Source organism: Phaseolus vulgaris, chromosome 2 (genome assembly GCF_000499845.2).
Source record: "Phaseolus vulgaris cultivar G19833 chromosome 2, P. vulgaris v2.0, whole genome shotgun sequence".
Lineage (NCBI taxonomy): Eukaryota > Viridiplantae > Streptophyta > Magnoliopsida > Fabales > Fabaceae > Phaseolus > Phaseolus vulgaris.
Genome location: NC_023758.2, coordinates 24,945,852 through 25,017,767, shown reverse-complemented (window position 1 = coordinate 25,017,767; position 71,916 = coordinate 24,945,852). Strand labels below are relative to the sequence as shown.

General features: G+C 33.8%; 4 protein-coding genes across 13 annotated transcripts; 1 reads left to right on the top strand and 3 right to left on the bottom strand.

Moving 5' to 3' along the window:
* Positions 1 to 28,717: 28,717 nt before the first annotated feature.
* Positions 28,718 to 31,058, bottom strand: LOC137811037 (uncharacterized). 2 transcript variants are annotated; one of them, XM_068612596.1, is made up of 2 exons: positions 30,772 to 31,058; positions 28,718 to 30,400 (listed from the first exon to the last, which is right to left on the bottom strand). In XM_068612596.1, exon 2 carries the CDS (start codon positions 30,128 to 30,130, stop codon positions 28,991 to 28,993), a length of 1,140 nt encoding a protein of 379 aa, XP_068468697.1. In that variant the 5' UTR covers positions 30,131 to 30,400; positions 30,772 to 31,058; the 3' UTR covers positions 28,718 to 28,990. The 2 variants fall into 2 exon arrangements, with proteins under 2 accessions (XP_068468697.1, XP_068468698.1); XM_068612597.1 differs by having other exon boundaries at positions 28,718 to 30,136; positions 30,772 to 30,940.
* A 1,894-nt stretch (positions 31,059 to 32,952) lies between these two features.
* Positions 32,953 to 43,076, top strand: LOC137811036 (DNA mismatch repair protein MLH3). 5 transcript variants are annotated; one of them, XR_011081018.1, is made up of 25 exons: positions 32,953 to 33,352; positions 33,434 to 33,485; positions 33,611 to 33,658; positions 34,246 to 34,400; positions 34,503 to 34,560; positions 35,571 to 35,628; positions 35,754 to 35,846; positions 35,924 to 36,089; positions 36,195 to 36,210; positions 36,326 to 36,546; positions 36,837 to 36,906; positions 36,990 to 37,070; positions 37,300 to 38,961; positions 39,064 to 39,145; positions 39,231 to 39,340; positions 39,798 to 39,871; positions 39,978 to 40,172; positions 41,161 to 41,205; positions 41,277 to 41,330; positions 41,413 to 41,536; positions 41,775 to 41,823; positions 41,959 to 42,018; positions 42,116 to 42,188; positions 42,513 to 42,598; positions 42,680 to 43,012. XR_011081018.1 is itself a non-coding variant. In XM_068612593.1 (25 exons), the coding sequence occupies exons 1-25, from the start codon at positions 33,224 to 33,226 to the stop codon at positions 42,854 to 42,856; spliced, it is 3,921 nt and encodes a 1,306-aa protein (XP_068468694.1). In that variant the 5' UTR covers positions 32,953 to 33,223; the 3' UTR covers positions 42,857 to 43,076. The 5 variants fall into 5 exon arrangements, 4 of the variants coding, with proteins under 4 accessions (XP_068468694.1, XP_068468693.1, XP_068468695.1 ...); XM_068612593.1 differs by having other exon boundaries at positions 41,430 to 41,536; positions 42,680 to 43,076; XM_068612592.1 differs by having other exon boundaries at positions 39,975 to 40,172; positions 41,430 to 41,536; positions 42,680 to 43,076.
* A 13,075-nt stretch (positions 43,077 to 56,151) lies between these two features.
* Positions 56,152 to 58,707, bottom strand: LOC137811035 (uncharacterized). Its single transcript, XM_068612591.1, has 7 exons — positions 58,593 to 58,707; positions 58,075 to 58,177; positions 57,538 to 57,715; positions 57,360 to 57,444; positions 57,152 to 57,206; positions 56,578 to 56,716; positions 56,152 to 56,373 (listed from the first exon to the last, which is right to left on the bottom strand). The coding sequence occupies exons 3-7, from the start codon at positions 57,712 to 57,714 to the stop codon at positions 56,278 to 56,280; spliced, it is 552 nt and encodes a 183-aa protein (XP_068468692.1). The 5' UTR covers position 57,715; positions 58,075 to 58,177; positions 58,593 to 58,707; the 3' UTR covers positions 56,152 to 56,277.
* A 1,722-nt stretch (positions 58,708 to 60,429) lies between these two features.
* On the bottom strand, positions 60,430 to 66,364 carry LOC137811034 (uncharacterized). 5 transcript variants are annotated; one of them, XM_068612587.1, is made up of 7 exons: positions 65,969 to 66,232; positions 65,373 to 65,453; positions 64,990 to 65,155; positions 64,444 to 64,520; positions 62,301 to 64,025; positions 62,017 to 62,188; positions 60,430 to 61,340 (listed from the first exon to the last, which is right to left on the bottom strand). In XM_068612587.1, exons 3-7 carry the CDS (start codon positions 65,069 to 65,071, stop codon positions 60,697 to 60,699), a joined length of 2,700 nt encoding a protein of 899 aa, XP_068468688.1. In that variant the 5' UTR covers positions 65,072 to 65,155; positions 65,373 to 65,453; positions 65,969 to 66,232; the 3' UTR covers positions 60,430 to 60,696. The 5 variants fall into 5 exon arrangements, with proteins under 5 accessions (XP_068468688.1, XP_068468689.1, XP_068468686.1 ...); XM_068612588.1 differs by having other exon boundaries at positions 65,373 to 65,520; positions 65,969 to 66,145; XM_068612585.1 differs by having other exon boundaries at positions 65,349 to 65,453; positions 65,969 to 66,107.
* Positions 66,365 to 71,916: the final 5,552 nt, after the last annotated feature.

The following is a 71,916-nucleotide window of genomic DNA, read 5'->3' as shown; positions in this document are numbered from 1 at the left end:
TTATGAATTCATATTACGCTGATAAATTTTGAAAACAATTATACAAGTACTTTCATATGTCGTTTGTTTCCAATCAAGGAGGCACGCCTAAAAAGAAAACACAGAAAAAGATATAAGGAAAAAAAAAACCATGACGTTCTGTTTTCGGAAAAACAAGTTTTCCAGTTTTTTTTGCTCTAGGTCTGGGAATTAATACACCTTATTCCTTCAGTGTTTTCATTTGAAATTTTTACCAGACATTCCATATTGTGTGTATTGAGTTTTGCTAAGATTTCAGCCTCAAATTTGTTCCACAAGATTTGCAATCAATTTTGTATTCATCATTGCCACGACTGAAAGGAATGTCCGTTTTTGTGTGAAATTGTTTGATCATTTTCTAACTGAATACTCATCCGTTTGAGTTGAAATTTGTAGCGTTTCGTCCCAAATTCTATTGGAATTCTTCCTAAAATTTCAACAAGAATTTTTTTTTTGAAAATGTTCCATAAACTTCTTGGACTCCAAGGAGCTCCTCTTTCCATATTTGCAAAATTTTGCCCAAGTTTTTGCAATTTTATTATGAGTTTATATTACGCTGATAAGTTCCGAAAACACTTACACAAGTACTTTCATATGTCGTTTGTATCCAGTCAAGGAGGCACGCCCAAAAAGAAAACACAAAAAAAGATATAAGGAAGAAAAGCCAGGCCATTCTATTTTCGAAAAAACAAGTTTTCAGTTTTGTTTGCCATCGGTCTGGGACTTATTACGCCTTATTCCTTAGGTTTTTTTATTTGAAATTTTTACCAGACATTCCTTATTGTGCGTATTGAATCTTGGCTGAAATTTGAGTCTCAAATTCGTTCCACAAGATTTGCAATGAATTTTTTAATCATCATTGCCACGATCGAAAGGAAGGTCCTTTATGTGTGAAACTGTTTGGTTATTTTCTAATTGAATACTCGTTCGTTTGAGCTGAAGTTTGTCGCGTTTCGTCCCAAATTCTGTTGGGATTCTTCCATAAAATTACAACAAGAAATCTAGTTTGAAAAATGTTCCAGAAACTTCTTGGACTGCAAGGAACTCCTCTTTCCATATTTGCAATTTTTTCCCTAGTTTTTGCAATTTTATTCTGCGTTCATATTACGCTGATAAGTTTCGAAAACACTTACACAACTACTTTCATATGTCATTTCTATCCAGTCAAGGAGGCACGCCCAAAAAGAAAACACAAAAAAAGATATAAGGAAGAAAGGGCAGGATGTTTTGTTTTCGAAAAAACAAGTTTTCCAGTTTTGTTTGCTCTTGGACTGGGAATTATTACCCCTTATTCCTTTAGTGTTTTGATTTGAAGTTTTTACCAGGCATTCCTTATTGTGTGTATTGAATTGTGGCTAGGATTTGAGCCTCAATTTTGTTCCAAACAATTTGCAATGAATTTTTTATTCATCATTGTCACGACTGAAAGGAATGTTCGTTTCTGTGTGAAACTATTTGATCATTTTCTAACTGAATACTCATCAGTTTGAGCTGAAATTTGTTGCGTTTCGTCCCAAATTCTATTAAGATTCTTCCAAAAAATTTCAACAAGAAGTTTATTTTGGAAAATGTTGCAGAAATTTCTTGGACTCCAAGGAGAACCTCTTTCCATATTTGCAAAAATTTTCCCTAGTTTTTGCAATTTTATTATGAGTTCATATTACGCTGATAAGTTCCGAAAACACTTACACAAGTACTTTCATATGTCGTTTGTATCCAGTCAATGAGGCACACCCAAAAAAAACAAAAAAAGATATAAGGAAGAAAAGCCTGGAGGTTCTATTTTCGGAAAAACAAGTTTTCCAATATTGGTTGCCCTCTGTCTCAGAGTTATTATGTCTTATTCCTTGGGTATTTTAATTTGAAACCTTTACCAAACATTCCTTATTGTGTGTATTGAGTCTTGGATGAAATTTGAGCCTCAAATTCGTTCCACAAGATTTGCAATGAATTTTTTAATCATCATTGCCACGACTTAAAGGAAGGTCCGTTTTTGTGTGAAACTGTTTGATAATTTTCTAACTGAATACTCGTTTGTTTGAGCTGAAATTTGTCGCGTTTCGTATGAAATTATGTTGGGATTCTTCCATAATATTGCAACAAGAAATTGATTTTGGAAAATGTTCCAGAAACTTCTTGGACTCCAAGGAGCTCCTCTTTTCATATTTTCAAAATTTTGCCCTAGTTTTTTGCAATTTTATTCTGAGTTCATATTACGCTGATAAGTTCCAAAAACACTTAGACAAGTACTTTCATATGTCGTTTGTATCCAGTCAAGGAGGCACGCCCAAAAAGAATGCATAGAAAAAGATATAAGGAAGAAAAGCAGAGACGTTCTGTTTTCGGAAAAAAATGTTTTTCAATTTTGTTTGCTCTCTGTCCGGGAATTATGACCCCTTATTCCTTTAGGTTTTGATTTGAAGTTTTTACTAGACATTCCTTATTGTGTGTATTGAGATGTGACTGATATTTGAGCCTCAAATTCGTTCCACAAGATTTGCAATGAAATATTTATTCAACATTGCCACGACTGAAAGCAAGGTCCATTTCTGTGTGAAACTGTTGGATCATTTTCCAACTGAATACTTGTCTTTTTGAGCTGAAATTTGTCGCATTTCATCCCAAACTTTGTTGCGTTTCTTCCATAAGATTTCAACAAGAAATTGTTTTTGGAAAATATTACTGAAATATTTTGGAGTCCAAGGACCTCCTCTTTCCATATATGCAAAATTTTGCCCTAGTTTTTCCAATTTTATTCTAAGTTCATATTACGCGGATAAGTTCCGAAATCACTTAGACAAGTACTTTCATATGTCATTGTATCCAGTCAAGGAGGCACATCCGAAAAGAAAACACAGAAAAAGATATAAGGAAGAAAAGCATTGACGTTCTATTTTCGAAAAAACAAGATTTCCAGTTTTGTTTGCTCTCAGACTGAGAATTATTACCCCTTATGCCTTGGGTGTTTTGATTTGAAGTTTTTACCAGACATTCATTATTGTGTGTATTGAGTTATGACTGAGATTTGAGCCTCAAAATTGTTCCACAAGATTTGCAATGTATTTTTTATTCATCATTGCCACGACTGAATGGAATGTTCGTTTCTATGTTAAACTCTTTGATCATTTTCAAACTGAATTCTTGTCTGTTTGAGCTGAAATTTGTTTTCTTTCGTCCCAAATTCTGTTGGGATTCTTTCCTAAGATTTCAACAAGAATTTTTTGGGAAAATGTTCCAGAAACTTCTTGAAGTCCAAGGTGCTCCTTTTTCCATATTTGCAAAATTTTGCCCTTGTTTTTGCAATTTTATTATGAGTTCATATTACGCTGATAAGTTCTGAAAAAACTTACACAAGTACTTTCATATGTCTTTGTATCCAGTCTAGGAGGCACGCCCAAAAAGAAAACACAGAAAAAGATATAAGAAAGAAAAGTCAGGACGTTCTGTTTCCGTAAAAACAACTTTTCCAGTTTTGTTTGCTCTCGGTCTGGGAATTCTTACACCTTATTCTTCGAGTGTTTTGATTTGAAATTTTTACCAGACATACCTTATTGTGTGTAATGAGATGTGGCTGAGATTTGAACCTCAAATTCGTTCCACAAGATTTGCAATGAACTTTTTGTTTATCATTGCCACGACTGAAAGGAAGGTCCGTTTTTATGTGAAATTGTTTGATCATTTTCTAAATGAATACTCGCCCGTTTAAGCTGAAATTTGTCGCATTTCGTCCTAAATTCTATTGGAATTCTTCCATAAGATTGCAAAAAAATGTTCCAGAAACTTCTTGGTCTCCAAGGAGCTCCTCTTTCCTTATTTGCAAAATTTTGCCCTAGTTTTTGCAATTTTATTCTGAGTTCATATTACGCTTAGAAGTTCCGAAAACACTTACACAAGTATTTTCATATGTCGTTTGTATCCAGTCAAGGAGGACGTCCAAAAAGAAAACACAGAAAAATATATAAGGAACAAAAGCCAGGACGTTCTTTTTTTAGAAAAACAAGTTTTCCAGTTTTGTTTCTTTCGGTCTGGGAATTATGACCCTTTATTCCATTGGTGTTTTGATTTGGAATTTTTACCAGACATTGCTTATTGTGTGTATTAAGTTGTGGATGAGATTTGAGCCTCAAATTCATTCCACAATGTTTGCAATAAATTTTTTATTCATCATTGCCACGACTGAAAGGAAGATCTGTTTTTGTGTGAAACTATTTTATCATTTTTTAATTGAATACTCGTCCGTTTGAGCTGAAATTTGTCGCGTTTTGTCCCAAAATTATGTTCGGATTCTATCATAAGATTTCAAGAAGAAATTGTTTTTGGAAAATGTTCCAGAAACTTCTTGGACTCCATGGAGTTCCTCTTTCTAGATTTGTAAATTTTTTTCCTAGTTTTTGCAATTTTATTCTGAGTTCATATTACGCTCATAAATTCCAAAAACACTTACACAAATACTTTCATATGTCTTTGTATCCAGTCAATGAAGCACGTCCAAAAATTAAACACAGAAAAAGATATAAGGAAGAAAAGTCTGGATATTATGTATTTGGAAAAACAAGTTTTTTTGTTTTGTTTGCTCTTGGTCTGGGAATTATTACGCCTTATTCTTTGGGTGTTTTGATTTGAAATTTTTACCAGACATTTCTTATTGTGTGTATTGATTTGTGGCTGAGATTTGAGCCTTAAATTCGTTCCACGAGATTTGCAATGAATTTTTTATTCATCATTGCCACGATTGAAAGGAAATTCCGTTTTTGTGTGAAACTATTTGATTATTTTCAAACTAAATACTCGTCCGTTTGAAGTGAAATTTGTCGCGTTTAGTCCCAAATTTTGTTGGGATTCTTTCATAAGATTTCAAGAAGAAATTTTTTTTGGAAAATCTTCTAGAAACTTCTTGCACTCCAAGGAGCTCCTCTTTCCATATTTGCGAAATTTTGCTTTAGTGTTTGCAAATTTATTCTGAGTTCATATTACGCCTTATTCCTTGGGTGTTTTGATTTGGAATTTTTACTAGACATTTCTTATTGTGTGTATTGAGTTGTGACTGAGATTTGAGCCTCAAATTCATTCCACAAGATTTGCAATGTATTTTTTATTCATCATTGCCACGACTGAATAGAATGTCCGTTTCTGTGTGAAATTGTTTGATCATTCCCAAACTGAATTCTTGTACGTTTGAGCTGAAATTTGTCGCGTTTTCTCCCAAATTCTGTTGGGATTCTTCCATAAGATTTCAACAAGAATTTTTTATTTGGAAAATGTTCCAGAAATTTCTTGGAGTCCAAGGTGCTCCTTTTTTCCATATTTGAAAAATTTTGCCCTTGTTTTTGCAATTTTATTCTGAGTTCATATTACGTTGATAAGTTCCAAAAACACTTCAGGAGTACTTTCATATGTTGTATGTTTCCAATCAAGGAGGCACGCCCAAAAATAAAACACAGAAAAGGATATAAGGAAGAAAAGCCAGGACGTTTTGTTTTTGGAAAAACAAGTTTTCCAGTTTTGTTTTCTCTCGATCTAGGAATTATTACGTCTTATTTCTTTGGTGTTTGGATTTAAAAATTTTACCAGACATTCCTTATTGCGTGTATTGAGTTGTGGCTGAAATTTGAGCCTCGAGTTCGTCCTACAAGATTTCCAATGAATTTTTTATTCATCATTTCCACGACTCAAAGTAATGTCCGTTTTTGTGTGAAACTGTTTGATCATTTTCTAACTGAATACTCGTCCGTTTGAGCTAAAATTGTTCGCGTTTCGTCCCAAATTGTGTAAGTATTCTTCCTTGAGATTTCAACAAGAACTTGATTTTGGAAAATGTTCCTTAAATTTCTTAGACTCCAAGGAGATTCTTTTTCAATATTTGCGAAATTTTGTGATAGTTTATGCAATTTTATTTTGAGTTCATATTACGCTTCTAAGTTCCGAAAACACTTACACAAGTACTTTCATATGTTGTTTGTATCCAATCAAGAAGGCATGCCCAAAACGAAAACACAAAAAAAGATATAAGGAAGAAAAGACAGGACATTCTGTTTTCGGAAAAACAAGTTTTCCAGTGTTGTTTGCTCTCGGTCTGGGAATTATTACCCCTTATTCCTTGGGTATTTTGATTTGAAGTTTTTACCAGACATTCCTTATTGTGTGTATTGAGTTGTGGCTGAGATTTTAGACTCAAGTTCGTTCTACAAGATTTCCAATGAATTTTTTATTTATCACTGCCACGACTGAAAGGTAGGTCCGTTTTTGTGTGAAACTATTTGATCATTTTCTAATTGAATACTCGTCCGTTTGAGCTTGAATTTGTCACTTTTCGTCCCACATTCTGTTAGGATTCTTCCATAAGTTTCAACAAGAAATTGATTTTGGAAAATGTTCTAGAAACTTCTTAAACTCCAAGGAGCTCCTATTTTAATATTTGCGAAATTTTGCCATAGTTTAAGCAATTTTATTATGAGTTCATATTACGCTGATAAGTTCCGAAAACACTTACACAAGTACTTTGGTATGTCGTTTGTATCCAGTCAAGGAGGCATGCCCAAAAAGAAAACATATAAAAAGATAGAAGGAAGAAAAGTCACGACGTTCTGTTTTTGGAAAAACAAGTTTTCTAGTTGTTTTTGCTCTCGGTCTGGGAATTATTACGCCTTATTCGCTTGGTGTTTTGATTTGAAATTTTTACCAGACATTCCTTATTCTGTTTATTGATTGTGGCTGAGATTTCAGCCTCAAGTTCATTCCACAAGATTTGCAATGAATTTTTTATTCATCATTGCCAAGACTGAAAGGAAGGTCCGTTTTTGTGTGAAACTGTTTGATCATTTTCTAATTGAATACTCATCCGTTTGAGCTTAAATTAGTTACATTTCGTCCCAAATTCTGTTAGGATTCTTCCATAAGTTTCAACGAGAAATGGATTTTGGAAAATGTTCCAGAAACTTCTTAGACTCCAAGGAGCTCCTCTTTCAATATTTGCGAAATTTTGCCATAGTTTATGCAATTTTATTCTGAGTTCATATTACACTGATAAGTTCCGAAAACACTTACACTAGTACTTTCATATGTCGTTTCAAGGAGGAACCCTAAAAAAGAAAAGGCATAAGAAGATATAAGGAAGAAAAGTCAGGAAGTTCTGTTTCGGAAAAACAAGTTTTCCAGTTTGGTTTACTCCCGGTCTGAAAATTATTACGCTTTATTCCTTGGGTATTTTAATTTGAAATTTTTACCAGACATTTCTTATTGGGTGTATTTAATTGTGGCTCATATTTGAGCATCAAAACGATTCACAAGATTTCCAATGAAATTTTTATTCATCATTGCCACGTCTAAAATTAAGGTCTGTTTTTGTGTGAAACTGTTTTATCATTTTTTAACTGAATACTCGTCTGTTTGAGTTGAAATTTGTCGCGTTTCATCCCAAAATCTTTTGGAATTCTTCCATAATATTTCAACATGAAATTTTTTTCGTAAAATGTTCCAGAAACTTCTTGACGCCAAGGAGCTCCTCTTTCCAAATATGCGAAATTTTGCCCTAGTTTTTGCAATTTTATTCTAAGTTCATATTACATTGAGAACTTCCGAAAACACTTACACAAGTACTTTCATATGTCCTTTGTATCCAGTCAAGGAGGGATGCCCAAAAAGAAAACACAGAAAAAAGTTATCAGGAAGTATAGCTAGGACGTTCTATTTCGGAAAAACAAGTTTTCTAGTTTGGTTTGCTCTCGGTCTGGGAATTATTACGCCTTATTCCTTGGGTGTTTTGATTTGAAAGTTTTACCAGACATTCCTTATTGTGTTTATTGAGTAGTGGCTGACATTTGAGCCTCAAATTCGTTCAACAAGATTTGCAATGAATTTTTTATTCGTGATTCCCGCGACTGAAAGGGAGGTCTGTTTCTGTGTGAAACTGTTTGATCAAATACTAACGGAATACTTTTCTGTTTGATTTGAAATTTGTTGCGTTTCGTCCCAAATTATGTTGGGATTCCTGGATAATATTTCAACAAGAAATTGTTTTTGGAAAATGTTGCAGAACCTTCTTTGACTCCAAGAAGCTCTTCTTTCCAGATTTGCGAAATTTTGCCCTACTTTTTGCAATTTTATTATGAGTTCATATTACGCTGATAAGTTTCGAAAACACTTACACTAGTACTTTTATATGTTGTTTGTATCCATTCAAGGAGGCACGCCCAAAAAGAAAATAAAGAATATGATATAAGGAAAAAAAGGCACGACTTTCTGTTTTTGGAAAAATAAGTTTTTCAGTTTTGGTTCCTCTCGATATGAGAATGATTACACCTTATTCCTTGGGTGTTTTGATTTGAGATTTTTACCAGACACTCCTTATTGTGTGTTTTGATTTGTGTTTGAGATTTGAGCCTTAAATTTGTTCCACAATATTTGGAATTAATTTTTTATTCATCATTGGCACAACTGAAAAGAAGGTCCGTTTCTGTGTGAAACTTTTTGATCATTTTATAACTGAATACTCATCCGTTTGATTGAAATTTGTCGCGTTTCGTCCTAAATTTAGTTGGGATTCCTCGATAAGATTTCAACAAGAAATTGTATTTGGAAAATGTTCCAGAAACTTCTTGGACTCCAAGGAGCTTCTGCTTCCAGATTTGCGAAATTTTGCTCTAGATTTTCCAAATTTATTTCGTGTTCATATTACGTTGATAAGTTCCGAAAACACTTAGACAAGTACTTTCATATGTCGTTTGTATCCATTCAAGGAGGCATGCCCAAAAAGAAAATACATAAAAATATATAAGGAAGAAAAGTCAGGACGTTCTGTTTCAGAAAAAACAAGTTTTCCAGTTTGGTTTACTCTCGGCATGGGAATTATTACGCCTTATGCCTTGGGTGTTTTGATTTGAAATTTTTACTAGACATTCCTTATTGTTTGTGTTTAGTTGCGGCTCATATTTGAGCATCAAATTCAATCCACAAGATTTGCAATGAAATTTTTATTCATCATTGCCACGACTGAAAAGAAGGCCCGATTCTGTGTGAAACTGTATGATCATTCTCTAACTGAATACTCGTCTGTTAGAGTTAAAATTTGTCGGTTTTCGTCCAAAATTCTGTTGGGATTCTTCCATAAGATTTCAATAAGAAATTGGTTTTGGAAAATGTTGCAAAACCGTCTTGGACTCCGAGGAGCTCCTCTTTCCAGATTTGCGAAATTTTGTCCTAATTTTTGCAATTTTATTTTGAGTTCATATTACACTGATATGTTCTGAAAACACTTACACTAGTACTTTCATATGTCATTTGTATCCAGCAAGGAGGCACACCCAAAAAGAAAATAAAGAATAAGATATAAGGAGGAAAAGCTAGGACTCTCTGTTTTCGGAAAAAAAGGTTTTCCATTTTTGTTTCCCCTCGATCTGGGAATTATTACGCCTTATTCCTTGGGTGTTTTGATTTGAATGTTTTACCAGACATTCCTTATTGTGTGTTTTGAGTTGTGGCTGAGATTTGATCCTCAAATTTGTTCCACAAGATTTGCAATGAATTTTTTATTCATCATTGCCACGACTGAAAAGAAGTCTGTTTCTGTGTAAAATGTTTGATCATTTTATAATTGAATACTCATCCGTTTGATTGAAATTTGTCGCGTTTCATCCCAAATTATTTTGGGATTCTTCCATAAGATTTCACCAAGAAATTGTTTTTGGGAAAATGTTCCAGAAACTTCTTGGATTCCAAGGAGCTCCCCTTTCCAGATTTGTGAAATTTTGCCCTAGTTTTTGCAATTTTATTTTGAGTTCATATTACACTGATAAGTTCCGAAAACACTTACATGTGTACTTTCTTATGTCGTTTGTATCTAGTCAAGGCGGGGCGCCCAAAAGGAAAACACAGTAAAAAGTTATCAGGAAGAAAAGCCAGGACATTCTATTTCGAAAAAACAAGTTTTCTAGTTTGGTTTCTCTCGGTCTGGGAATTATTACGTCTTATTCCTTGGGTGTTTCGACTTAAATTTTTTACCAGACATTCCTTATTGTGTGTATTGAGTTGTGGCTGAGATTCGAGCCTGAAATTCGTTCCACAAGAATTTCAATAAATTTTTTATTGATCATTGCCACGATCAAAAGGAAGGTTCGTTTTTGTGTGAAACTGTTTGATCTTTTTCGAACTCAATACTCGTACGTTTAAACTGAAACTTATCGCACTTTGTTCCAAAATATTTTGGGATTCTTCAATAAGATTTCAAAAAGAAATTCTTTTTTGTAAAATGTTCTAGAAACTTCTTGGAATCCAAGGAGCTCCCCTTTTCAGATTTGGGAAATTTTGCCCTAGATTTTGCAATTTTATTCTGAGTTCGTATTATGCTGATATGTTCCGAAAACAGTTAGACAAATACTTTCATATGTCATTTATATCCAGTCATGGAGGCATGCCCAAAAAGAAAACACAGAAAAAGATATAAGGAAGAAAAGCCAGGACATTCTATTTTTGGAAAAACAAGTTTTCCGGTTTTTTTGCACTCGCTCTGGAAAGTATTACGCCCTTTTTCTTGAGTATTTTGATTTGAAATTTTTACCAGACATTCCTTATTGTGTTTATTGAGTTGTGGCTTAGATTTGAGCCTCAAGATCGATCTACAAGATTTGCAATGTATTTTTTATTCATCATTGCCACGACTGAAAGGAAGGTTCATTTTAGTGTGAAACTCTTTGATTATTACCACGACTGAAAGGAAGGTTCGTTTCTGTGTGAAACTCTTTGATCATGTCCACGACTGAAAGGAAGGTCCGTTTCTGTGTGAAACTCTTTGATCATGCCCACGACTGAAAGGAAGGTCCGTCTCTGTTTTCGGAAAAACAAGTTTTCCATTTTTGTTTGCTCTCGGTCTGGAACTTATTACGCTTTATTCCTTGGGTGTTTTGATTTGAAATTTTTACCAGACGTTCCATATTTTGTTTATTGAGTTGTGACTAAGATTTGACCCTGAAAGTCCTTCCACATAATTTTCAATGAATTTTTTATTCATCATTGTCACGATTGAAAGGAAGGTTCGTTTCTGTGTGAAACTGTTTGATCATTTTCTAACTGAATACTCGTCCATTTTAGCTCAAATTTGTCGCATTTTGTTCCAAATTCTGTGGGGATTCTTCCATAAAATTTCAACAATAAATTGTTTTTGGAAAATGTTCTGGAAACTTCTTGGACTTCAAGGAGCTCCACTTTCCAGACTTGCGGAATTTTGCTCTAAATTTTGCAATTTTATTCTTAGTTCTTATTACCCCGATAATTTCTGAAAACACTTACACAAGTACTTTCATATGTCATTTTTATCCAGTCAAGAAGGCATGCAAAAAATGAAAACACAGAAAAATATATGAGGAAGAAAAGCCAGGACATTATGTGCTCGGAAAAAACAAGTTTTCCAGTTTTTTTTGCTCTTAGTCTGGGAATTTTACGCCTTTTTCCTTGGTGTTCTGATTTGAAATTTTTACCGGACATTCCTTATTGTGTGTATTGGGTTGGGCTGAGATCTGAGCCTCAATTTCGTTCCACAAGATTTGCAATGAATTTTTTATTCATCATTGCTACAACTGAAAGGAAGGTTTGTTTCTGTGTGAAACTGTTTGATCATTTTCTAACCGAATACTCGTCTGTTTGAGCTGAAATTTGTCACGTTTCGTTCCAACTTTTGTTGGGAATCTTCCGTAAGATTTCAACAAGAAATTGTTTTTGGAAAATGTTAAGAAACTTCTTGGCCTCCAAGGAGCTCCCTTTCCAGATTTGTGAAATATTTCCCTAGTTTTTGCTATTTTATTATGAGATTGTTTTACGCTGATAAGTTTCCATAAAACTTACACAAGTACTTTCATATGTCATTTGTATCCAGTCAAGGAGGCATGCCCAAAAAGAAAACACAGAAAAAGATATAAGGAAGAAAAGCCAATACGTTCTATTTTTGGAAAAACAAGTTTTGCACTTTTGTTTGCACTCGGTCTGGAAATTATTACGCCTTTTTCCTTGAGTAATTTGGTTTGAAATTTTTACTAGGCATTCCTTATTGTGTGTATTAAGTTGTGACTAAGATTTGAGCCTCAAGATCGTTCCACAAGATTTGCAATGAAATTTTTATTAATCATTGCCACGACTGAAAGGAAGGTTCGTTTCTGTGTGAAACTCTTTAACCATTGCCACGAATGAAACGAAGGTCCGTTTCTAATTTAGGAAAAATAAGTTTTCCATTTTTGTTTGCTCTCCTAGAACTTATTACGTCTTATTCCTTGGGTGTTTTGATTTGAAATTTTTACCAAATATTCCTTATTCTGTTTATTGAGTTGTGACTGAGATTTGACCCTGAAATTCCTTCCACTAGATTTCCAATAAAAATATTTATTCATCATTGCCACGACTGAAAGGAAGACCCGTTTTTGTGTGAAACTGTTTGATCATTTTCTAACTGAATACTCGTTCGTTTTAGCTGAAATTTGTTGCGTTTCGTTCGAAATTCTGTGGGGATTCTTCCAAAAGATTTCAACAATAAATTATTTTTGGAAAATGTTCCGGAAACTTCTTGGACATCAAGGAGCCCCACTTTCCAGACTTGCGGAATTTTGCTCTAATTTTTGCAATTTTATTCTCACTCATATTACCCCGATAACTTCCGAAAACACTTACACAAGTATTTTCATATGTCATTTTTATCTAGTCAAGGAGGCACACAACAAAATGAAAAAACAGAAAAAGATATGAGGAAGAAAAGCCAGGACATTTTGTGTTCGGAAAAAACAAGTTTTCCAGTTTTATTTGCTCTCGATCTGGGAAATATTACGCCTTATTGCTTGGTGTTTTGATTTGAAATTTTTACCAGAAATTCCTTATTGTGTGTATTAGGTTGGGCTGAGATCTGAGCCTCAAATTCGTTCCACAAGATTTGCAATGAATTTTTTATAAATCATTGCTACGGCGGAAAGGAAGGTTTGTTTCTCTGTGAAACTATTTGATCATTTTCTAGCTGAATACTCGTCTGTTTGAGCTGAAATTTGTCGCGTTTCGTCCCAAATTCTATTGGAAATCTTTCGTAAGATTTCAACAAGAAATTGCTTTTGGAAAATGTTCCAAAAACTTCTTGGACTCCAAGGAGCTCCCCTTTCCAGATTTGTGGAATTTTGCCCAAGTTATTGCTATTTTATTTTGAGTTTGTATTACACTGATAAGTTTCGATAACACTTACACAAGTACTTTCATATGTCGTTTGTATTCAGTCAAGGAGGTACGCCCAAAAAGAAAACACGGAAAAAAATATAAGGAAGAAAGTCCAGGACGTTTTGTTTTTGGAAAAACAAGTTTTCTAGTTTTGTTTGCTCTCGGTCAAGGAATTATTACGCCTTATTCCTTGGGTGTCTGATAAACCAACAGTCAACACGTTTTCAAGAAAAACAGAGGAAACCTATTCTGGAGTTAAAAAACAAAATTAAGAAATGCAAAAACACAATGGAATTTATGTATAGAACTTGTATATAACTAATACACACGCATGAACTCAAAACTAAAAAGAAAATGCACCAAAGGATAAAAAAAAACAGAATCACAAAATTGTACTCAAATAAAATCAATCAACCAAAATTAGTAATAAAAGTACTACAAGGAATTGATGACATTGTAGGAAAAAACGTGACTAGACAAAACATCTATGGATTCAAAAATTAAAATGACACAAACACAATGAATTTATACCAATTAAAACAACAAGAAACACTCAAAATAAAGCAAAAACAGAATCAACTAACACAAAAACATAATTAAAGTGTCAATCAACTCAAAAAAAAATTTGCACACAACCATAGCTTTGATACCACATGATATGAGTTGAATTGAGCACAAACACTTTAATACAGTTGAACACAACATTATATGTGAAGGAAGACAACAATTAAAGGTACAAATGAATACTTAAACACTCAAACCGAAATTATATCACCAAAACAGAAAACTAAAACAGAATTGACCTCAATGAAGCTTAAAGAATCATCAATGGAGACGTAGCCTTCCAAAATGATGAACCAATATATATAAAAGTGCTATCTCCTTGTGAACAACCAATAGAACAAGTATCACTTAATAGAATTGGAAAACAAACACCATTAACCGAACATAATGGAAGAAGAACCAAAGCTACAGATTGACATTGAAGAACAAGGCATAGAGTCAAAAACTACCGAATGAAATGACTATGGAAGATGAAAGAAGATGAAACTTATGTGGTTGAAGCATGAATTGGGAAAGGACACGCCACTTGGATGGTGAAAGCTCCAATCTAAGTGTTGGTAAGCCGCCACTTGAATGCTCCCAATGCATCACAAGATGAGACCAAAAAGAGGAGAACAAGTCTCACACCAAGCACCTCCTAAACTACTCCTACACCAACTCCTTAAGTCACATGGAAGATGTGACTTTGTTTTGTACATTAATACCCCTTATTTAATATCTACACCTCCCTTTTAAAGTTCTACTAAAAACTACACAAAAGAAATTACAAATAGAGACATCTAATGATGCTCATTTATTTAATGCTTGGCCTTGCCCCTCATGGGTTGGACTTGGGCTTCTTTTTTCCTGGCCTTGTTGGGCTTGGGATTTGGGCTTGGGCCTCCATATTAAAAATACTATTAAGAAGAACTTCAAGTATTTTGGTCCTTGACCATTCCTCTTATTAATAGTATCATTTTGATTCTTATCATTAATCCTTAGCTGTTTTGATTTGAAATTTTTACCAGAAATTCCTTATTGTGTGTATTGAGTTTGGCTGAGATTTAAGCCTCAAATTCGTTCCACAAGATTTGCAATGAATTTTTTAATCATTATTGCCACGACTTGAAGGAAGGTTCGTTTCTCTGTGAAACTGTTCGGTCATTTTCTAACTAAATACTCGTCCGTTTAAGCTAAAGTTTTTCGCATTTCGTCCCAAATTCTGTTGGGATCCTTCCATAATATTTCAACAAGAAATTGTTTTTAGAAAATGTTCCGGAAACTTCTTAGACTTCAAGGAGCTCCACTTTCCACACTTGCAGAATTTTGCTCTAATTTTTGCAATTTTATTCTGACATATTACCCCGATAACTTCTGAAAACACGTACACAAGTACTTTCATATGTCGTTTTTATCTAGTCAAGGAGGCACGCAAAAAATGAAAAAATAGAAAAATATATGAGGAAGAAAAGCCAGGACATTTTGTGTTCGGAAAAAACAAGTTTTCCAGTTTTGTTTGCTCTTGGTCTGGGAAATATTACACCTTATTCCTTGGTGTTTTGATTTGAAATTTTTACCAGACATTCCTTATTCTGTGTATTGGGTTGGGCTGAGATCTGAGCCTCAAATTTGTTCCACAAGATTTGCAATGAATTTTTTATTCATCATTGCTACGACTGAAAGGAAGGTCTGTTTCTGTGTGAAACTGTTTGATCATTTTCTAACTAAATACTCGTCTGTTTGAGTTGAAATTTGTTGCATTTCATCCCAAATTCTATTGGAATTAAGCCCTAGTTTTTGCTATTTTATTTTTGAGTTTGTATTACTCTGATAAGTTTTTGATAACACTTACACAAGTACTTTCATATGTCGTTTGTATCCAGTCAAGGAGGCACGCCCAAAAAGAAAACACAGAAAAAAAATATAAGGAAGAAAGTCCAGGACGTTCTGTTTTTGGAAAAACAAGTTTTCCAGTTTTGTTTGCTCTCGGTCTGGGAATTATTACGCTTTATTCCTTTGGAGTCTGATAAACCAACAGTCAACACGTTTTCAAGAAAAAAACAGAAGAAACCTATTCTGGAGTTAAAAAACAAAATTAAGAACTGCAAAAACACAATGGAATTGATGTATAGAACTTGTATATAACTAATACACAAGCATGAACTCAAAACTAAAAAGAAAATGCACCAAAGGATCAAATAAACAGAATCACAAAACTGTACTCAAATAAAATCAATCAACCAAAATTAGCAATAAAAGTACTACAAGGAATTGATGACATTGTAGGAAAAAACATGACTAGACAAAACATCTATGGATTCAAAAATTAAAATGACACAAACACAATGAATTTATACCAATTAAAACAACAAGAAACACTCAAAATAAAGCAAAAACAGAATCAACTAACACAAAAACAGAATTAAAGTTTCAATCAACTCAAAAAAAAAATTGCACACAACCATAGCTTTGATACCACATGATATGAGTTGAATTGAGCATAGACATTTTAATACAGTTCAACACAACATTATATGTGAAGGAAGACATAAATTAAAGGTACAAATGAATACTTAAACACTCAAACCGAAATTATATCACCAAAACAGAAAACTAAAACAGAATTGACCTCAATGAAGCTTAAAGAATCATCAATGGAGACGTAGCCTTCCAAAATGATGAACCAATATATATAAAAGTGTTATCTCCTTGTGAACAACCAATAGAACAAGTATCACTTAATAGAATTGGAAAACAAACACCATTAACCGAACATAATGGAAGAAGAACCAAAGCTACAGATTGACATTGAAGAACAAGGCATAGAGTCAAAAACTACCGAATGAAATGACTATGGAAGATGAAAGAAGATGAAACTTATGTGGTTGAAGCATGGATTGGGAAAGGACACGCCACTTGGATGGTGAAAGCTCCAATCTAAGTGTTGGTAAGCCGCCACTTGAATGCTCCCAATGCATCACAAGATGAGACCAAAAGGAGGAGAACAAGTCTCACACCAAGCACCTCCTAAACTACTCTTACACCAACTCCTTAAGTCACATGGAAGATGTGACTTTGTTTTGTACATTAATACCCCTTATTTAATATCTACACCTCCCTTTAAAAGTTCTACTAAAAACTACACAAAAGAAATTACAAATAGAGACATCTAATGATTTATTTAATGCTTGGTCTTGCCCCTCATGGGTTGGACTTGGGCTTCTTTGGCCTGGCCTTGTTGGGCTTGGGCCTCCATATTAAGAACACTAATAAGAAGAACTTCAAGTATTTTGGTCATTGACCATTCCTCTTATTAATAGTATCATTTTGATTCTTATCATTAATCCTTGGCTGTTTTGATTTGAAATTTTTACCAAAAATTCCTTATTGTGTGTATTGAGTTCGGCTGAGATTTGAGCCTCAAATTCGTTCCACAAGATTTGCAATGAATTTTTTAATCATTATTGCCACGACTTAAAGGAAGGTTCGTTTCTGTGTGAAACTGTTCGGTCATTTTCTAACTAAATACTCGTCCGTTTAAGCTGAAGTTTGTCGCATTTCGTCCCAAATTCTGTTGGGATCCTTCCATAATATTTCATAAAGAAATTGTTTTTGGAAAATGTTCTTGAAACTTCTTGGACTGCAAGGAGCTCCACTTTCCAAACTTGCAAAATTTTGCCCTAGTTTTTGCAATTTTATTCTGAGTTTGTATTACGCTGATAAGTTCCAAAAACAGTTGCACAAGTACTTTCATATGTCATTTGTATCCAGTCAAGTAGGCAACCCCAAAAAGAAAACACAGAAAAAGATATAAGGAAGTAAAGTCAGGACGGTTTGTTTTCGAAAAAACAAGTTTTCCAGTTTTGTTTTCTCTCGTTCTGGGAATTATTACGCCTTTTTCCTTCGGTGTTTTGATTTGAAATTTTTACCAAAAATTCCTTATTGTGTTTATTGAGTTGGGCTGAGATTTGAAATGAATTTTTTAATCATTATTGCCATGACTGAAAGGAAGGTCTGTTTTTGTGTGAAATTGTTTGATCATTTTCTAACTGAATACTCGTCCTTTTGAGCTGAAATTTGTCGCGTTTTGTTCCAAATTCTGTTGGGATTCTTCTATAAGATTGCAACAAGAAATTGATTTTGGAAAATGTTACAAAAACTTCTTCGACTTCGAGGAGCGCCCTTTTCCAGATTTGCGGAATTTTTTTCTAGTGTTTGCAATTTTATTATGAGTTCGTATTGCACTAATAAGTTCCGAAAACACTTACAAAAGTACTTTCATATGTCATTTGTATCTAGTCAAGGTGGCACACCCAAAAAGAAAACACAAAAAGAAAATATAAGGAAGAAAACCCAGGACGTTGTGTTCTCGGAAAAACAAGTTTTCCAGTTTTGTTTGCTCTTGTTTTAGGAATTATTACGCCTTATTCCTTGGGTGTTTTGATTTGAAATTTTTACCAGATATTCCTTATTGTGTGTATTGAGTTTTGGTTAAGATTTGAGCCTCAAATTTGTTCCACAAGATTTGCAATGAATTTTTTATTCATCATTGCCACGACTGAAAGGAATGTCCGTTTCTGTGTGAAACTGTTTGATCATTTTCTAATTGAATACTTGTCCGTTTGAGCTGAAATTTGTCGCGTTTCGTCCCATATTCTTTTGGAATTCTTCCATAATATTTCAACAAAAAATTGTTTTTGGAAAATGTTCCAGAAACTTCTTGGACTCCAAGGAGCTCCCATTTCCAGATTTGCGGAATTTTGCCCTAGTTTTTGCAAATTTATTCTGAGTTCATATTACGCTGATATGTTCCGAAAATACTTACACAAGTACTTTCATATGTCATTTGTATCCAGTCAAGGAGGCACGCCCAATAAGAAAACACAGAAAAAGATAAAAGGAAGAAAAGCAGGACGTTCTATTTTCATAAAAACAAGTTCTCCAGTTTTGTTTGCTCTCGGTATGGGAATTATTATGCCTTATTCCTTGGGTGTTTTGGTTTGAAAGTTTTACCAGACATTCCTTATTGTGTGTATTCAGTTGTGGCTGAGATTTTGATGGAAGAGGCCCAATTGCAAGCCTAACAAAGAGAAGATATGGGCCAACCACTAGAGTTATGGCCAAGAGGATGCAAGAGGACTCGAATACTGCTACTGATGGCAGAGAAACTTTCCTATATATGTTCTAAAATTCTATAACTCTAGTGTATAGTAAACTTTATTTTCTTGTCAAATTTAGATTAGGAATTTTATTTGTAATGTTCTTAGGTTGAAATTTTGGCCCTAATTACCAACCTAGATTAAATTAGGGTTTCTAAAGCACCTAATTTAATAGAGGGCGATCAAGAGAAAGCCCTTGAAGGAAGTGAACGTGCAACCCTAATCACACCTTCCATGTGGTCTTGTTTAGGTGCGAAATTCAAAGCTAGTTTAGTTTGAATTTCCCTCCAAATTCTCTTCTTCAAAATCGACCCTCACTTGCTATATATAGAGGTGTTTGGCTCATGTAAATGGAAGATTAACGAATGAGTGAAATTGTTGTCAAAATATTGGGCCAGTTCTCACTTTTGTCTTTCCTCTTTAGGATAGACACTTTAGTCTTCAAGTCTCCACCTAGCTCAAGTGATTAGGCCTCACCTATCACTCTCCATACTTAGCATGCACCTCCAAGGAAACCGCAAGTTCAATGTGAGACTCCTTGCACGCCTCCTCCATTGAGGTTTCCGCCAATCCTCTCCAAAATTCAATCAAAGAATTCGGTCATGAAGGCACACTCCATAAAGTGGTATCTAGAGCCAAGGTTCTTCAAGAGCTAAGACTGCCTTCTTCTTTTCATCTTAATTTTTATGTTGATTCTTGATTTCGTGTTGTTCATCACTTTTATATTGTCTTGCTGTTTTTTTTTTTTTTTAATTTTCGAATTGATTTGGTGTTTTTTTAAAAGTTTGAAACATATTATAAAGGACAGACAACACAAAAACCAACTAATTCTCCCCCTATTTGTCTTCACAAATAGAATTGAAGTACAATTTTAAGAGAGATTTTGAGAGTCAAGAATGCCTAACTCATTTCTTAAGAAGAAAAACCTTTCTTTTGGTAGTGGTTTTGTGAAGATATCAGCCAATTGCAGTTTTGTTTCAATGAATTTCACTTCACAATCTCCATTGTTCACATGATCTCGTATGAAGTGATGGCGAATCTCAATGTGCTTAGTTCTTGAATGTTGAATCTGATTTTTGGTGAGATTTATAGCACTTGTGTTGTCACAAAGCAAAGGAACATTGCTGATCTTCAATCCAAAATCTGCAAGTTGTTGTTTAAGCCAAAGAATTTGTGTACAGCAGCTTCCAGCAACAATGTATTCAGCCTCTGCAGTAGAAAGAGCACACAAGTTTGCTTCTTACTATGCCAAGAGATGATACTTGGTCCAAGAAGAATACAAGTGCCACTTGTGCTTTTTCTGTCTAGCTTAAACCCTGCAAAATCAGAATCTGAATAACCAATTAAGTGTATAGGAGAGTCAGAAGGATACCATAGACCAACATTGGTTGTTCCTTTGAGATATTTAAGAATTCTCTTTGCAACTTTGAAGTGAGATTCCTTTGGATTTGCTTGATATCTTGCACAAAGACATACGACAAACATGATATCCGGTCTACTTGTTGTGAGATAGAGTAAGGAACCAATTAAACCTCTATATTTTGTTTGATCTACCCCTTTTGCAACAACATCTGCATCCATATAACAACTTGAAGGCATAGATGTGCTTGCTTCCTTGCAACTTTCCATTTCAAACTTCTTGAGAATTTCTTTGCAATACTTTGATTGGCATAGAAAGATTCCATCCTTTGTTTTCTTGACCTACAATCCAAGAAAGAAAGAAATTTCCCTCATCATAGACATTTCAAACTCACCTTGCATAGCTGCCACAAATTCTTCACACAAACTATCTTGTGTAGCACCAAAGATGATGTCATCAACATAGATTTGTACAAGGATAATTTCAGAATTTGACTTCTTGATGAAGAGAGTTTTGTCAATCATTCCTCTTTCATAGCCATGTGACAAAAGAAAATTTCTAAGCCTCTCATACCACTGCCTTGGAGCTTGCCTAAGCCCATACAATGCCTTTTTTAGCTTAAAGACATGATTAGGATGTTGTTGATCTTCAAAACCCAGTGGTTGCTCAACATACACTTCTTCATTGATGAAGCCATTGAGAAAAGCACTCTTCACATCCATTTGAAACAGTTTGAACCCACTCATACAAGCAAAAGCCAGCAGCAACCTCACATCTTCTAATCTTGCAACAGGGACAAAGGTTTCTCCATAGTCAATCTCTTCCTCTTGATTGTAGCCTTTGGCAACTAGCCTTACCTTGTTCCTTGCAATTACTCTAGCCTCATCAAGCTTGTTTCTGAAAACCCATTTAGATCCAATGATGTTCATCTCAGCTGTTTTAGGAACCAGAAAACATACATCATTTCTAGCAAACTGATTCAGCTCTTCATGCATAGCTTCCACCCATTTTTCATTTTTGAGAGCTTCTTCAATAGACTTTGGTTCAACTTGAGAGACAAAAGCAGTGTGCCTGCAGAAGTTTGAGATAGAGCTACGTGTAGAAACACCCTCCTTTATCTACCCAATGATGTTCTCCACTGACAGATCTCTTGGTATTCTCCATTCTTTAGGTAACTCACTCTGCCGCAGAATTTCAATCGGTTGTTTCGATGAATCAACCTGTTGTTTTTCTGCACAACAGTCCAGTTTCTCCAGATTGATGTTCTGATCATCCTCTTTTGTGTTGTTCTTTGAGACTTGAATGCTTTTGCGATCAACTTCATCAAAGACCACATGAACAGATCCTTCTACAGTCATGAGCCTCTTGTTGTAGATCCTATATGCGTGACTATTTAGGGAATAGCCAATAAAGATTCCAAGATCAGCTTTTTCATCAAACTTTCCCAGATTTTCCTTTCCATTATTCAGAACAAAGCAGTTGCCTCCAAACACTCTTAGGTGACTGATGTTTGGTTTCCTTCCATTGAAGAGTTTATAGGGAGTTTTCTTCAAGATTGGCCTTATTAGCACTCTATTCATCACATAGCAAGATGTGCTAACAGCATCAGTCCAAAAATACTTGGGTAAGGAGGATTCACTTAGCATGGTTCTTGCTAACTCTTCAAGAGATTTGTTCTTTCTTTCCACCACACCATTTTGTTGAGGAGTTCTTGGTGCAGAGAAGTTGTGTAGGATCCCCATCTTCTCACAGAATTTGCTGAATTTCTCATTTTGAAATTCCCCTCCATGATCACTTCTTATAGAACCAATGTTGTTGTTTTTTGTGTTTTGTAACCTTCTAGCAAGCTTTTTGAAGGCAGAGAAGGCATCACTCTTTGATTCTAAGAAGAGAGTCCATGTGTACATAGAGAAGTCATCCACAATAGCAAGAGCATAATAGTTTCCACCAAGACTCATGGTTCTTGAAGGTCCAAACAAATCCATATGGAGCAGCTCAAGGGGTTTTAAGGATGAAACAACATTTTTAATTTTGAAAGAATTTTTAACTTGTTTCCCCTTTTGACTAGCTTCACGTATGTGGTCCTTCTCAAACTTAAGCTTGGGCAATCCAATCACAGGATCTTTTGAGATTAATTTGTTTAAGTGATTCATGTGAATGTGAGCAATTCTTCTATGCCATAACCAAGATTCATCATGCTTAGAAAGAAGACAACCTATAGAACAATGAGAAGAAATATCCAAGAGATAGACATTGTTGAAAATCATTTAAAGCACACTCAACTAACGAAATAGATTCTGTTAGGATTTTCAAACAAACAATCGATTGATTTCACGAAACAATCGATTGTTTTGGTTTAACAGCAAGTCAACCAACCAAAACAGTTTTCAACCTTTTCAAAAACACCTAAGAGTAAAACAATCGGTTGTTTCGACAAAACAACAGGTTGTTTTCCACTTAGTTTGAAAAACACTTTTAAACTTAAAAGATTTGAAAACACTTAAGCTTTAGATTCAACAAAGAGTGGATTACAAAGATAAATTACCCAAATCCTACTCTAAAACACAGCAGCAACTTTAGCCTTCCATCAAACGCTAGAATTTGAATTCTTCAAAGCTTTTGATCACACTTGATTCAACAAAAAATATGCATAATATATAAAATTCAATCAAATCGGGTGTAATCCAATCAAATAAGGTGATCATATAACTTGGATATTTATATAGTAATAATTTATTGAATGATAAATATTAAATAATTAATCATATATCTCTTATTTATTTTAAATATCTTTTGAATATATCAGTCAAAATTCAAAAGGGGCTATAAATACATGTCAAACATATAGGGAATACTCACTCAATTCTTATACTCACTTATATAATTATAATTCCTCATGCTCTTATTGAATGGAGCATCAGAGAAACATCTATAGGTGAATTTTTCCTCATTGTTTTTGACAAACTCAATAATCATATCTCAAAGTTATAACTCGACTTGTAAGACAAACCACCATCTTCCACCTTGGGAGACCAACACTATTTCTAGTAAGAATATATTAATCAATTTTCATATTTTTTTACCCAATTTTATTATTTTTGTTAGTATTTTAAATATTTTTCTTGTTTAATATTTCACTCATTAATCTTATAATTCTGCTCCTTATATTTTTTATATTATAATTTGTTTTTATGATAATTTGATAGTACTAACTATGTTTGATGTCCATAAATCCTAATGATTACATAATTTTCAAGATTAAATGAATTATTACTTTTATGTTTATTAAAAAATTACATAAATTAAAGCTAGCTTTTGGCACTTCGTGTTGAAGATAAAGCTCTTTCCAAAAGTAATTACTAAAAAGACCTATGAATGATATAGTGTTAATAATAAGATTTAGTTTACTTTGTATAAGATAAATAAATGGGTATATTGATTATTGGAGAATAATTGGTGTATCATTGTGTGATATCTGGTTGGTAGGGTTTGTTACGGTTGATGTTGATCCAAAACCATAATATGTTTTGTGACGGATCAATCTAAAGAATAGGTAAGAAACAAAGCACCTCTTTCTTCGACACTTTTGTTATTAGAAATATATAATTCTTATTATAGTTTGAATCCAACTAATTTCAGTTGAAGATTAAGTTAAGTTGTGATATTCAACTTCAATGTTTGATTTTGTGGTAATACACTGCTTTCTAGACCACCAAGAAATAAGATTAGGTTAAAAAATACTGCAGATCTAGAAGTAGACTTTCTATGCCCAATCAGCTCACACACAACTGTGATAAGAAAGTTTGAATTAAATAGACTGGTTGCATATGTGAAGACCATGAGAAAGAATGTCCTTAAGGTATCTTAGGATTGTTTTGACAATTATCCAATGAATGTCCAAAGAATTTGACAGACTTTGTTCACAACATAATTGATTTCAAGTATTGTAAGAGTAGCATATTGCAAAGCTCCAACTACTCATTTGTACAGAGTAGATAAAAAAAATTTATCTTATTTTAGATAGTTTGCTAGATGAGACCATAGGAGATGATATAGGTTGAACTTCAGTCATCTTTGTTTTTTTTTTTTTTTGTCTTATCAAAAAGATAGTTGATTTTATTAAGCATAAAGTAGTCAAGTTTACTTATTTGCTTGAGAGAAAAATTAAAGTGCAATTTTTGAGTGAGTTGCTAAATAATAGATATAGAGGTGTCAATGATAATAGTATCTTCAACATATATCAATAGGTGAAAAATATGAGAGTCGTGCTAATAGGTAAATAGTGAAAAATAATATTTATTGAAATAAAAATCAAACTCCAAAAGAGTTCTTGTGCTCCAAAAGAGTAGTTGTAAGTTTGTGAGATAACTTTGCTGGTTTTAAATCATAAATGACTTTATTAAGTTTGTAAATCAAATATATATAGTAAGTCATCAAATCCATAAAAAATTAGACTATATAAACTATTTATTTAAAAATGTTATTGAGATACACTAACAATAATTCTAATAATAATAATAGGAGAAGTGGAAAAATCAATATTTGTCAACAGTAATATCAATATTTTTTTTACTCCTAAAAACAGATAATTAACTAATTAACATTGAGTTAAATAACTGAATACTTATATCTCTAATATATATATAATCTTGCTTAAACATTTTAGTTCATAAATCAAACACTTCATATTCCTTTTCTTTCATTTACAAGAGATAATATATTATAGTAGTAATGTCAAAAAAAAAAGTTGTAGGTTGATGTAATTATAATGATTACATATTATAATTTTATATTAATGATACTCCTTCATGTTTTTATTATAAATTATAAAATGTTATAACAAATTGAACCGTTATAAGATATTTCATAGTTTTTACGCATAGATTTTTTTATTTGTCTCTATTAAAATGTTACGAGTATATATTCTTTATAAATAAATAATGATAAAAAATTATAAATTATTCATAATAAGAATAAATTTAATATTAGTAATTTTTTTAAATGACAAAATTAACGAAACTAAATAGTTTGTTAATGTGTAAATATATTAAACAAAGGTACTTTCTATCAACGACCAATAATATTTAATTTTTATAATAATCACCTTAAAATGATATCAATAATAACATGTGATTAGCAGTATAAACTGGTTATTTAGCGTTGATGATTACTAAATTCTGTTCATAATGACTTTTACAATGATTTATATAATATAATATAAATTTAAATTGGTGTCTTTCCATAGTATCATTTATTGCATGACAACTGCTATTTTATAATATTTTAATAAAAGAGAAAAATAAAATATAATCAATAGGGTAAAGGAATACATAATATTATTGTATAAATTATTACATAAACAATAATAAGTTTTTTATAGGTAATTTATTTTTTTATTGTGCAATTGTTGTCTATGTATACTTTAAAATAATTCATTTTATTTAATATTTGTTTGTTTTTCATGCAATGAGAAAAAAAAATCACACTAATATCATAAAAATACAAGGAAAGATAATCAAATCATTTATTGAAATATAAAGAAATTGAAATAATAACATTAATAATTGACAAAACTGATAAAACCTTAAAATACTCACTAATAAAATTAAAAGAGGAAGAGTATGAAGATTTTGAAATCAAAAAGAAAAACTTACATCTATTCAAATTTTAATTACTTGTATGATCTATACTAGTCACTTATTAATTGATGGGGAAAAAATCAGTTAGACTTCAAAAACAAATAGAAGTAATATAGAAGAGAAGAAAAATAAAAAATATAAAAAAAAAATTAAAACTAATTAAAACTAATATAAAAACAAATAATAATAACCAGCCTTGCATTTATTATTATTAAATATTTCTTGACATTGGTATTACAATATAACTGAACTTTGCATTAATAATAATATTGAATGCTTTATAGTAAGATTTTAATATATATGATCTATAAGTATTTTTCAATCAATATATTATAAAAAGAGGTTAAAAAAATAAAGGTATTATACTATGTATTACCAAGATATTTTAACTATCACCCACAACATTTTGGACATATAAAATAAAAGTCACTTAAATATAGGTTGTGCAGAATATTTGTATATCAGAGTAATATAAGATTAACTATAATATCTGTATTAATTTAAATACACCACCAGGAGAGCCAAACATATTTTTATAAATTCGTTAACTAAATTAAGATATATATTGAATAAATTAATTTATGTCTCAATCTCAGATAATTAACTACATTCTTATATCATAAAATGCGAGATTATAATGGATTACTAATTCCCAAACCAGGCAATGATTATTTAAAAGCTAAACTTAAAAATAATACCAATAGGATTTGTTTGGTGAAGGATATATAGCATAATAACATATAAGGAAATACGTGTTCAATTATCTTAATCCAACCCACACAGCCAAAATTCATATTCCTCATTTTATTTACACATTTTTCTTTAAAAAAGACAATACATTAGTTCGAATTGGCTTCATATTTCATAGGTTAAAATTACAATAATATATAATTTACATAAAATATTTACATATTTAATTGTGCTTAGGAATTTGTTACAAGTTTATTAAAATTAATCTTGAGTTAGAATATTTAAACTATTTTTTATATTAAATGCATTAAATTCGTTGATTTTTGAATCAATAAAAAAAAATTATTTCAAGGTGATTTTGTATTCATTATAGATTCTTATCATTAATATAAACATACTACAAAATTTATTGCTATATATATTTTTAAAATAAAAACATTCAAACCTAAGCTAGCTTACTCTAAAGTTAATTTTAATCAAAATCAATTTCACAAATACTTCTTTGGAAACATGACATTTGTTTTGGTTTACAAAACACAATAGTTACTCTTTCTATTACTTTTAATGCAGTTTAAGGTTTTCTTTTTGATGAAATAAAAAATATTTTTTAGATTTTATATTTTTTTCATTACAATAATATATATATATATATATATATATAAAAGTGAAAGTTGATATAAACTACTTTAAATATTAATAAATTTTTAGTTTATAAAATAATATTTAATTTAGTAATATAATAAATAATTATTTTTTATTTTAATTATATTTAAATAAAAATAAAACTCTTTTAAAAGTACTATGCTAAAAAAAAGGAGTGAATATTTTTAAATTTTTGTATAAATTATTTATACATAAAATAATGTGATTATTGCTTCCAATTAAAATAGAAAGAAAGATTCACTATATTTTATGAGCTGAATTTAATTTTCATTTGAATTAGTCCGATTCTAATTAATATAATTTAAATAACATAATATTTATACTGATAGATTTTTTTAGAGTTATATGTAATGTCTACTTTAATTTAATACTTTTGAAATGTTTTACTTAACTATATAAAATGCAGAAATCTATTTATTTTATTGATACATCAAATATCTCCAAATTTGAAGTTTAGTCATCAATTTAGTTATAAGTATCAGATTCAAGTTCCATTGGAATAAAAGAAAAGAGCAGTCAAATGCAAATGAAATGTTAGGGTAAATAAGATATTAATGTTAGAAAAGTTTTAAGACAATGAGTTGTCTAATAAAACAAAAAAAAATTGTTAGGAAGAAAGGAGAAGAATAAAAGCAAAACAGTAAAAATAAGAGCATGATAATATAATATAATTTCCCTCTAAATCAAGTAAACAAATTGTCAATATTGTATCCATCAGTAGCTGTCAGAAGAATGGAATTTATATATTTATATTGCCTATACCCTCAATAGAATAATCAATATCAGTTGGTGGATCATATTATTATAAATGCAATTTTATTAAATACTTGCATTCAACAAATAACATTTACTACAAGTGACTGACTGCATCATAAAAAGATGTACTGGATAAATTTTTCAATAGTTTTTGAAGTAAAGGTTTCATAACTTACATATTTAATGCTGAAAGTAAATGCTTCCTTCCAGAGAATAACCACAGAGCAGTTTTTTTATTAGAAATATAATTAATTATTACGTTAGAATTAATAAATAGGCTTATAAATAAGAAGGAATAAAATTTCCTTAAAAATACTATTATATAGGAACAGAATAGTACTTCTATAAAATGGTAAGCTTTTTTTTCTTGATCATTAAGTATCTCGTGCAAAATGTTGGTTTTAAACTTTTTTTTATTATATAATATTAAATGTAAAGTAAATAAGGAAAATAGTATTTTTTTCATAATTAATAAGCAAAATATTTTTTTTAAGAAGTCAGAATCATTTAGATGGTAAAATATTAATTAAAAATGTAAAATTAATATTAAGCCTGTACAAGTTTTTACACATTTGAACATTTGAACCGAGCACGAGGAGAACATCATCAGTATTTACAACATTTGAACATAGCATGAGGAACAATCAACAGATAAGCTAATAACTTAAATAGAAGACAACAGGTTCTCCTTTATTCTCAATGCAAATGCGGGATGGAATAAACAGCACAATGGTAAAGCTGTTCAATTCATTGCATCTTCCTAACTAAACTCCGTAAATTATCCTGACATACAACTTTTAAACCGAAAGAAGTAATACAAACAGCTAAAAATCTAAATTTACATTTAGTAAGTTCAAATTCATTACAAAACCAAAGATGAAGAAAAAATACCATATATATAAAAAAAAACCGATGATTTCTACCACAGCTATCAACTTCTGTAATAGTAGTTTCTAGCCCCCAATTATCTCAATTTAATCTGAATATTATGATTGCACAGCTTTACTTTGTTTGTTACAAGCAGGGGTCTTGAACTCCTGACATTTGCATGTTGATGTAGCCTCAATTGGCATCACTCTGTCAGTGGATGACTCCATTGGAAACAAAGGTTTATTACCAACATGATTACCAGCATTCATTTCAGTCAACGGAACACTTCTAGCTCTCACACCTTCCTTTGTCTGTGTCCTATCTTTGGAAGTGCAAATGCTTAAGGGTAACTTCTTTAATTTCACCCTTCCTCTCTTCTTACCTACAGAAGACAAATCTTCTGAATTTTTCTCCTTTGACTGACTTGACTCTGCTTCCCCATTATCTATTACCACCATTTGGTTAGATCTATCATATCTGAATCCCTTCTTATCTTCCTTGCTTGAACACACTTCTTGAAGGGAACCTTCAAAACCAACCTTACCCACGGTTCCGTGCCCATTGTTCAAAGATAAGAAATCCTGTCCAGTTACCATATGGGAATTAGAAACCGGAGTCATTTCAAAACTCGAAAAGTTCTTAGGCTTTTTGTATTTCCTGCCTTTTGAGTCTGAATTTGGAGAATTCTTTGAGATTCTCGGAGAACTGTTCATGGCCCGATGCAACTTCTGGGCCAATTCTTCATCTGTCCCACAATTTTCAATTTGTTGGTATTTTTTGTACAATAAATGAACTGGGAGATGCTTCTTGAGCTTGTTTTTCTTCGGATTTCTTTCCTTGCCACTCATTGCCTCTTCAGAGAAAGAGGCAATCAAATCTAAAGCTCTCTTGGCAGCTGCAACTGCTTTTGCAGCAATCTCGGCCTTTTCCTCAGCTGCAGCTCTTGCAGCCTTTGCAGCTTTCACTGCAGCCACTGCTTCAGCCTTTGAAGCCTCCACAACCTCCTCGGGGCTAAGGTTAGGGTTAGTGGGATGAGAACTCAACAAATTCTTAAGCCTGGCTTCAAATTCAACGGAATAGGAAGACGGTGAAGAGGAAACAGCCTCAGAAACTGTAACACAAGAAGTAACAACAAGTGATGGAGATGCTGCAGCATCACCATCTGAGCTCTGTTTTTTCAATCCAGCAAGAAGACGCTTACGAGGAGGCAAAAGAACATCAGCATCCAAGTGATTGACATCACACACATTCTCCATACTCCTCTGGTAAAATTTAATTCAATTCTCCTCAGAAAACAATGTACAAATCTTCACAAGCATTCCAAATCCATTCAGAATCAAATGATTTCCTCTTATGTCTCGATCTAACTTTCAAATCCAACTCACATCAGCAATCAAAAGAAGAATTAAAAAAAAAACTACAAGATTCTCAACAAACCCTACAAGAGCCTAGCTAAGATGGTGGGGCTTTGGAAATGAAAATTCAAATCATCACCATCATAATTTTCTATTCCAGCGATTCAGTTCCTAACCAGGAAAAAAAAACCAAAATCAAAATCTAGCACAATCGATTCAACTTGTCTGAATTATGAAAACGGAAAACAGAACAACAAAAGAAAAAGCCGTTAATAAATGGCACGTGGATTCTGCAAATAGCAAAAGCAATTAGAATTGAGAGGAGAGATATATTGAAAGCAGCAAGGTCAGCAGAGTTTGGTATTCATGCACATACATACATTTAATTCTAAACGTCTATACGTTTCCGATTAAATTGAGAAAACAAATGAATCAAGACTTGAATCCGGATTAAACCAATTACAAGGAATCTGTCAGAATTCAACGAGATTGAGGATCGAATTTGGAAACGTGGAGAAACAAAGAAGGAGGTCCACAAGTACCTGATCCTATGGAGCACTCCAGAGAAAATGGCGACGTGTGAATTAGGGTTTTGGCGAAGATAAAAAAGAATAGGTGGTGAGGACGGTGGCGAAGGCGTTGGGGAAGAAAATCCAGAAGCTGAGCTAGCAAAAATAAAACCGAAGATTTTTCATTTTTGATTTTTATTTCTATTGTTAGTTTGGTGTTTGCATTTATTTTTTAATTTTTACTAGAAATGTGAGAAAGTGAAAGAATTTGGACGAGTTCTGTTTTCACACAGAAGCACGCAAGCCAACACACGCCAATCACTCACAACTACGTCAGATTCAATATCATAACTCCATCCTCGATTTTTTTTTCTCCGTTTTTCAATAACTGTAACTAATTTTTCTACCTTACTTCCGAACTACCATACTGTCTACTTCTCTCTTTCAAATGCATTTACTTTTTCTATTGTTACTTTTAATTTGTACATTAATTAATTTTGAATTAATGAAGAAATTTATATATTTTTCTTTCTATTTCTCATATAATAAATATGTTCAAACAAAATATAATCTGATTTAAAATGGTTAGGATTGTCTTTTTTTTTTACTTAATAATATTATGTATGTGAAATGCAACTCCCAGTAAAAAAAAATGAGAATTGAGAATATATAATTAAGAAAGCGAGAATAGATGCTTTGCCCCCCACTTCTTTTAGCAAAAGAAATAGTTTATAAGAAAATAAAATTTATAAAAAATCAACTTTAGAATGGAACCAAATTCTGAATTATTATAAGCACCATTCATGCTCCAAGACTAAGCACCATGGACCATTTGAGCTAGTCACATTGAATACTCTTTTTACAATTTCACTATTGCGATTTCTTTCTTCTTTCTTGTTTTCCTTACTCATTCCTTTCCCTTTTCCACACAAGTCTAGTTAAGAATTCTTTCAAATATATTGACACCACTTAACCAAACATCACCAAACACCTACTATATCACATTCTTCCAAGAACCACCTTTCTCCACCAAGTACATCATATAACTTGCAATCTTCCTTCAAGAAACACCCAAGATCCATCTTATAAGTCAAACTATATCCACAAATACCTCAAAGTGTCACTTTTCAGAGCATATGACTTTTGCAAACTTACCTTAAATTTCTTTGGAAAAATTCATCAATAACCTTTCAATAATTTTATGTAATCATTCCAATCCAACTTAGGTTAATTCATTATACCTTCCTCAAACTCAAACTCATGGGTCTCAAATCCAATTCAAAATATAAAAAAAAATATTCAAGAAATATTTAAGAAAAGTTCTTTTAAGAAAAAACTTTCTATTTTTTCTTCTTTTCACTTTTGAATTTGTTTTAAATGATTCTTATTAAGAAATGTACTTTAAGCTTAAGTCAATTTTATAAAATCGATTTATAAGGTGATGTTTTATATATTATAAAATGTTTTTATCTCGAGATGTGGTACCTTCAACCTATTTTGTCACGCCGAAATTCTCTAACTCATGTGTGAAACTATACATTTACGAATTTATGAATGATTCAATAATGGATGATCTGATAAGCTCAACAAACTTTCGTTTGGATAAATATTAAATAATTTTGTTACCATATTAAAGAGTGAATTTTAAGTCTAATTCAATCTTATTATAAAATATATTTGTCTCTAGTTGATGTGAGATTTCAAACAATTTTCTCTTATATAAATTACAACCTTAATTCGCATAAAAAAAAGTTATAAATAATATTTTTAAATGTCTCAAACTACCACTAAATTATCATACATGATATAGACACATTATTGTAATTATATTGTATTCGGTTATATTTTTTTGTAAGTTTCACTTCATATATATTTTGATGCAGTTATAGTTTTTAAAATGTTTATTTATTTAACTCTCACTTATTAAAATAATGTTTGTAACATGTTGTGTAAAATCATAATCTAAATAACTCCAAAGGTCAATGTTAAATAAAACCATCTCAATTAACTTGATGAACCATGGTGCGAAGGCTTTTATAATCAAATAATTTGAAAATTAAATCTTTGTGGAAACTTCAAACAAGGTTTGACTCACATGATGTTAATCATGAATATTTTATCATTAAATTTGATTATTTGAAAAGTAAGCGTGATAATTAAAATTCTGTTGATAATTTTGTATTATAATTACTTGATTTTTTTTATCAGCCTTTTGTATTACTTGATAGTAAAGGTGCTGTCACTAGATTTCCAGAGGAAGTTGATACGATTTGACTGTCCCACGCAAAATCATCAGCGGGTGATATTATCATAACCTCAACGTATATAAAGTACGCACCTTCCTGCAGGTTCAAACCGCCATTCAGTGCAGAATTCGAAAATAGCAAGACGTTTTCCCCGATCAAACGTCACCGTTCGATCAGAAACCCTAGGAGCCGGTGAAGCGATCGAACATGCATGTTCATCGTAATCGTAGCGGCAGAGCATGATGGCCAGCATAAAGCCTTTGCCGGAGACAGTGCGCAGCTCACTTCGTTCTGGCATTTTCCTGTTCGACTTCACGCGCGTCGTGGAGGAACTGGTTTTCAATAGCCTCGATGCTCGTGCCACAAAGGTATCACTCGAGAGAGAAGTGAAAAGTGCATTAGCTTCGAGAATTCGGGGTATACCGATTGAGCTGTGTTTTTTTTTTCAGGTATCAGTGTTTGTTAGTATTGGGAAATGCTGTTTGAAAGTAGTTGATGATGGTAAATTTTTATTCGTTTTATTTACAGAAATGAACGTCTGTTTATTTATCGTGCTCAAAATTCGGAGCTACTTGGCACTTTTAGGTTTCGCTATATCTTTATGGCTTCGATAAATGTGTTTGTAGGAAGTGGAATTACTCGAGATGGACTTGAGTTGGTGGGAGAAAGATATGGTATGCATTTCTTTGTTTTCTTTTTCTTTCTTTGATGTGCCTGCATGCTCCATTTTTTGGTGGTCGTTTCCTGAACGCAGAACTATCATTATATGTCTTTAAGTTCATTAAAAGTAAAAAAGAAATGTTGTGATTAGAAGGCCGCCAATAGATATTTTATTGTTTTAAGATTTTCCTGGTTATAATGCTTAGTTTACTTATAAGATAAAATCTTCTATATGTATTGACCTTGCCGGTTGTTTACTCAATTTTCTTTTGTGGAGTTTATTGTAGGTTGTTAAATTATTTAATTTCCATATTCTTGTAGTTTGTATATGCAGCTTTCCTTGCGATCAGTGTTGGGAAATTTGTATTAAAAGGAGTTTTTGGTTATTCGATTCTAAAATATTAGTTAATAAAAGTAACTAGAGTAATCAGACCATTGTAGTCTGTTGCAATGTATCACAAGATCCAAGAAGCTATGATGAGTGACTTTTGTTAGGTTATATTACATGCAAAGGAAAAGAGGAGCCTTCTTTTTATTCTTCCATGAATTTGAGTTTCCTTGCTGCCTCTGATAATGTTATGTATGTATACTGAACAAGCAGCAACATCAAAATTTCTTAATTTGGTTGACCTCAATGTTACGAGTGAGAATTTCGGTTTCCGTGGGGAGGCTTTGGCTTCCATTTCTGATGTCTCTGTGCTGGAAATTGTGACAAGAACACATGGAAGGCCAAATGGATATCAAAAAGTTTTGAAGGTGGGCAGAACGTCCCATGCTTTATTCTGGGAAACATGAATTATATTATAGCTGCCATTGATGTAAGTTTTGTTTAAGTTTACGTTTCTAAATTGACTGCAGGGGTGCAAGTGTTTATATCTCGGCATTGATGATGATAGAAAGGAAGTGGGTACCACAGGTAGTAATTGTGGTGAATCTGACAGTTGCTTTTTTCCTTGCATGTCCGAGAATGAAACTAATACTTGGATGGCTTTCTTTTTCCCGAAATTTGATGGGTTCTTACATGATAGGATTTAGAGTCGTGAAAATCCTTTTATTTCCAGTGATTCCTTTTTGTCTTTTCATTTTCAATGCAAGCTAATTAAGATCTGAGATTATTATTCTATGGTTTATAGCTCTCTCATTTTTCTTTTGGTTCTTATATATGTACATGTATACGATTTTTATCCTTTAGCAGATATTTCCATAAATTTCCTGCTTTTCATGGTTAGTTGGTGGAGGTATATTAGCTTTACTTAATGCTATTTGCAGCTTTTATTTAGCTAGGGTTTATGGGATTCTTCAATCTTCCTTCACTTCCTCTTTTCTTTCACAAAAGATAGTTGCCATTTTGAATTCTGAGCTAAATTTTATATTCAATTGTTTATCATGTAGTCTTTTGTAGTTGGTTGGTTGATAATGCATGTTTTGACTGGTTGATATTGCTACTAATCATAACTTTGGAGCCATGCTCAAGATCTATGAATCATAGGCTTCGACATCCACTCTAGATGTCCAGCCTGGCCAAAGACTCCAACATGATTAATTTCCAAAATATAGGACACTAGGACATTGCATTGACACACACACACACATTGCTGAGATTGCAGTTTTATTTGTTAAGTCTCATCCATTGAATGGAATGGTTGTTAATTAGGACGGTGGATTGCCACTGTAGTGAAATCTTCTACTTGGTGATTGCTTGTTTAGACAAATTTTAATCTGTCTTAGTCCCTCCACTTGAAAATAATCTTTCCCATTGTTCGTATTTAAGTTGTTTGCTCTTATAATTTATCACCGAGAAATCTTCAGTTTCTGCCCATATGCACTACATTTATCTGGATAGAAAGTTTTTTCTTGATGATGATTTTTTTTCTGATCCTTCTAGCACAATGATTTGATTGCTAATTGAGGCCTTGTATCTTTTAGTTGTTGTCCGTGATTTATTTTACAATCAACCAGTTCGGAGAAAATGCATACTGTCCAGGTTCTTCTTCTCTTGTCCTACCACACAAGTGATATGTATTCTGAAGTTGTAGTTACCTTGTATGAACTCTATGACTATGTTTCAAATTTTTTGGATTGACGTGAATTCCATCTCTAAATTGGAAGTCCCAATAAGGTACTGCAATCAATCAAGAAATGTGTAATGCGGCTTGCACTTGTGCGTCCAAATATTTCCTTCAAAGTTGTTGATATTGAAAGGTATATTATATCCATTCAAAACAATTTTCATCTTCTTTTCTTTGGTTGACTAACATTCTCTTATACCTTACATTTAGAGAGGATGAACTGTTCTGCACACATTCTGCTTCTTCTCCTCTGTCACTTGTAACCAGTGGCTTTGGGGTAGAGGTCACAAGCTCTCTTCATTATTTAGAAGTTGAAAATGATATCATAAAGCTCTCTGGATATATATCCAATCCTTGCAATACTTTAAATATGAAGGTGATTCATGTTTCTAATATAAAAAGGCAATTGTCTATTTCATGTTACCCTTGCGTGTAGATTCTTTCTGGGTCATCTCCCTTAAATTTTGATGCATTTTTGCAGGTCCTGCAGTATGTCTGTATCCATGTGACTATACCGTTTTTAATTGTGTATGATTGGCAGAGTGGACTTGTTGATGTCTGAAAAGAATCAAATGCTTTAAACATTTTTACTGTTGACCTTAACATGTTAAGATGTTAACTCGCAATTTGTTTGCAAAGGCCCAATTCATAAGCTTCTGAATCAACTGGCTATCAGGTTTGAACATCTGAAATCATGGAATACTGATAATGAGTTCCGAAACAAGAAGAGAAGCAGGTGTCAGACGGGTCCAGCTTATCTCTTGAATTTAACTTGCCCCCGATCTATGTATGATTTGGCCTTTGAGCCATCAAAAACGTATGTTAAATTCAAGGTAAGCTTTTCTTAGCTTACCTTTTCGTGTCTCATTTTATCTTGTTAGTACTTCAATGCGGTGAGAATGCATTCTTGTTTCCATAAATGATTTTTGTAGGGTTCTAGTAGTTTCTTGCTTTTATATTATACTTCATGTACTTTGGGTGGTGTAAATTAACTCCACCAAGGAACAATGACCAGAAGGTTTGAACTTTCTTTTTCCCATATTTGAATTTTGCTATGAATTCTTTTATCACAACCATGCACGCTGCATAAATGTGATTGTCTCTTTTTCCCACACATTTTAAGGATTGGACACCTATTCTAAATTTCATTGAGAAGGTCATCAAACAATTCTGGGAGGAAAACATAGCTTCTGGTATACCCTCTCACTGCATCATATTGATATATAGTTCAATGAATTACTAATTTTAATGATTCTATTATTTGAGATTCTTGCAGTAGAGCCCATCATTCAAGCTGCATACATGGTAGAAGATCAACAAGAGAAAGCATATGTCAACATCATTTCAGACGAATCAGGTAAAGTTTGTAATTTTCATCATCAAATAGTTTCTTTTACAGTTGCAGTAATTTAGTCTGATCATTTTTAACCATTCACATTTGTGGTTTTGTCTTCATCTTATATATTTTTTAAGATAAAATAAGGTCCTTATTTTGCAGAAAAACATTGCTTTAATGATTTATATGCTACAATGGTTTGCTTTCTCTTTTAACCTTTGAAGATTGTTGCCATACATCTTTGATGCAGATATATCAAAGTTTAGAAACCAAAATCGTAAGGATTGCCTAGATCTATTCTTTTCTACTTCGGACAAGCTAATTGAAGGTAACTATCATCAATCTAACAGGGAAGATGTTAGAACCTCCATTGGTTACATGGAGGCCGCGATGTTCAAAGAGAAACAAAGTATTGGAGACTCTCTTTTTCAGACTGGTTATTCTGGCAACTTATTGGATGATGATTCACATGCCAAGTGCATATCCACTGTGACAAGAAGGCCAAACGGTTTGCTGATGCGTGATAGCAGCAGTTCATTGAAAGGAGATAACCTTTTTTATGATGAAATACCAGCTATAGAAAGTTTAAATGATTGTGTACCTTTTCATGCACCGAGTTCTTCACATGGAAGAAAATTCCATAAAGAAGCTGATGTGAACAGTGAAACATTTCAAGATGATTTACATTTTAACTGCAATGAGTACAGTTATGATGTAAATATTAATGGGGATTTGCAGAAATCTTTTCTAAAGGGATGCTCTACTCTAGGAAGTATCCTGCACAAGAAAGATTTCTTTGTAAAAAATGATGGATATGAAATCCAAACTGATAGCTTTTGTAGCAAGCGGAATACAGGGGAGGATTGTATAAGTGGTAAGGATTTAAATGATGTACCTTTTGATGAACCAAGTTCTTCACATGGAAGAAAATTCCATAAAGGAGCCGATGTGATCAGTGAATCATTTCAAGATGATTTACACTATAACTACGATGGGTACAGTTATGATGTAGATATTAATGGGGATTTGCAGAAACCTTTTATAAGGGGATGCTCTACACTAGGAAGTATCCTGCCTAAGAAAGATTTATCTGTAAATGATAAATATGAACTCCAAACTGATAGCTTTTGTAGCAAGAAGAATACTGGGGAGGATTATAGAAGTGGTAAGGATTTATATGTCCATCCCTATCCGGAAGTAAAAAAAAAATTAAAGATGTCAAAAAATTCCGATTTTCTTGAAAGAGAATTGGCTGAAGAAAACTGTCTCCCTTCAGATTTATGCTACTCAGCATCAAGAATAGGAAGCTCTGAGTCAGATGATCTGTCATCCAATTTTGAATGCCATCCTCTCTACCCAAAATCCTCATCCCAAGCACATGCACTGGGTTTTTATCGTACAACTGATATTAAAGATGATCTTGGAGGAGAATCTAGATGCTTTAAATGGGTCCATCATAAAAAACGTTTAGATGAAAGAGAAAATGAGTTCAATTTCAGCTACAATATGTCATGGAATACCAACCAGCATCACTCTGCATCAAGTTATGCAAATATTGGATTTAATTTTGATGTTGCTGGTGATTCTGGTGAAATATTCAACAAACGAGTTGACTGCCCTGATTTTAGTGACATATATTCTACAAAAAGGTCAGATATGTTAAACAAGGAGCTAGACTGGCTGTTGCCAAAGTCATGTTTTAAAAGCTGCAAGAGGCCTAACAAGAACAAAGGCAAAACAGATCAATTTAGAAATTCAATTTTGGAAGGAAATCATGAAAGATCTAGAAGAAGCATTTCAGCTCCTCCTTTTTATAGAAGCAAAAGGAGGTTTTTCTCTTTAAATCATCCTTCAGAAATAAAAGCCAAAAGACAGATTGACCGAGTGTATAACCCTGCTTTCAATCATGGAGGTTTTTCATTTTCTTCCTTTTATTTTTCTCCTTTGTTCCCTTTTATTATGTAGCAACATTTCCGAATAGCACAAATTGGAACCAATGCTTTTGAATATGCAGAAGCTAGTAATTCTAAATATCATCAACAGCCTCCTGTTGCTCATCACCAAAGCACTAAAGATCTCTTATTACAAGAATTCAAGTAGGATGATATTTTATTTCATAAAAGCTGCTTAAATGTTGGGAATAAATTCATACTGACCCTTGTGGTTTTGCACTGATTCTAGAATCAATGTGAAACAAACTTCAGAGGTTCTGGGTGCTATGCAGGTTAATGACATAACAGAGATTGAAGAACTTGAGAGTTTCAACATTCAAAACAGTGCTCCAATTGGGGGTAAGTTCAATGTGTTGGTAAAACTGATGTCTGATATGACAAGATGAGCTCCTTTGAAGTACCTTGGTTATGGCTCAGAATCATATATTCAGATTGCCGAACCTTTTCTTTGTAGCATGTTTGTCTTTACAGATTATTTTGAGCTACTTATTTAATTCTAAAATTTTTAGTTTTGTTACAATTAATTTCTTGAGGCTATGTAAAGCTGGATGTGTTTAGTATTTTCTGCCCAAATCAAAAGGCCAATAAATATGGAAGTTTTGTTTTACTTGCATCGTCTTCTACATAAAAAATGTTAATTGTTATTTATTTGGGTTATGCTTGAAATTTATTTATGTTTATATGATCAACAATTGAATATTTTCATGCTTGCTATTTCTTTCATATTAATACAATCAATCAATAGTTGAATTCAGTGGTTAACCTTCTATTAAACCCTTACTATCTGGTATTTCAGAATTGTGCTCTAAGGATGTGCAAGATTCCATAGATTTTGGGACTAAGTGGAGGAATTGCTCACCTAATATTACAGTTATGTTGTCAATATTTTAGAGGCCTATGATGTTACATAGACGACAATTATTCGTATGGAGGATGTCTATTTGATCTGACTATTATTATGACCTTTGCACAGAAGAATGATAAACCGGCTAATATTGAATGTCGAAACAATATACTTGACATTTCTTCTGGATTCTTGCATCTTGCTGGAGATTCATTGATTCCTGAAACTATCAGTAAGAAATGTCTTGAGGATTCTAAAGTTTTGCATCAGGTGGATAAAAAATTCATTCCAGTTGTGGCTGGCAGAACCCTTGCTGTTATTGATCAGGTTTGTCTATTGCATATTATAGCAGTATGGTTGAATTTCATTTTTAGGTGCACTGAGTCCTTTATGAAACGATGCTAAACTGATGATAACAATAGTACAATAGCTTCTGTGACTTGAAATGTCAATAGCCAGGAGCTCTATTAGAAATCATGCAATTCCTTGTATCTGAAAGTTTGTCTGCTTGTCATCCTGCAAACTGGCAAATATACTTTTACTCGGGAACACTAGTTATATTTTCCTACATGTATACAATTTCATCTTGACACAATAAACCAGTGTTCCTATATTTATTTTGCAACATTGCAAGAGAATACTCTTCTTGAGTATCTCTTTATAAGTGTATATCATTGTATCTAGGTTGGTTAGTTACGGATGACAATGTTAGAAAGTTCTAACAGCTGTTGGACAGTTACAACAAACTCTTAGTCCTTACTATTTAACACATTCACACTGCATGTTTAGTTTATCTGCATTTTTTCCTTGGGGTGTAAAGAAGGGTGATGGTTTGATGAGCCATGAGGAAGACCAAACTTAGGTAGCTTAGGGATTTCCCTTGTGCCTATATGTGCCACCATTACAGACAGTTTCATCATTTTTAAGCCCAAAGATTGGAGGACAAGATATACCTAGGAGAAACAGATATTTTAATAGAATTCAATCCGGGTAACCTGTATTGCTCAAAGCACGTAACCCACAACTATTTATTAAACTCTGAATTACCGTATCCTTTCAAACAGGTATACTCACTTTAGCACTACACAACTATCTCTCCTCAACATCCTTTTCCTCTTCTATATAGACCCATTGCTCCTCTCTCTCTTAATGCATTATGTTGGACCTCTCAGCTTGACTTTAGTTCATTACTATAAATAATAAATAAAGCTTCAGAAATGCCTGCTAACAGATATAATAAATGCACATTTTTCTAATCAGTAAGAACCCAAGGAGGAAATTTGGGGTAACTTTAATAGTAGTACTCCTTTTACAGCATGCAGCAGATGAAAGAATCAGACTGGAAGACTTGCGTCAAAAGGTAAACTTGTTCATACTGAGTCTATCACAAATATTCTCCAGTGTTACTCATGAAACTAGTCAAATACTTAGGTATTGTCAGGAGAAGCAAAAACAGTAACCTATCTACATGCTGAACTGGAACTGGTATGCACCCTATGAATTAGAGAATTTGATGTCAACATTGATTATGACATTTTTCCAAATCTTAAAATTCTTACTCTGCTAGTAAGATGCATGATACAGGTACTGCCAGAGATTGGTTATCAACTACTTCATAGTTATAGCGAACAGATTAAAGATTGGGGCTGGATCTGCAACATTCATGCTAAAAATTCGGAGTCCTTTAGAAGGTATACCTCTCTTGCTTCCCTTTAGAGTTTGTATATTTACCTTGACCAAGGTTGTTAGTAGATAATCTATGTTACAGCATATTTATTGTTCATGGCTTGCATCATATAAGATTTCTCTTCCTACCAATTAAACCATTGTTTGGGTTCAAAATTGAACAATAGAATAATTTGTTAGGTCTAAAAACTTCCAATTTTTTATTCATGTTTTATTAATTTATAATTTTGATTGCCTTTGCAGGAATTTGGATATTATAAAAAGACAACAAACGACAATCACACTTATTGCGGTCAACACTTGTTTCTTTTTTCCCCTTCAATTTTTCTTTTTACTAGCAGAAAATTTTAAAATTTTAATTTTTTTATTTAGTTTTGAATTTTAAATGCATGTTTTGCATATTACTGATTTTAATAACAACTTGTAGGTACCGTGTATTTTAGGGGTCAAATTAAATGATGTTGATCTTTTAGAATTTCTTCAGCAGGTTATAAGCATCCTGATCAAATTCCTTTCTAAGTCGTCTCCGTAATAGTCAGACATTTTATTCTTTTCTAACTTCCAATATATCATTACCTTTCCAGCTTGCTGACACTGATGGATCGTCAACAATGCCACCCTCTGTCATACGAGTGTTAAATTCGAAGGCATGCAGAGGTGCGTAACCGTATTAACCCCTGCAATACATGCTCAGGAGTTTGGAAAGTCTTCTTGTGCTTGCATGTTTCCTTATACAAATCTAGGCTCATTTCTGCAGTTAAGTAAATTAAGCTCTGTACATAATTATGTGCAAAAGCTGTATTGATACGTTTATTTTATCTCCCTGTTCGTGGGAAACGTCTTCCTATTTTCTGAAATTAGGACATTGTTCCTTCATTTAGCATGCAATGAAACTCCCATCTGTTCCTCTCATCTTGTAAGGGAATATTGCAGTCATCGGTAATATTCCTTTAATTTTATCAATAATGCTCGTTTTTGAAGGTGCAATTATGTTTGGGGATTCATTGCTACCATCAGAATGTTCCCTTCTAGTTGAAGAGCTAAAGCATACATCGCTTTGTTTCCAAGTAAGAGATATACGTTTCCACGTTTGTGTATCTAAGACAGGAAAGGCAGTGTTCATGACAAATTTGGAATTTTCTGTTCAGTGTGCTCATGGGCGACCAACAACTGTTCCTCTAGTTAACTTGGAGGCACTGCATAATCAGATAGCCAAGCTTCGACTGATGAACGAGTCTTCAAGTGACGAATGGCATGGATTACATAAACATAAAGTATGCGTTGAACGTGTAGTACAGCGTTTAAATCCTGCTAGTGGAACTTGAGTCTATGGAAGATTAGTTTGACAGAATTCATAATACCCTTCAAAACCATTCTTTTGTAATTTAGTGTACAGAAAACATCGAGGAAATAAAAAATAATGAGGCAATAGTGTTACAGTGCTTATATAGATATTACTGGATAACACCATTTCCAATTAATCTTGTGTTCATGGTTGGATTTGATCAAGTTTTACATTAATAATAGATTGAATTTGAACGCAAATTGATATGTTCATTTATAAAATTTTCACTCTCTGTATATGTGAAACTAAAAATCAATCCATAATTTATCTTAATGTTACAGAAATCCAGAATGAAAGGTATACTAAAATAACTTCGGCATATGGCCTCTATCTTGTTGTAGCTACACTTTTTTGGTCAAACAAGAGACTCCCAAGGGAAATATACTTGTCCTTGGAACGTCTTATGTCATGCTACAAAAGTTTTCCGAGTTTTTTACTAAGCCAGTTGGAAAAGTGGGGTCAATGAGGCTTGTATTGTTCTCGTCGGTCGACATTCGGTTGGACTGAATGCAGAGTTCTGCTTCTAGTCTATCATCTTGGTGCACTGGAACAATGCTCTACTAGGAAGGGGCTTTATCTGTTTCTTACACTCTAATGATTAAATCGCATACAAAATAGTAAACAGTTTCAGTCTCAAGTATTAAAAAACAGCATACCTTTTTTGGGGTCTCAAGTCTCTTTTATAGTTATCCCTTTAACAACTTTCACTCACGAGAATATAATCTCAACTTAAAGCATATATAACATAAAGATATTATGTCTACAGGCACCTTTACTCACTGTGCTATCAACAGAAAAGAATCTCGTGCACCTTTATTCACGGGTGCTGGCTACTTAATTAACAACTTGTATATTCATAAATATATATTTAACTAACGTATGCATTATAATAACATATGACCAAACTTAATATTTTTTGTTCTTTAATTATTTTTTACCGAGCTTACCATTAAAATTGGATCGAGCCCATGACCCGTCTTTTGGGCCTAAAGCCGAGCTGACCATAGCCAAATGCTTGGACCGATATTTCAAGCATTCAGGCTCATACGGAATCCCCCAGGCTTGAGTCGAGCTTGACCAGGCGAAGAGACTTTTTAGCGTTTTGGCAATTGACGTGATGTTTTCTCCAGCGGTACGTGAGGTGCGGTGAACGAAGCATTTATGAGGAGACGTCTCACCACACTTAATCGAGAGCGTACACGTGGTGCAACATCGACGGTGGAGAAAACCTTACCGTTTCAAATTCCACCTTTTGCATATACCTTACACGAGTTTCACTTAGCGCCACACTATTTCATTTCTCCTTGCTTCAGAAGCTTCTCCTTGACGCTGCCTTCTCACTCTCGTGCCTCTACCATCATCGTTGCGCCAAGCTCATCTCCGTTACCAGGTATCCAACTTAACTTCATTAGCACAAACCATCCATTTAACTCACTTCAACTTTCTTATGCAACTTTCGCATTCTGGTGTTCTTGCTCGTTGAAGTTCTTTCGCGCTTTCTCCTTCATCGTCATACATGTCCACTCGTGTCAATCAGGTAATTCCTGTCTTCATTAATGATTAACTGGCTGATGATGTTGCATGGAATGTGCTTTTGTTTTACCATTGATTTGTTCAATCAAGTATATATGCTTTGTTTGTGTTTGCTTATTCTAACTATGTTTGACAATGAATTACAGCGTCTTGTACCCCTGGGCTAAAAAAGATCTTTTGAAAGAAACCTCTTACTACACCACCCATCAATGCCTAAGAGATTTAAAAGAGAATGGTTGTATGATGAGTAAGAAACATGAGAGTCATGTAAAATCGTAGAGTGTAGAGAGGGCAAACTCATCTATTGCGATTAGTCCTCGGACCTCAAGGGTCCGTTCTGTTTCTTTTATGCTACCTTTTTCAAAAAGGTCCTCTTGCATCTCCCTTTGTCCATTTTCGAAAAAGAGCTTTTGACTGAGCTCAATGTCGTCCTTGCCCAGCTACACCCTAATAGATGGACATTCATTTGCACTTTCATTATTCTATGTGCTCAGTTTGGCATATCACCGTCTATTGAAGTCTTTTTATACTTCTTTGAAACCAAACACGTAAGTAGCAAACTATGGGTGTCCTTGAATAATGTACCTGGAAGAGCTTTACTTACCTTCTTCCAATCTTCATACAAAAACTTCAAAGGTAAGTTCGTTAAACTCTGAGACTCCACAGGAGATCTAGCCCTTTTGGATGGATTTCTCTTATATTTGACCTCCGAGCCAAATTTCGAAGTGCTCAGCGCCTGGAAGAGCTATCACCCAAAGACTAAGGGATCTGCCAATTCTTGACAAGCTTGAAGGTTGTCTTCAAAACCTCCTACCTAATATCCAAAGAGTACCTTCCCGTGACTTGAAGACTTATACTAGTACTCCTTATTTCCCACTCTTGGTGAAAATAACCCTACCACCATTTACTAACCATTTACTTATTTTCTTTACGATGTTGTCCCATATCAGCAAGAAGGAGCTAGGCGAGATAGCCAAAAGGATGAGGGCAGCAGCCAACATGCCCAAGGATTCCTTAGCACAAAAACAAAAAGCTCCAGCCACTACTACTCAAGCCTCGACTAAGCAAGATGAGGATACCACTTCGGGACTTGTTTTCCAAAAAAAAAGGAAGGCAATTGTTGCCCCCATTGAGCATTCTCACTCGGATGGACGAGCTCCTCCTCAACATGTTGCTCATTCAGAAGGCTAGGCTCCGTCCCGAGATGTGATTGTTATCCAAGAGGGCGAAGGGAAGAGCTCTAAGGGGAAGAGCTTGTGGGATCCCGAGCTTCGGCGTCCCCACCTATGGTAAACACACCTTCCTGCCTAGCAACTACAAAGACAGGCTCATGGCCCACAACGAAGATCAACTATATCGTGACGCCATGAAGCAAATCGGGCAGGCTTTTGCCATGGGATGCTTGGCCATTTCAAAGACAAGAGCTCGAAAGGCAACAAAAGATTAAAATGTCCTAGAGAATTTGGAGCTCTGCAAAAAGATAGAACACCTTCATTCTGAGCTCGAACATTCAAAGGGCCTACTTCAAAAAGCCGAATGACTTTAAGTTGAAAAGTCTAAGGAGGCAAGGAACTGAGCTCAGTAGGTAGCAGATCAAGCCTATGAGGCAGCTAGCCTGGCTGAAGAAAGAAACACACTGCTGGTCGAAGTTGACAAGTTAAAAAGGGAGTTGACCCTCAAAGATGAAACTCTTGCCAAAGCCACAAATTCCTTTAAATAAGATGTTGCCTAATCCTACCTTGTAGGATTCGAGGCAGTTGTTGAACAAGCAACAACACTTCATCCCTCTTTGGACTTCATCGAACTCGGTCTGGGTAAAATCGTGGTTGATGGCCAACTAAGGGATGATTAACTTGAACGCTTAATGGTTTGTAATATGCTACAATTTGCTTACCCTTTGAACATTGTGTGACTTTATGTTATTAACATCTTTGTTTTTCTCCTTTCAGGCCTTTAAATTACTTTGTCATGTATAGTTACTCAAAACCTTTACGAATTCTTAAGTATGAAAATAACAACTATTATCAATACACATGTGGATACCTTACTTACACTAACTCGTCTCCACATCCTGAGCATGAAGTAATAAAGATAACAAGAATTCAACTTAGGTGAATCTAAGCATGAAAAACCGTGGAGTTTCCACTTGAGAGAGAACTAACCTTTTGAAGAACTATAAATCCATAGCTAAGGCGAGCCTATACTCACTTGCATAGGTTTTGCTTTGCAAACTGGGCCAAAGACTGCCTATCATGACTTCTCTGAGCCTTGCTTCGCAAAGCGCCTGCTCGGATAATCACACTTGCTCTGCGCCCAACCGCCTTATTCATATATATAATCAAAGGATTTAACCACATATCATCTAATAATTTCATAGAACGCCTAAACTCGGGTGATCGTTCACACTCCGTGTTAGCCTGACTTACCATGTACCAAATCTAACAAACTCACCACTGAACGACTTGACTTACTCCGAGCTAGGACGTTTTTCCAGTCATAACAAACCAAATCGCATAGTGCTTAGGGCAGTCGCTCTTACACCGAGTTAAGTCGTCTTTCCTTACTTTGAATCAAATGATTTCGCCATAACAAATTAGTTTGCAGAGTGCTTGTACTCGAGTAGTTGTTCTTACACCGAGCGAGGTAGTCTTACCTTGCCTAAATACTTAATCTGTATCAACTTTACGCATAAGGTGCCTATACCCGGGTAATCATACTTACGCTGAGCTAGGTTGTCTTACCTGACACTGAATTAAACCACTTAGTCATAACAAATCAATCTGCAGGGTGTCTATACTTGGTAGTCGTTCTTACACAAAAGTTAGGGCGTCTTACCTTGCCAAATACTTCCTTTGCATCAGTTTTACGCACAGGGCGCCTATACGTAGTCGTACTACACTAAGCTGGGTCATCTTCCCTGACACTAGATAACCATTTCTCGCATAGGACGCCTATACTCAAGTAGTCACACTGACACCAAGCTAGGTCGTCTTACCTTACACTTAGATCAAGGGAATCACTAGACAAACTAGTCTCACACAACGCCTATGTTCGGATAGTCGTACTGACACCGAGCTAGGTTAACTTATCATGTGCTAACTTAAATAAATCAACAAAACTAATGCACCATCTTTCAAGAATAAATTTATCACTAGGTGACCTCATTAAAAAAAACCTTCAAGGAAAAAGAGCATCACCTTAATCATCGCATTGTTAAAAAAGAAAGCATTAAAACAAAATATCATAACTCAAATAAAGTTTGAGGTTTGTCATGTTTCACGTTCAAGAAATGGCTCCCCCCTCCAGGTTTCCCGCCTATACGCTCCATTTTTGAGAACTTCAACTACGCGAAACGGGCCAATCCACTTTGAAGATAATTTGTTTTCTAACTGGTAGGGATGTGCCTTTCGTATTACCAAGTCAACAACCTTGAACTGTCGAGGTATCGTCTTGGTATTTTTTCTAAATTCTACCCTTCTCTTTAAAGCCTCTGAGTTAATACAGGCATGTTCACGCACCTCATCCAACAAGTTCATGTTCACCTTCCTTCCTTTGTTAAATTCCTCAACAACGAAGCTTTGGAATTGAGGGGAGCTCTCTTATATCTCTACTGGTATCATGGCGTCTGTCCCATACACCAAACTGAAGGGCGTCTCTTTAGTTGTTGACTGAGGGGTGGTGTGATAGGCCCACAAAATTATGGGAACTTCCTCTGACCAAGTTATGTTTTCCTTCTCCAACCTCCTATTCAACCCTCTCAACAGTTCTCTGTTAGCTAATTCAACTTGACCATTTGTCTCAGGGTGTTTCACCGAGGCGAATATCTTCTTTATCCCGAGCTCCGAACATAGCTTACCCAAGTATTGACTAGCAAATTGGATTCCATTGTCGAAAACTAGGTGTCTCAGGATCCAAAAACAACACACAATGTTCTTTCACACAAAATGTTGCACCTTGTGAGCAGTTATCTGTGCAACTGGTTTAGCTTCAACCCACTTGGTGAAGTATTCAATGGCCACAATGAGTATCTGACGTATCGTCAAAGGGAAAGGACCTAGAATGTTTATTCTTCATGTATGGAAGGGCCAATGGCTATAAATGGACCTCAGCTCCTCGGTTGGTGTGTGGCACCAATCAACGTGCTTTTGACATCGTTCACAGCATTGGGCATACTTTACGCAATACTCTTTCATGGTCAGCCAGTAATACCCAATTCGGATGACCTTCAACGAGAGAGCTTGTCCTCCGATATGATTATCGCAAATACCTTCATGGAGCTCGACCATGTCTCTGCTTGAGGATTTGGTGGGTATAGTTATGACGAAAAAGTTGATCATTTATTAAGGTATACCTTCCTACATTCCTCTTACCCATTTTAACCTAGTAGGCTCGGCAGGAAGTAGCTCATCAACTAGGTAACACTAGTAAGATGCTATCCAAGTCTCTTATGGTGTCGGCCTGCAAAACCTCAAGAAACTCATCTCCCAACAACCCGTAGGTAGTTATCCTTGGGACTTTCAAGGTCTCCTAAGTCATCAACCGATGCCTTCTTTCTTTTCTTGAGCTGATCCCCAGGACCTCCACGAGGCTGACCTCGGTTGGTCCTTCTTCAGCTATCCTAGGCGACTTCAATGTCTTCTAAATTACTGACCTCTGCCAACCTTCCTTCCCTGAACTAGTCAACTTAGACAACAAGTCTGCTCGAGAGTTTTGTTCTCTGGGAACGTGAACGAGGTCAAACACAGAGAAGGCTGCTTTCAAGATCGTTACATACCTTAGATATGAGGCTAGTTGCAGATCCTTGGCCTAATACTCACCCGTGACGTGCCCAGTGACAAGTAACGAGTCACTCTTCACCAACAAACTCCAAGCTCCCAACTCCTTGGCTAGTAACATCATTGCTATCAAGGCTTCATACTCAGCTTGATTGTTACTCGCCTTGAACGCGAACCTCAGGGCTTGCTCGATCAACAACCCGTTTGGTCCCTCTAAAATGACATCAGCCCCACTCCAATGCTGATTGGAGGATCCATCTACCGAAAGAACCCATTGAAAATCATTGGGATTGAGTTGGGTGTCATCAGATGAAAGTTCTACCATGAATTCAACAAATACTTGACCCTTGATCGACGCTTTAGGTTCATAATGTATGTCAAACTCAAATAACTCCACCGCCTAACGGACCATCCGACCTACTATATCAGGCTTTTGAAGGACCTTGCAAATGGGTAGATCGGTCATCACAATCACGGTGAAGCTTTGAAAGTAGTGGCAAAGTTGCCGAGTTGTAAACACCACAACTAAGGCAACTTTCTCGATAACCTGATACTGAGTTTCCGGTCCCTGCAGTATCTTACTCACAAAGTTGATTAGCTTTTGGACCTTATTTTAATATTGCAAAATGATCGAGCAGTCCGATTAAAATAAAGACGAATAAGGGTACCTGGGACTGGCTTACCAAGAACGGGGGGACTGACCAATAACTCTTTCAACTTGGTGAGCTTCCTCGCATTCTTTGGTCTATACAAAACGGTTGTTCTTCTTACGGCATTGAAAATAAGGATACCATTTATTGCCACTGGCTGACAAGAAGCGAGACAGGACGACGATGCACCCAGTTAACTACTGGACCTTTTTCACATTGGTCGGGCTCTTCATTCTTATGATTGCAGTGCATTTGTCGGGGTTAGTCTCTATTGTTGGGTATGAAGCCAGGACCAATTGGGTTGGGCTGAGTAGACACCATGTTTTAGTGAGTGGGCTTTATTATTGGGTCCCTTTATTATCTCTATTTAAAGAGATTATTGTACTTGTAATTGGTGTGCAACAGGATATAATGAAAACCTAATAGTTGCCCGTGTGGAAGTAGGTTGCAGTTGGCGACAGAACCACGTTAAATCTTGTGTCGTTTATTTTTTTGCAGTTGATTTGTGATTATGTGTGTTGTTTCCGCGTGCGTTTTTTCCCATCAAGTGGTATCAGAGCCTTGGTTCGTTTACACACTAGAGATCCGATCAGCAGAAATTAATCGACGAGATGTGAAAATTGCGGCTGTAGCATTTGCGAGTTTAGTTACTGAGCACATCAATATGATTTTAGCCAGACTTACGTCAGTGGGCATTAAGTTCGATGATGAAGTTCAAGCTTTACTACTGTTATTGTCTTTGCCTGATAGTTGGTCCAGAACAGTTACAGTAGTTACCAGTTCAGCGGATCTGATTGATTCACTTTTGAGAAGATTCGTGATCTCATTCTTGGCGAGGATGTCCAAAGAAGGAGTTCTGGGGAATTATCTAGTGAATCGCTATATGTCATCAGAGGAGAGAAATATCAGAGATAGTGGGAGCAAGAACAAAAGAAAGAGTCAGTCAAAGACTCGGGATTGCTCAAGTGTAACATGTTGGAACTGAAGGAGGTGGGGCATTTCAGGAATCAATGCCCTAATGATAAATAAGTCAACATTGCAGAAGACTTCGCAGACGAGGACCTTTTAGTCTGTTGCGCGGATAGCAGTGTGGATTCCTGGGTCATGGATTATGAAGCATTGCAGAATCTAGTTATTGGAGACTTTGGAAAGGTAAGACTAGTGGACAACATACTCTTGATGTTACGGGCATGGGTGACATAGTGTTGAAGACACCAGTTGGTTTTTGGACTTTGAAGGACGTCAGAGTTGTTCCAAGCTTGAGGAAAAGTTTGATTTCTGTTAAGCAGTTGGACGAACAGGGACATGAAGTGAAGTTTGAAAATCAGCAGTGGAAGGTCGTCAAGGGAAATCTTGTCATGGCCTGCGAAAGAAAGAGAGGTTCGTTGTATATAGTCAGATTACCGTGTCTGAGGGAGTGACCATCCTAGTTCAGAAGATAAACAAAGTCCGGTTCACAGAATCTCGTGCGCAGAAGAGGGTTGTCTTTACAAGAGAGAAACCAAGAGCCACATGTCAGATTCAGGATGAACGAGCATGGAAAGGTTCAGGTAGACCAGTCAGAGGTACTTGTGGCAGTGGGAGCACGGGTTGTGCTTCAGCTGAGGTTCCTAGACGACAGTGGGTTAGGAGAACCAGTATTCCAGCGATTGAAACTTCTCCAGAAATTTTCTTGTTGAATATGGAGAGTGTTTGTTCTCAGGTTGTTCCAGGATCTGGCAGTTCCTGTAAGTAGGAGTCAGTAGGAACAGAGAACGGGAATATGGAGAGTGTTTGTTCTCAGGTTGTTCCAGAATCCGGCAGTTCCTGTAAGTGGGAGTCGGTATGAACAAAGAACGAGTATATAGAGAGTGTTTGTTCTCAGGTTGTTTCAGGATCCGACAGTTCCTGTAAGTGGGAGTCGGTAGGAATAGAGAACGGGTCAGTGACTGACGTGTTGAGACTCAGGGGAGTTTTAACGAAGTCTTCAAAATGATTAAGAAGGTTGGTGGCAACTAGATGTGGAACATTGAGTTCCGTCGACAGATTACAGAAGTACATGTACACAGTTGAAGCGCAGGTGAACATTGTTCCGTGACTTTAAGTGGGAGATTGTTGGGTATGAAGTCAAGACCAATTAGATTGGGCTGACAAGACACCATGTACATAGTTGGAGCGCAGGTGAACATTGTTCCGTGACTTCAAGTGGGAGATTGTTGGGTATGAAGCCAGGACCAATTGAGTTGGGCTGAGTAGACACCATGTTTTAGTGAGTGGGCTTAATTATTGGGTCCCTTTATTATCTCTATTTATCTCTATTTAAAGAGATTATTGTACTTGTAATTGGTGTGCAACAGGATATAATGAAAACCTAATAGTTGCCCGTGTGGATGTAGGTTGCAGTTGGCGACCGAACCACGTTAAATCTTGTGTCGTTTATTTTTCTACAGTTGATTTGTGATTATGTGTGTTGTTTCCGCGTGCGTTTTTCCATCATCTATGTCCCTTTCAGTTAGCAAGAAACCAAGGAACTTCCCAGCTTTCACCCCAAATACACACCTATTTGGATTAATCTTCAAATTGTACTTTGTTATTGTTCTTAATAGCTCTTTCAGGTTGGCAATATGTTGGTCCTTCTCTTCTGACGTGACGACCATGTCATCTACATATGCCTGTACGTTTCACCCAAGCATCGAGGCGAGGATTCGGTCCATCAACCTTTGATAGGTAATGTCAACGTTTTTAAGACCAAAGGGCATGACCTTGTAGCAGTAGCGGTCAACTTGACCATAAAGGTTGTCTTAATCTCGTCTTTCGGGTGCATACAAATCTGGTTGTATCCCAAAAACACATCCAGGAAGCTTAACAACCGACAACCCGAGGCGTTGTCCACCAAGGAGTCTATGCTCGGTAGCGGGTACGAATCCTTGGGACAAGCCTTGTTTAGGTTAGTGAAGTTGACACACATCCTCCACTTTTCGTTGGCCTTCTTTATCAACACAATGTTTGTCAGCCACTCCGGGTATTGGATCTCCCTTACGTGGCCAACAACCAACAGCTTTCGAGTTTCCTCTCGGATGACGAAGCGCTTATCCTTGTTGAACTTCCTTCTCCTCTAGACCACGAACTTGACTCTCTCATCCATGGTAAGTCGACGACATAGGAAGTTTGGGTTTATCCTGGGCATGTCCGCGGATGACCATGCGAAAGCATTCATATTCTCTAATATTACATTGGCTATCTTATCCTTTAGCTCCTTGCACAACGAGGTGCCAAGCTTGAACTTCTTCCCTTTTATCTCCCTTTCCTGGACCTCTCCAGTAGGTCCAGATTGCCTCTCATTGACGGCTTCGGCCTCCACAAACCATTTTGGCTCTCCTGCCTGAACAGTGATTGCGTAAGTTCCTTTTTTATTCTTCAGGCTACTCTCGTAACATTTTTGTGTTGTCTTTTGATCACACTTTATGATAATCACTTCTCCCTCAAGAGAAGGCAACTTCATCTCCATGTGGACCGTTGAGACTATTGCACCTAACCTGTTTAGGAAAGGTCGCCCCAAAAGCAAATTGTAAGCAGAGAATGCGTTAACAACGATGTACCTGATGGTAATCGTCTTGGTCCCGATGTTGTCAGAGAAGGACGTCCTTAGCTCAACATACTCTCGTATTTCCACCTAATCTCCTACGAATCCGACCAAGCACCCATTGTATGGCCTCAACTGGTCGGGGGACAACTGCAAGCTAGTGAATGTTCCCTAGAACATCACATCAGTCGAGCTTTCTTGATCAATCAAGACTTTGTGCACCTTCCTTCCTACGGTGACAACCGATATCATCACTGGATCATCCTCGTGAGGAACCACGTCTTCCAGGTTGGAGCTCGTGAAGCAGAGAGTGGGCTCTGGTGGATGATCAGGTTTCCTCGCCTCCAGGGACATCAATGATTGCGCATATTGTTTACATTTGGAAGCAAAGTTTCCTCCTCTCGAAAATCCTCCTAAAATGGTATTCAAGTTTTCATAGATCGGTGTCTCATGTGCTTGGTCCCTGAGAATGACCTCTCCTTTTCGCTCTTCCTGGTCAGCCTCAAGATACTCCTTCAGGAACCCCTCCTTCACCAAGCTAGCCAGTTGGTGGTCCAAAGCTATGCATCGCTCGACATTATGCCCAAATGCTTTGTGGAACTCACACCATGCATCTCTTCGTGATCCCAGATTCCGATCTGTCTTCTGGGGAAACTCGAGCTTGTCTGTTACCCCTGGCATGCTCAACAATTCTTTGTAGGACACTCAAAATTTGGGTTGAGTTGTTGACTCTTCCCTGGCATGTCTTGGGCTCGTCTCTCTTGGCTATATATGACATGTACCTCGAGTTCGTTCTTTTCTCAACTGAGGTTTCATTGACTCGCAAGGGTCGGGCTCAGCTGCTTTCCTTAGGCCTAGGTTGCCTTAAATGCGAGTTGTTGTTCTTTCTGACCACGGTCTCCTCTGCTTCAATGTGGGTGAGAACTCGTTCTCATACCTTGAAAAATGTCTATTGGATTTCTTATTAACAAGTCGTTAAATGGTACCACCACAATCTCTTGCTCAAAAGTCGTGATCATCATATCTTCATCATGCGTTTGAAGTCTTACCATAAACGCACTGAACCTATTTAGGTAATCCTTCAACAGATCTCCCTCCCTTTATTATCTCATGCCAAAAAGGTCATACATCCTCGGGAGTTTGACCTTGTTGACGGAGAACTGCTCTCTAAACATCCTGAAAAAACTGAGAGAAAAAGATGATCTAACCATCAGGGATCCTGCTGAACCATTGTAGGGTTGTACCTGTAAAAGTGTCCATGAACACTTTACATTGGATGACATTTGTTCCTTCATAAATAATCATCTGAGCATTGAATACCGTTAGATGATTTTCATGGTCTTCTATCCCTGTGAAAAAGACGATCTTGGGCGTGATGTAATGAGCTGGCACGGGCTCATTTATGATTTCCTTCGAAGTTTGAGACTATCTCTCGCTGGCAAGTTTAGAGATCGTTTCTTGGTTGAACGTTGGGCACGATGGTGCAGACTCTTGCATAATTCCTCATTGGTTTTGCACAACTCCTCATTGGTTTGCGCGTTCTCCTCCATAGCTACTCGATAGGCCTTAATTTCTACCACCAGGTGATCCTACATAAGCTCTTGCTCAGCTCAGACTTTCGCTTGTAGCCTCTCCTGCTCAGCCTTGGCTTCCTTATCATCCCACATATCAGATTTTACTTCTAATATAATTTAGTGATATGAAATAAAAATGTATTCTATACATGGCTAGCTTAAGCAATAGTTAATATAAAATTATGTGAAAAACAAGTTAACGATCAAATGCATCTCTTATAAAAAAAAATAAAAAAAATAATAGGTAAATAAAAATAATTTACAAGTAAATAAAAATAATTTACACATTGACCTCAAATGAATTCTTGTTTATTTTAAAATTTTAAAAATGAAAATGACTAAAAAATAGTTCAAATCTGGTAGTGATGTTACTCAATTTCAAACTGATTATTTCTGAATAAAAAAAACTAATAATTTATTTCATCCATTCTAACTTGATTAGTTCCTTGTGCAATTCGTTGAATGTCTAATTTTATGAAACATATAACATTACCTGATATTGTACATCGAGATTCTCAATTAAGTATATGTGAACGCAGCACAAAATTCCCACCAACCCATTTCATCTATAATTGTATATATTTCTAATATTGAATTTTAAAAAAATCTTGACGGAACTTTGTAATTGTAAATTTAAAGACTTAATTACATGATTTCTATTTAATAATCATCATTTCACGAATCTTACTATTTGATATTTTTTTCACATTTTACAAAAAAAAATTCATTTTTCATATTTCACCAACAATAAAATGTATAAACAAATACAATCATATGCATAAAAATATAATCATTCCGTATATACGGGATTACTAACTAGTTAAATATATAACAATGTACTAACTAATAAAAAAAGGTGAAAAACTGAAATGACGTTAATACTTCTCTCTTTGTAAATTGAAATTGTTCCAATGTCGTTTATTATTTTTATTCTATTATTAATGACATGGACAGCTAGAAATTAATAGAGCAGCCGAATGTGTGAAATATTAAAACAAAAATATGATGATCAAATGTATGAAAAAATTGGATGATAAAATTTACAAAAATGATAATAGCTGCGTGTTAGTCAAACTTAAAATATCATTTAAATATATTTCTAGGTTGCTTTATTATGTGTTTTTAATGTATAGATTATTATTTATTTATTGGTTAAGGAAAAAAAAATAGTGAAGGATCAATGAATGATGAACCTAATCTTCTCTCCTACAGAATTGGCATTCAATGTGACAGAACACTCATTCAAACACAAGCCTAAATTGATGGGGTATAAGAACCAGTATAAAAACCAAAGCAGAGTCAATTATTCATTCTGCATGAGCACAAGTCTCTTCTTTACTACCAGTTGCAGCACACAGAGCCTTCCAGACATGGACCAATATTTTCACTGGAGGGCGTAAGTTCTAGCAAAACAGATTTAAAAATCCTTCTTTAGTGGGTAAAAAGACCTCATAAAAACCGTCAAAATGATGCCCAAGTTAAATGAATTCTTAAGCTATTAATTCTTCTTATGGTTTTAGTTCTCAAAAATCAAGCAGTAGTCCTTCCATCTTTAATAGTGAAAAAATTTGAGAACCTGAAAACTAGTTAGATGGAAAGCAACTCACCTTGAAAACTAACACCATTTCTGATTCCCCACGAATAATCATTGAAAGAGTCCAATAACAAGTCACTGGAGTCAGACATTCTACTAGAACCGGTTTCAGAATCTTGTCAATGGGAACGAAATATCGCACGACTTTTCCACTACAGCAAAGTATCCAAAGGAAAAATAAGTATTTAAGTGTATTGAATATGGAAAAACCATGCTTGGGTTACAATGGTCATTACAAAGGACATAAAAGATACTAGTTAAACGAGCAGAAAACAAGTTCGATATAATCTGTCAGCGAAAACAAGACTATGAATTAAGATATTTTCATCATGAATATGTATGTGATTTAAAATTCAAATATCCATGGCAGATAAGAAACAATCAAAAGAAGTACATTCTAATTTGTTTTTCAAGTATGAACAACCAAAAGAGCCCTAAACTGGCACAAGGTTTCCTTTTCTTTGAAAGATAACAATTACAGAGCACAATTTCCTTTACAAAACAAAATGTATTATACATTAGGCTTTACAGGAGCTCTTAATTAATGTTGAATGTTAACTGAAAACCAATCTACAAAAAAGCATTACCTCACATAATGAGTCTCAAGCTGTACTCCAAAAGCCGGCATAATCACAACAGATTCTGCAAGCAAAATTACAAACAATGTGAAAATGACAAAATAAAGTTTTAAAATTAAAACATGCATTATTAAATTAATATATTTTCTATTCCAAGTTAAAATAAAAATAATAGTTAATCTTTCATAATACAAAACCCTGCTAGTAAGGTCCTCACCTTTCTTGATTGGCTTCCCAAGTAATGACTTCACAAGAAAAATGTCAAAAAGAAAGCTGCAATACACAAGACTAATTGATTTTTCCTGTTAATGGAAGAAATGTAATGAAGTAAAGGTAAAAACCACAATATTTGAAATCCTTGAGTCATTGAAAAACAAAAAAGTTGGAAGACATACCTTTTGAACATACAGATACAAGGCACATGCTAATAGAAGAAGTGTTGTGGCATACACAAAAAAATATTTTGCATTACTCCTCCTCGAAATTATATGGTGTATGTCAACAACTTCAGAGGAATATTTCTGATCATGCACATAAGTATATCTGACATTGCTTATTGAGAATTCAATCATCCTGACAAAAAAAACAATTGTTTTTCTTATGCTCAGCACTCATAGTTATCAATTCCAAACAGCAGTTAGGAGCAGCTAGCTCCAATAGCGCACAACAACGTGACCATATTGTTTTGAAGATTATGAATACAAGTTAAATAACTTACACTACACATATATAACTGATCAAAAATAAAATAAAACTGCAAAACTTTAAACAAAAAACAAAGAATGAACAAAAAAAAAAGGAATCGTGATGGGATTACCAAAACTCACTAGAACTTAGATGACAAAAGAAAAAAGAGGGAACAACAGAAAATGAAAATATATTTGTCAGTGTATTTAACAGAGAACAGACTCACAGAGAGGATGGATTCTTACTTTCCACTATAATTTTGTTATAGAGACAATATCACTTCACAGGAGCTTACTCCTACAGTCTTCATAAGGCGATTGAGTTCTTCCAATGCTTTGTGTTTACAACCTGGTGCCAGTAATGTCAACGCAAAGGTTCTTGAAATATAAACAATGGAGAATAGCACATAGCATGGGTCAATAATTCATCTCCCTGTGAGTAACCCTAAAACCCATAAAAGCCAATTCAAGTAAAAAAAATAAATCAAATAAATTGCGCCAAATCAATCTTCATTGCCTCCTTCTGTTTCCAGGAGTTAACACTGCTAAATCTAATACATAACAACCAACAATGTCCTAACAACTAATATAAGACAGAATGCTGAATAAATTGACCTAAATCCTCAATTAATAACAGAACAGAAAAGAAGTGAAATTGAAGGAATTTCATGTAAACACCCAATTTCATGCATCAGACACAAAACGAACAAGGAGTTCGAAAGATTAAGAGAACGAAAAACGCAAACACAGCGCGTGAGACTTGCCTTTTGATCTGCTTTGGCGGAAGCAAACGGCGGAGAAAGTTTTGTACAGAGTGTTTCGATGTTCAACACAGACACAACACTGGAGTGTTTGTTTCTTAAAATTTCATAATTAAACACACATGATATTTATAATATATTAATCTGTAAACATTTTAAAAAAAATCATTTGAGATATTTATAATATATTAACCTATAAATATATTAGACACTAAAGTTATTAAGGAAATTATCTGCAATATGATAAACTAATTACATGAAAAGTTGAAGAGATTTATTATATTATCATTTTCTATAACAGATACAAGTAATCATCTTTACATAAAGAACCCAGATTTACTTCTATTATGTTATTGATATTTTTTTATGGATCAAAGGTTATATATGATGAAACATATTTTAGAGTTTTCCGAAAGAAATTAAGTTTAACAAATTAGAGAAATTATATATAAAAAAATTATAACTTATCCATAAACTAACTTCAACTTATAAAAAATATTTTTTTTCTTTTTTAATTTTTTTTATCTAAATTGTAAACTGTGATAATACAATTAAAAACAGTAGATACTACTTTACCTAAAAATAGACAGACAAAGTGAGAGAAACTATACGTTTTAATTATAAAAATAACAAGGAAAAAAAAGTGAAGTTACTGATAAAAAAAACAAAATAATATCTTTCTCAACTAAAAATAAAATAATAAGTATATGCTCAGTAAATCTTAAATATGAAAATACCATCGATAATATTTCAAAAAATTCTAAAAAACTAACAAAAGTAAATAATAATAAAAAGTTAAGTATATATGATGTAGTTGAATGCTGAAAGGTAAAGCAGAAAAGGTGGACACTTGATAAGAAAAAAGTTAAAAAAAATCAATTATTTATAACAAATTGTTCCTAATATAGTTGTTTATCAAAAATGAAGGTGAAAAATAATTTATATATTTCTATCTTTCTAATTTAGTGAAATGTCTTTTAAAAATAAAATTATAAACAAACAATATTTTTAGGAAAGAAAATGTGTCCCTGGTCCTTGAGTTAGGGGAATCCGTACCCTTGATCATGTGGTTGTGCTGTTGAGCAAAGGTATCCATAAGCCAAAGTAGCAATTGACTGGAGTGACATAAGCTCACATGTCTGTCTGTGCTTGTGCGCCGCCTTTTCCAACACATCAAAAATCTAAGGCCCCGCAACACTTTATTTCCTTCCCTCATGTTGTAAGACAGCTAGAGACATTATTTTGCTTTGGGAAATGCAGAATCAAAAACACACAATTTTAACTCATTTGCCTCACTTTTCATTGTTAGTCTTACATGCTTCAACAAGGATAGTTTATCTTATGTAAATGCATGCTTTAATGAGTAATTATCAGGTTCAACAACTACTACTATAAACTTAAAATTCTAAGTTGTGGAATTTGCACTGATGTAAATGCCTAGTTGTATTTTGAGTTAAGGTTATGTTTGAGACACCTGAAACATTCTCATTTTTCAGTATGCATTAGAACATGAAATCATCCGCAAATTATGGAAATTTTTTGTTGATTATGCATATCCACTTTATGGATTTTCACATATAGAAGGTCTGACAGAGGGACAAACAAAGTGGCATGTTAAACATTTTCAAGTCTGAACATCTAGATAAGTCTATTTCAATGGAGCAAGTTACTATCTAGCACACGAATTCATTACGTTTTTAGTAACAATGTCAAAGAACTGTTACCATCCTGTATCAAAACTGAATCAAATTTGACTTTCATTCATGATACGTGGCAGAGGCAGATGCCTCTCACATAATTAATTATTGGTATTTGACTCTCAATAACTACTTGTAACACATTTCCCAAGCTGAAAAAATATATTATAACTACAACCATCAATCAATTTTCTGCTTAGCAAAAAAATAAACCTAGAAACTCATGCCACTCATGTACAGTATGTATTGTCGCAACTCAATGCCCTATAACAAACACTCACACCAACTACTATATATATACACATCAATATCAATTAAGTGGTTATCTTCCAATTTCAGTAATCATGTATAAGCCTTGCTCCATGTGCAGGATTCTTTATTGTCACAATGATAATGTAAAATGGTACTTCTCACTTCATCTTAGAATATATATCCTTTGTGAGTTCTTCAACCAGATCATCAGTTATTAGACATTCTATATCTCTTTCCAAAATATTGATCTCGTCATGTATTAATTCAGACCAAGGGATGGATCCTAGGTGTTGAGCCACCAAAGTATCAAGTGAATAAGTAGATATGTCAGATGGAGGATATAAAGAAACACGGATAATGTCCCACACTAAGTTCAATAGTTCCTTTCCAGAAGGTGGCAACATGGAAGAGTTACTTAAATTCCTTCTGAATCTAGACAATGTCAATGGAGGTCCAAGAACAACTGAAAGTGCCTCATTTAACAAATCAAGTAAAACTTTGTGGTCTAGCTTATTCTCATTCTGATCCTTCATACAGCTGTCATCATTTTCCTTGACCCATTTCCTGCGAGATTCTTCCACTTCTTCATAAACTGTGTTGCCAATAGGTTTTGCAAATGTGTCCCCTCTTAATAAAGACTTATCCCATGAACCAAAGTACAGTCCAGAAGCAACAAGTAGATCTCTTATGTAAGATTCTGCTGGATCCTCTAATTGGTCCAAGTCAGACTCAGCGGCCTCCTGTTTTATAGTGAAGTCATCAGGACCATCAGACTCGAGTTGATTGAGTTGCCTCCTTAGTTCTGTCACATCATCAACAAGCAAAGAGATCTATTAGCAAGAATTTGATATCTAAGGAAAAATCATCTTTTTTTCTGTCACCAACATTTCATACCCGGAACACTTTTCTCATCTCTTATACAGCAACACCAAAAACAAATCAAGCCAAAGGTTGATATCTGAATCTGTCTATAATATTCACGACATTCAAATCAAATTCCATGACTTAACAAAAGTCTTTTACTAAGCTAATTGTTCTATACTGAAGCCAAGAAATTGCACTTCTTTTGTTGACCTCACCCCGTAGTTATGCCAACTGACCAACTTAACAGTTAACACATCCAGTTTGTAAAAAATTTGGGTTTTATAAGATGTATCAAAACGATTCATATGGTGAATGAAAGAAAAAGTTTGAAAAAAAAGAAAAAAAAAAAAAACAGAGCCCAAGTTTTGACTGGTAGCAACAACAGAAATTGTATAGCCCTTGAAGCAACTTATCCTAGGATGGAAAGCTGAGGTGATCATGTAAACCAAAACTCTGATCTTGCAAGCCAGTTCACTAGTCATTTGAAAAATAATAAAGGTTCTTCGTTGATATAACTTCATATTGCACATGAGTAAAACCATAATAAACTACCTTATCATGAATCAAGTCTATGATAGCATTTCTCATGCATGAAAGTTAGAATTATATCATACCATTCAAACCAGAGCTGATATCCCTGAAAACCTGGGGCACAACATTATCATCTCTTGAAGACACATCAGGAGTTGATATTGGACTTAAATATTCAGTCCGCCTCCAAAGGTCTTCATGAATGCTGCTGCTGCACACAGATGCAGGACTAGGAGGTACCTCAGTGGAGTTCTCCTAAAGAGCACGTAACAGAAAATCTGGTCATTAGATAACTATATAGGAAATATAATAAGAGAAAAACAAAGTTCATCATTGAGAATGGTAAAAAAATATATGGCAAACTTACGTGCCGCTCACCGCAGTTCATAAGAACTGTTGGTCCACTTGTGAAATCTCTCACCATGGGACCATACTCATTGCCACGTGATTCCACCATTGATTGAACCCTTCTACCAAAAAGCCTCCCTCTTAAAGCAAGATTATATCTAAAATTGGACACTCGTTCCTTAATATTAAATCTGTCCTTTTTCCGTTTCTTGACATCAACGGACATAGTTTCAACAGCTTCAAGCTTCCTCCGAATCTGAGCACCAGTTAAAATGTGGCGGTCCTCCAGAAGAAGCTTCCCAAATGATGTTCCTGATCGTGATACAGGAGCAGACAAGGATCTTACAAGATTCCTTGGGGACAACTCCTTGTGCAGAAATATATTTTGATCCAGTTCATGTCTGAAAGAACCTGTTTGTATTTCTGCCTCCTCTTTGGAAATTTCCCAATTACTTGCGTACTTCATAATATCCCCCACTTGCTTTAGTCCAGCTTTATGGCTGTCTAATGCAAGTGACCTTGATTTTCCCTCGGGAAAGTCAGCATGTGCTTCACTTCTCACAACATTTCTTAGCCTATCTGACAAGAACTTCCGGGTATCTCTGCTGATAATTTCTGGGGAAGTTGGTCCATTGAATTGCATTTCACTTTTGAACGACCCTGTTGATTCTGAGGGGAGTAAATTTGTGTCAGCATCTCTAGTCGTACTTTCTCTGACTTGCTTTACTATATGTCGGGCTATTAGTTTAGTATCAGATGGTTTTTCATTGTAAGGTGTTTCAATTCCACTCCCTCGAACCACAGAAACCTTTTTGACAATTTTCCCTTGCAGTTCACATTTCAAACGCTCTTTCACCTCTTCAAGAAAATCTTCTATACTATTTCTCCCTTGTATAGTTCCTGTCGAAATGGTCCAATTCTCTTCATGGTTGCAAATGCTATCAGGACCAGGCTTCAAGATAACTATCCTAGTGGGAGAAGCAGACGTGTCTAATCTGTTGCAAGATTTCATCAATAAGGACTCCTCAAAGTCTCTACTTAGTGTTCTGCTCCTAGGAGGAAAGGTTTTCCTTTGCGTAGCTGGGACTAACTCCATCATGTCACCACGATATTCTGAACCATAACTTTCAGGTGGTGGTGTTTTGAATGAATGGCTGTCAAGATCTGCAAGTTTCCCTGCTGCTGCTCTTTGTAAAAGTAACTCATTATGAACCACCTTTTCCTTGTTCAGGTTTTGTTGAACAAACAATCGTCTAGGAACACTACCAATTTCAGCAACCTTCGAACACTCGAGAAACCTTGCTGCTTGATATGCTTCAAACTCTTTCTTGAATTTCTGTAGTTCCTCATCCTGAGGATGATCCCGCCGCCTTTGTTCTCCAAAGCTCTTGTTCCATCCATCATCATCAACAACATCCATGTCTTCGTATAATGACTCAAAATCCATCTGGCTCGAAGAATTAAAGTTGGAAGAACCCCAACTAACTGATGAACCCCTTCGACTCACTCCTTTCTCTGAAGACTTTTTCCCCACGTTTTCACTTATTCTTTTATCTGATGGGACAACATATTTAGTGTCTAATGGCATCGTATCTATCCCCATCAACCTTGCAACAAGGCTTGGCGCATTTTGCCTGGTGCTTGATTGTTTGGATAGCTCCTCGTTGATCAGTTTTTTCATTGAACCCACATTTGAATAACGATTATTCTCCGGCCTGCCCTCTTCTTCTACTTGATAATTGCACTGAAAATTCAAAATCAGAGATTGAGCCAAGGATGAGAAGAGATTAGAAACAAATAAAGTTAACTTTGCTGCTCTGTAGATGGGAGTGGAAAATGCAACCTTATGAGTTTACCACCACGTATTAGAATAAAAAATACGATGAAAAGTGGTATAACAAAATCAGAACTATGCTCGACATTATACAATCAGTCAATTAAATGAAGGGAAAATCAATCAAATTCATGAAACCGTCGTTTGTGGAGATGAAACAATGTTTATACTTAGTTGAAGAGATGAATGACAACTCATAGAGGCTTTCTAAAATACCCAATTGCCCACTAACATGAGCTCCACTCTCACAACTTTGAGGGGTCATTCTCAAAACTCAAATCGTAAAGGTCATTGTTACTAGAACGCAGAACAGAGGCAGGGAATATACTGATAATTTTCGTTGTGGGCAGAAGTTCTGAGGTGTTTGTACTTGCAGATCTAGACTATTTCGAGGAGCTTCCAAGCCTACATGACACAATATAATAATAACACAATCAGCCACCAAATTCTAAAAAACGACAACTTTAAACAATTCATGAATATTGAGAAAAATGGGGAACCCTGAAATTCAGCAAAATATCTCCAAATAACAAAGTGGTCAGCAATTACAATTAGATTGTTTCTATTAGATTTCATCTGAAAACCAATTTGCATTAATTGAAATTATCTAACGAATATATAATCTGCACACTATATGTGACTTTCCAATTGTTTCGTCTTATCAATAACATTTATAATATTGTAAAATACAAATTTCACAGGTGAATTAGCTATTGGCATCTTTCACTTGCAAGAATGAATCATAGGAAATTAGTGGACAATCGAGCTTCCTTATAGTGTGTCTGCCCTCAGTGAAGTATGCCGGGGCATAAACCTAAGACGATTATTCTTAGCATGAGTGAAGTTTTTCAAAAATACAAGGAACAACACCTACCACCATGATGTCTCTTCCGAGTAAGGACTTTCTTGGCCATCCTCCCCTGATTGAATTCGAAAAAGTGTAATAAGCCTCCCATACAAATACAGACTACTAAAAGACTCCCATGTCCTCAATTTCATCTTCCATATCTTACTTCATTAAACCCTTTGTAGTTTGCACCCTACAAACAATGCCATATCTTCATCAGGTACCAGTTTAAGGAAATTCCGCAAATATAGCACAAACATCGAAGATCATAGCATCTAAAAATAAATATAAGATTTCATTTAAAGCCAAAAAAGAAAAAATATATATATAAATATAAACCAATCTATATATAGAAAAGAAAAAGGCAGATGTGTAGTAATGAGGACTCAGAATTTTGATGAGTAGTCAACCAATCCTGATTCACATCAGAACATGTAAGCCTTCATGCCAATTCAGATACTATGAGCACACATATTTCAAGGACTGAACTTCTGCATTTGGAATGAAGGATCATTAATCGGCTATCTCTGGGCCTTTTAGATAAGTAATAATTGTAACCTATGTAAAGCAAAATTAGCATGAAAAGTGAAAATTAATCAATGAAAACAATTTAGTATGGGTAAAGCATTCAGAACAATAGCTTTCAACGTTGCCTAAAACAATGAATTGTTTGAAGATTCGAGTGAAAAGGACAAGTCAGAAGAATGTGAAAACTGCTTTCATGCTGATCCGAAAGACAGATAAGCATTCAAGTGGTACAAGCATCCCCAATGACTCAAAACAGTTTTATCTTCAGAGCTCACTCATAAAAATTCAATCAGAGAAACACAATTGCAGGTTCTGAGAAAATGCATGAACCAGACAAGTCACACAAGGCCACAAACTCTGGTCAATAAACATTCATGTGCTAAACAAATGATTCACTGACTCAAATTCCCACAGCTTTTTCAAGCAACACAAACACATCAATGCACAGATGAGAAAACCACAGAGCAAATCAATATACCAGTGAGTGGTTTGAAGACTCTGGACTAAGAACGTGTGAAGAGGCAAAGCATAAAGTCTGAATCAATGAAAAGGAGAAGATGGGTGTGGTTGAAAAGCAGGAAAGTTTCAAACTTGGTGAAAAAATTGAAATGGGTAGAAGGAAAAGGTATAAAAATATGAAAATTGAAGGAATGGTGTGTAGTGAAGAAGAGAAAAAAGAGATTAAAAGTTTTATGAATAATAAGAAGAATGATGATGACAGAGGGAAAAGTCTACGAGGTTCATTGCCGGAAATAATAATAATAATAATAATAATAATAATAGTAATAATAATAATAATAGTAGTAAATAAGTGAGCAAAAAGAAACTGTGTTTCTCTCTCTGCAATTTCTCTTTACTTTTAGCTAATCATTTCATTTTCATGTACAAATTCGTTTATTTGTTCTTCATAAGAACCATGGCTACTGCTACACATAGCCCCATGGGTTTGTCTTTTTTATTTTATTTTTTGTTGGATGAGATAAAGATTCCCTTTAAAAATGTCAGACATACCCCATTAACACATTTAAAGGGAGACATATATTACCATGATTGTTCTCATTTTTAAAGCACCAATTATAGAATTTAATATGACAAAATCTAAAATATTAGTAACTAAATTTACTATTTAAATAATTAACATAAGAAATTAATAATACTAAATTTTAACTAAATTGAAGCAAGAACCTTTCCACTTATTTTCAAATTTTAACTTATCTTTTGGAAATTCAGGGGTGGTAAGAAATAATTATCAAAGTTTGTCCATTAATAAGATTTGATATGTTCTCATGTTGGAGCAAAAATTTACAACATATGCATGAATCAGAAATACTCCCTCTAATGTAATAGTGAATTATCAATTTTATGTAACTTTAAACAACTAATGATTTTGAAAAACTAAATTATGCTTGTATAATCAAAACCTTTTAATTTTTGTATACTAAATTATAATATCCGTTCCTGAAATGAGATGATTTGTAGGATTTAATTAAAATATATTCACATTATCATTTAATTATAAATTACAAAGTGATAAAAATATTATTTTTTGAAAATTTAATTTAAAATTTATTTCGAAAATAATTTCAAGTTGATATGGATAGTGTAAAATACCAATATGATGCATGGAAACTGAACTATAGTTATCAATTTTAAAATGAAATTAAAACTTCAAAAATAAAATCTTTCAATTATTTTTCTTCTAAATTACCACTTTAAAACTTGAGAATGCTAGATTTATTTGCTATATTTTTTAAGTAAACAAAATATACTGTTTTATCAAAAAGATAAGAACATGATTTTGGATATTGAATTTTTTCTAAACAACTGTAGTTAAAAGTTTAGGAAAAAGTATATATAGTTAGTACAAAGTTTTAAAAAATTAAAATATTTATAAAAATAATTTTATTATTTAGTGATTTAAAAAAAAATAACATGGTCACTTCCTAATGTTTTAATATTCCCGTAACTCTTACACCCACAATCTTGAATATTCTGTTCTCTTTAAATATATCATCTATAGTATAATAAATGTGTTTCGATGTTTTTTTTTATAATATTAAAAACAAACAAACACGTTCTTGATAAGAAATAAATTACATGTTGCATCTCTCCCGAGAAAGAATACTAAGTAAAACACTACATCATGAAATTGAATGAACTGACTTTTTTTTATTAGATTTGTCTTTCTATTATTTTTACTCACTCAATAAACATATATATATATATATATATATGAAGTTTATTAAGACAAAAGGTTATGATGATTTGAAATTGAAATTGAAATTATGTTTAAACAGTAATAATAAATTGATAGTGGTATTAAAGAAAAGTGGGATGGAACAAAATAATAATTGGTGGGATTAGTTACTGCACGCAATGCAATGCAGAGGAACACAAATAACAGAACAGCTCAGAGATGACAGAGATAGAGGCTGCAGATTCTCTAACTTTTAGAGTCTATCATTATTTATTTCAACTAGATTTTGACACCTATCAAACTTTTAACTTTACTCTTAACTATTTCTATCTTAACTTTTTTTCTCTTCCAATTTTCCCAAACCCCACAATCCCACTCACTCAACCAATTGCTCCTTCTGCTAAAAAATCTTAATTAAGTTCAAAATCAATTGCAACATACTCATACTTAGAGTACCACTTCAATGCTAGTTATGGAATTCTTCTATGTATTGCTATTTATATACATAGTAAAAATAACTAAAGAATGCATAATTGATGCGTTTTACCTGCTGCTTGGGATAATAGTATTGTTGCCATACACAAAAGTGTTGGCTTAGAGAAAACTGACCAAATCTTTTTGTGCCCACCTCCTGTTTCACTTATATAGTAATGGAGTGTCAAAACTTTGATGCAGATTAATTTTGTAGGTTAAGCACAAGAATTTTTCCAACTTGAAACATTATTTGACATTTGGTAATTATCTTAATACTGTATTTGGATTTAGATTGCAAATGAAGTGTTAAAAGCAATTTCAATTTTTTTTAATCATTATTTATTAGTTAAATTTTGTATTGAATAGCTCACAACACCTACACGTCCACAATTAAGACTTTCATAAGATTTTAACTCACCAAATATTGAAATATCAAGTCAAACCGTCACTTAAGTTATCTCATTAACTTAAATTGTGGATACGAAATTTTTTTTTAACATTAAAATTAATCCAATTGAGTCCAACATCACATATTATGTAATTATTTGTTAGAAGACTAGACAAATGTACGAGTTAAATAACATTTATTTTCTTAACTACTGAATATCGAATACTAACTTGAACGTTAAAGGATTTTTTACAGGTACCTTCCTACTTTGAATAAAGACAGGTAGCTGAAATCTATCAAGAGTCAAAATTAAAAAAAAATTGAAGAGAAAGAGTGATGAGGGGAACAATCTATAAAAAAATATATTTTTTTATCATTAAAAAAAACTAATAAACATATTTTTATCAATAAAAAAAGTTAAACTCAGAGTTAACTTGTAAATAAAAAATTTTAACTTGAAAATAAACTTTATTTTGTTCAAAAGATACTAATATTGTTTTGTTCTTGCTACGCATTCATCTAAAGAAATTTGCAAGGTTTTTCTATATTTTGTTATTTTCAATTTTTGTTCTTGGTATAATGATAGTCATCTTGATTGTTTCATTTTCTTCATAGATAATTAAGTTCTTTAGTTTTCAATTTTTTACTAAAATTTATGCTTTTTTTTCATGTTTACTTGCTGAAAAATTAATCTATTTGCAAATGGGATTGATTAAAAAAAAATCTGTTGACAACAATATACATATCTTCACTTGCTAGACCTATAAAATTATTGGGAGAAATAAGACAAATAATAACAATAAAAATGACATTATTAAAATATTCGACACAGAAATTTAAAGACACTTGTTCTTTTTTAATATAAACTTATTTATTTTTTATATTTTAAATTTATACAATAATCATATCACTAGTATAAAAAGAAAGTTCTATATATATACATAACAATTTGAGTGGAAGTGTCATATAAGAAACACAAAAATAAGATCAACATATAAACTATAACTCTAATTATAACCATAGTTTATTTAAAAATAAGGTATATAAATTACAGTTTGATGAACACCGTCATATATAATAATAAATATAGAATACGTGTTTTTTAGACCATAGTCACCTTAATTATTTTAACGATTGAATTTGTATGTTATTTATGGATATGTTTTCATATGAAGTAGATTTTTACAAGTTTGATAACATAATGATGGTAAAGAAAAAAGTTTTGTAAAAAATCATTACTAGTTCGAAATCAATACACCAAATATATGGAAAACACTTCATAATGTCTTTGACTAGCTTCATACATTTTTGTTCCGTAGATCATCAATACTTTTGTCAAACATGATTTTTTAGCAAATTTCACCAACAATTTCTTTCATTTTTTATTAAATTTTAAAAAATACATGGTAGAGAAGTACTAAGAATATTTTTTTTTCTTGGAATCTTCATCATCCATGTGCAAAAGCGACCCTTTTCGCAGGTTTATTTGGTTGGAAACTTGTACTACAAATGTTTGTAGAGTTCAGCTTTTCAACTTTTCTTTCATTACCTTTTTTACCGAGAACATGCCATGATTGAGTAAATAATACTGTTAATGCTGCCATCGAGCTTCACAATTCACACTCTTCAATCTTCACATTCTAAGTACATGTTATCATTATTATCTTTAATAATTATGATATTACACTTAAAAAGAAAAAAATTAAAATGAAATAATTTTAAAATTATATTGATAAAATCAGATTTATAGACTGATGTTTTATGTAATTTTATGTAATTGTTAAAGTAATTTTTATTATTATTAGTTTTTAAAAAGTTTTCTTAATCATTTTTAATTGTACTTCATTATTATTGACTACTGTTGCTTTAGATACTAAAAAGTAGTGCAAAATTTCATTGAACTTAAAAGATTGCTAATTAAGAAATAATATTTTGGTACTTACATATGTGGAAATAATGCTTCCTTATTAATTTGATTGTTACTTTTATAATTTTTCATATGATTTCTATGTTATCTTTACATATGTCAGTCCGTCGGTTGACGAGTCACCAATAAACTATTTATGTACTATCATTTTCAATATTTAATGTTACCATTTCAAATATAGTTATATCTTTTAACTAAGTAATTTTTCAATAAATTTAATTTTAATAAAAATAAATTAATAAATGAACTTAACAACAAATTTTAAGAAATATTGATTATAAGATTTATATATGTGAGCCTTAATTTACTTTTTTGTAGGTTATATTATGCTACATCATTGTTAAATTTAATATATATTTCTCTTTAAATATTTATTTTATAAGACCTTATTTAATGATATGTTATATATACTTAAAATATATAATTTCTTAATAAAAATTATTTTTAATGAAAAAAATATTCTTTTATTATTATAATCTATAGTTAAATTTATTGTATGTGAATATACTTCAATACAAAAGTATTATGTTAAACTTATACGTCTCCTTAATCATATATGAAAATAATTAATTTTAGTTTTATATAATATGAGAAGATAATATCATATAACAATGATTAGAGAATAAAAAAAGTAAAAAAATATTATAAATACATGTATCAATTATCTATATAAAACTAAGTAGATCATTACTAATTTAACTTGATGATTACTAACACTCTGTCGAACAATGTAAGATATTAATAGTATCAATATTATAAATGTATTATCAAAATAACATGCATACTCAGCAATTAGAATAGAGGAATATTTATTTTAACTATGATTACACCCGTTCTTATTTATAAAAAATAATACTTTTTTTTATAAATAAGCTTTAATTGTTTTGACTTTATTTAGTAATATTTTTAAGTATTATAAATTGAATTAATGAGTTAGATTTGGTTACAGTATTTAATTGACGAATGAAGATGTCAAATTTTGAGTATTAATTTATTAATATAATAAAATAAAATTGAAAGTTGATGATAAAGTTGAAAGAGAAGAAGGGGATGGGCCAGATGTGGGCCTAAAAGATATGTTAAAATAAAAAAAAGGTTAGAAGAGAAGGTAAAGGGAAAAGCCCAAATTGTTAGAAGTGAGAATAGGAGATAGATAGGTTGTAAAGTAAAGGGTCTCATGTTATGTTATAGTGATGTGTGACTCAATCCATGAACATGAATCATTAATTGGGGACCATTTCAATTTATTCTATTCACCTAACTTTACCCACTCTCACGTGCTTCCATAACACCTTTTTCCTCTTTATCTTCTCTTTTCGCCTCTTTCGCACCAACATACCTCACTCACACTTTCGGATCCTTTTGCATTTTGCACCCCATCAAACTTAAATGCATCCCTCTATAATCTACAAATTCATTTTAACTCTTTTACAATTCTAT

Excerpts from the sequence above, each read along its gene's own strand:
- LOC137811037 (XM_068612596.1), bottom strand. The coding sequence starts at position 30,130 with ATGGAGAATGTGTGTGATGTCAATCACTTGGATGCTGATGTTCTTTTG.
- LOC137811036 (XM_068612592.1), top strand. The coding sequence starts at position 33,224 with ATGATGGCCAGCATAAAGCCTTTGCCGGAGACAGTGCGCAGCTCACTT. Across the intron at positions 35,847-35,923 it reads AAAGTTGTTGATATTGAAAG|AGAGGATGAACTGTTCTGCA; the intron begins GTATATTATATC and ends CCTTACATTTAG. Across the intron at positions 39,872-39,974 it reads ATTGCTCACCTAATATTACA|AAGAATGATAAACCGGCTAA; the intron begins GTTATGTTGTCA and ends ACCTTTGCACAG.
- LOC137811035 (XM_068612591.1), bottom strand. The coding sequence starts at position 57,714 with ATGATTGAATTCTCAATAAGCAATGTCAGATATACTTATGTGCATGAT. Across the intron at positions 57,445-57,537 it reads TGTATCTGTATGTTCAAAAG|GAAAAATCAATTAGTCTTGT; the intron begins GTATGTCTTCCA and ends TTCCATTAACAG. Across the intron at positions 57,207-57,359 it reads TGGGAAGCCAATCAAGAAAG|AATCTGTTGTGATTATGCCG; the intron begins GTGAGGACCTTA and ends TTTTGCTTGCAG.
- LOC137811034 (XM_068612586.1), bottom strand. The coding sequence starts at position 65,071 with ATGGGAGGCTTATTACACTTTTTCGAATTCAATCAGGGGAGGATGGCC. Across the intron at positions 64,521-64,989 it reads TCGGAAGAGACATCATGGTG|GCTTGGAAGCTCCTCGAAAT; the intron begins GTAGGTGTTGTT and ends TGTGTCATGTAG. Across the intron at positions 62,189-62,300 it reads TGAACTGCGGTGAGCGGCAC|GAGAACTCCACTGAGGTACC; the intron begins GTAAGTTTGCCA and ends CGTGCTCTTTAG.